Genomic DNA, 72,089 nt, shown 5'->3' with positions numbered 1-72,089 from the left:
CACCATCAGTTAGTATCATGCGTCAGTGGCTGCTGGAAAGTATTGGAGAAGGTAAACACAATCCTGAACACTCGATATTGTGTTGACATTAGACACTCACACGATGAGTATATATAACTATCATTGTTTATAGCTTGCGTGTGTTAAAAGTTAATTTTAATCTCCTGTTATAATAGATTTACAAAGATGAGCCCACGATGAGTATATCTGATTATCATTATTTAAATCTTGCATGTGTTAACAACTATTTTTCAACTTCTAGTCATTTGAATCTACTGTGTAAGATGATTAAGCGTACTAGACTTGCCAAGACACGCCCTGAGTGTATCTATTCATCACTGTATATAGATATGTTAACCACTAATTTTCATCTAGTAACATGCATCTACGTACTATGCCAAGTGATGCAATATACCCTACTCGCAAAGACTCGCGACTATATCTAATTATCTTCGCTTTGAGAGGCGTGTGCATACAATAATTCTCATCAAGTATTTTGCAACCAATGTGTAAGGCGATACAGTGCACTTGACCTTCAGAGACACGCCCACGCTGGGTATAATTTAATTTTCGTTTTTAGGATATCATTTGTTTACAAGTAATTATCCTTTCTTAGTATTTTGCGTCTGCAGGGTGAGGTGTTGTTGTATGGCGGTTTCTCATCTATTGTTGTTCTTGTTTTTCTTCCCTTCTTGTTTTCTTCTACTAATTTTCTTGTTTCCTTGTTTTCTTAGTCTTCTTGGTCTAGTTTTTTCTTGTTTTCTTCTCCGTGTTCCTGTTCTTCCAGTTCTTGCTCTTGTTCATCTTGTTCTTATTGTTCTCCTCTTATTGTTCCTTGCTAAGACGCGCCCACACTTGAGTTTATCTAATCATTGCTGGAGATACCATTTGTTTGCAACTAACTCTCATCTAGTATTTAGTATCTTCTGTGTCAGGGATGTAGTATAGTCGGCTTGCAAGACAGACGCGCCTAGACTAAGCATATCCTATTATCATTTTAGATACTACTATCATGTGTTAAGTAATTTCGTCTCTTAGTATTTTGCATCTGGGATAAACTGTAGCAGTAGGTTAACGCAAGAACGCACTTACTTACGTATTCCTAATCATTTCTAGAGATATTATTTGTTAACATTACTAGCTAATTATCATCTAGTGTTTTGATTATATTATGTAAGAGATGTAGTATAGTCGACTTTTTTTTTTCATTCTGCTTATATAAAGACCTGCAAGGACAGACACACCCACTGAGACATTCCTAATCATCGTTCCTGGAATATCATTTGCTTAAGTTAATTATCATCTCAGTATTATGCGTCTACAGGACAAGGTGATGCAGTAGAGACGACTTCGTAACAAACGCCCTCACTAAGTACTCCTAATTACCACTCTTTATAAATACCGTGTTCCTCCTGCTAATGACCATCCTCTGGTATCTAATAATTTCTAGGGATATCCTTGCTTGCAACTAATTTTATCATCTCTTAGAATTATGCGTCTACAGAGGAAGTATCAGACACCTCTCCACCCTTATTTGACCTCTCTTTAGGCCTCTCGTTCTTGTTTTCCTTTCCCGGAGCTGCGTGTGCGAGCTTTTGTTGCTGTATTTGTATTTTTGTCCTTGACCTGCCTCCCTTGCTGTACAAAAAGTAATATAGCATAGTTGACGCCCTACAGCTAATTCCTCCTGATTATCACTGTTTATAAGTACCTCCTTCCTCCCTAACGATCGTCCTGTAGTATCTTCCATCCGTTGAGTGCAAGACGTATTGTTGCTCCAAGCGGGCAGGGGAGATGCACGAGTCAGTACATGCAGTGTGTTGACATGGTTCAGCGCCCTCGCTGAGCACATCTAATTATCATGGTTTACAGGGACTGTGTTTGTGGGGGGGAGGGGAGGAGGGACTGTGTTTGTGGGGGGGAGGGGAGGGGTGAATGTGTGTGTATGTGGTGGGGGATATGGGGTGAATGTTTGTGTGTGAGAGGGGGTGGATGTGTGTGGTGGGGAATGTGTGTGGAAGGAGGAGCTAAATGTGTGTGTGTGTGTGTGTGTGTGTGTGTGTGTGTGTGTGTGTGTGTGTGTGTGTGTGTGTGTGTGTGTGTGTGTGTGTGGGAGGAAATCAAAAGAGATTGAACAAAGAGAGAAAAGGAAAATGAGGAAAATAATGGAGGATGGGAACAATTGAAAAAAATATCATGAAAGCAGGGAAAGAAGTGTGTGGAAACAAAAGGAATTACAAGAAAGGAAAGAGAGACATGGTGGTGGAATGGAATAGTGCAGCAGGCCATCAGGAGGCTATACAAGAAATGGCAGAAGACAAAGGAAGAGGAAGATAGAGAGGTGTTTAAAGAAAAGAAGAAAAAAGGCAAGAAAAGAGGCAGCAGGCAAGAGGAAAGCAACAGATGAGTGAGTCAGGGGAGAGGGAAGGTAGAAATTTAAAAAAAATATGTTTAAAATTGCGAAAGAAATGAAGAGAGAGAGAGAGAGAGAGAGAGAGAGAGAGAGAGAATGAAGTTTGTAAAAAGATGAAGGAGGAACATCATGGTGGAAAAAAGAAGATATTGGAAAGATGGAGTAAACATTTCAGTGAACTGTTAAATGAGGAAAATGAATATACGATAAATGAAACTGAAAAAGTAGAAGGCCCACAAGAAAATATTATGGAAGAAGAAGTAAAAAAGCACTTGAGAAATGAGAATGGTATGAAGCAGCCAGGACCCTCAGGGCTAACAGTAGATTTAATAAAAGCAGCAGGAAAGGAAGGAGTGGTGGAGTTGACAGGAGTGTTAAACCATGTATTAAAAAAGGGAGAAATACCAGAAGACTGGAAAGGCAGCTACACTATACCCATTTTTAAAGGGAGAGGAGATACTTTGAAATGTGGTAACTATAGGAGGATAAGGTTACTGGTGCATGGCATGAAAGTATGTATATGAAGAAGTCCTGGAGAAGAGGCTGAGAAGGATGATAAGAATTGATGTCAGTTTGGCTTTTGCCCTGGGAGATCAACAACTTCAGGAAAGGCTTATGAAGAAGAGGAGATTGTGTCATGTTTTTGTAGATCTAGAGAAGGCATTTGACAGAGTACCAAGGGAAATTATAAGATGAGCATTCAGAAGGCAAAGAGTACCAGAAAGATTGGTTGAATCGGTGCTGGGACTATATGAAGGTGCAAAATCGAGAATGAAAACAGTGGTGGGAACATCAGATGTGTTCGAAATTGGAGTGTGTGTTCAGCAGGCTCTGCCTTAGCCCTCCTGTTTATAACAGTAATGGAGGAGGCAACAAAGGAAGCAGGAGGAGGCACCATAGGAGCTGCTGTATGCAGATGACTTGGTAGGAAATGCAGAGACAGCAGAAGAAGTGAAAGAAAAGTTTAATAAATGGAAGGAAGGAATGGAGGAGAGAGGTTTGAATATTAATATGGAAAAACAAAGTATATGGTGACTGTAAAAGAAGCAAGAGAAGATTAAATCAGGAAAACACTCAGGTGGATGCTGTGGGAAGGGAGTACGGATAAATTTAGTCTTATGTTGCAGGCAGTGGTGCCACCTTAGATGCTCAGGCCTCAGAAGTGTAAGAGGGTGCAGAATTTTACATGCCCGGCTTGTGTAAGGAGACAGCAGGACAAGAAACTGAGAGGGATGAGCTAGAGGTGAATGGAGGAAAGCTGGATGAGGTAGAACATTTCTTGTTATCTGGGAGATGTTCTGGACTGTGAGGCAGGAGTGGAGAGGACTGTGAGCAGGCGTGGCGGCAGCGTGGTTAAAGTGGAGGAGGTGACTAGTCTGCTTGTGAATAGTAGCATCCCTCTAAGAGCAAACAGGGGTGTACCAAGCGTGTACTACAGTGGTTCCCAACTTTTTTTTCAGGCGACCCCAATCATATACCTCTAGACATGACCGCGACCCCACTAGTTTAGTTGTATATGTGTTATTATAATATAATAACACCATGTTTGATATTTTGAGGTTTTGGCCCAAGAAAATCGCTTGTGACCCCAGAGTTGGGAAAGGGGGTGTATTAGATCAGTGATGTTGTATGGAGCAGAAACATGGGCTCTAACTAGAAACTTGATAGAAGTATTGAGAGCAAATGATCGCAGAAGGCTGAGGTATATGGCGGGCATCAGGTGGCAAGACAGGGTGTCCAGTGCAGAGGTAGCTAACAGATGTGGAGTACAGGACCTGGAAACAGTGCTCAGAAGGGAAAGACTCCGATGGTTTGGACATGTGAAGAGAGCAGGGGAGGATACAGTGCTGGGCATTTTGGAGAGATTGGAGGTAGAAGGAAGGAGACCAGTTGGTAGACCTAGGAAAACGTGGAGAAGTGTATACAGGAAGACTTGGCATTGATGGGATTGGATGAGCATAGGGCAGAAAACAGAGGAGAATGGAGGAGAGTCATAAAGTGTCCAGCCGCTCAGGAAGTGAAAACGGACGCTAAACAAAATGATGATGATGATGACATATGAATGAATGCCCTTGCTGATTGATTACATGTGAATTAAAATGAGTTTTTGCCCTGTGAGTAAATTCTCAATTAATGGAACATTATTTTTGTCTCAGCACAATCATAACAACACAGAGAATGGCGAGGCCCACAGGTTGCTGCCCCACTCTTTACAAACAAAATGGTGCTGGCACCAATCATACATTCAATTCAACAGACTTTTAGCATCAATCTACACTCCTTGCCCTTCCATTAGTCCACTCAAGTGAGGAATTACTGTACAAATAAACTGTCAGGTGTTCAATCTGCCCTTTGCCCTATTATAGATACAGAGCTGTATGTATGGCTTCACATAATTTCTCTGTGGCCTGCACTGCAGCCACCTGGCAATCACCTTCATCCGGGGAAAGTTGACTCTTCAGAGTCCAAGGCAGCTGGCTACTGGTGGGGACTTGTGGCCTGGCTCATGATGACATGATCACTGTTTAGGACAGAGTCAGGCCAACAAACTTCCCTTGTGTCTAGCTGCCTGGAGGCAGTGGTGGGCACCATAACCGGAAAGTTATATTCGCTGACTGGTAATGCACTAACTAAAAGTTAGCTTCGCTTACGCTAAACCGCTAAACTGATGAAGAAATTAGTGGAAGCTAACGCTAACCTCTAACCACTAACTTTTTTATATAGATTTAGCTCCGGTTTAGTATTTTGGCTCTAAAACCCTTAAAAACAGACCTAGTGACCTGAAACTTCAAAATGTTGTAGCTTAAACATAGAGCTTTCTAGAAAGGTATAGCATGCATGGTCCTCTTGGGGTGGCACATGACGCACCAGAAGTGCAAGACATCAGGGTTCATATCTCTTGATTTAAGGACAAAGTACTTCTCCAGGTGGGGCCACGGGTTCCAGATCTTCTGGGAATCCTGGCCGTCAGCAAGTGTCCTCCGCCTCACCCACAGCTGCTGACGGCCCCCTAACAGGGCCAGCATCCTCAGGCGGAACAAAAACGTCCTCACTCCGGTCACCTTCCATGACTTTGATATCAAACGATAAACAAGGCGACAATAATGAACACAACTGCAGCGACAACGTTGCAGCTGAACTGAACAAAAGAGGCCAAAGAGCAACAACAAAAGAGAAGAGAAAGAAGCCTCAGTTTTCCTAAATCCATATATTTTACCCAAAAATTCCTGCAAATTTACGCACATTTTACTTTTTTCCATAACTGGCACTTTTATTTATATTATTTTAAGTTTATTTCTTGTCAGGTGGAAAATATTAAATTCTTGTTATTAAACCCCAAGTTCAATGAGTTGGAAATGGAAGATGCATTACCCTAAAATACCCAAAAGCTTCCCTAATAATTGTCCAGTTACCCAACTTTAAGGCATAGTTTACCAAAGAGTGGAAGCACTAGAATTGTTGCGCTACGTGGCTCAACTGGTGCTGTGTCTGCCCACAACGGACAAAACAAACCTGCATGAACTTTTTAGTGGACTTTAAGTTAGCGGACGAAGAACTACATGTAGCAGAAGCTAATTGGTCCACTAGCTGCTTCCAAAGTTAGTGGAAACGCTAATCAGCTAACAAAAAAGTAACAAAAAGGTTAGCTTTGCTAATTAGCAGTTAGTGGATTAGTGGAACCGTGCCCACCACTGCCTGGAGGAAATGAGAAAGAGAGAAAGATTTACAAGGAAGATAGCATCATAGATTAGGGAACAAAGGTTCAGAATATTCTAGTAACAAATAAAGATAATAAATAGACTTGGGAAGGTCACATCAACATGCAAATAAATTATAACAAAGAGACAACCAAAGTAACAGTGTGTCAAGCCAGGAACCACATGAGCCACAGCAAACCACGAACCAGGAAGAGATGAAGTGAGTGGCTGGGATGGGGCACCTCAGCACCAGACACAGGGGCAGAGAACCAGGCACACATGAAGTGAGTGGCTGGGATGGGGCACCTCAGCACCAGACACAGGGGCAGAGAACAAGGCACATGAAGTGAGTGGCTGGGATGGTGCACCTCAACACCAGACACAGGGGCAGAGAACCAGGCACACATGAAGTGAGTGGCTGGGATGGGGCACCTCAGCACCAGACACAGGGGCAGAGAACCAGGCACAGATGAAGTGAGTGGCTGGGATGGGGCACCTCAGCACCAGACACAGGGGCAGAGAACCAGGCACAGATGAAGTGAGTGGCTGGGATGGGGCACCTCAGCACCAGACACAGGGGCAGAAGACCAGGCACACATGAAGTGAGTGGCTGGGATGGGACACCTCAGCACCAGACACAGGGCAGAGAACCAGGCACACATGAAGTGAGTGGCTGGGATGGAACACCTCAGCACCAGACACAGGGGCAGAGAACCAGGCACACATGAAGTGAGTGGCTGGGATGGTGCACCTCAACACCAGACACAGGGGCAGAGAACCAGGCACAGAAGTGAGTGGCTGGGATGGTGCACCTCAGCACCAGACACAGGGGCAGAGAACCAGGCAGAGATGAAGTGGTGGCTGGGAGGGGCACCTCAGCACCAGACACAGGGGCAGAGAACCAGGCACACATGAAGTGAGTGGCTGGGATGGAACACCTCAGCACCAGACACAGGGGCAGAGAACCAGGCACACATGAAGTGAGTGGCTGGGATGGTGCCTCAACACCAGACACAGGGGCAGAGAACCAGGCACAAATGAAGTGAGTGGCTGGGATGGTGCACCTCAGCACCAGACACAGGGGCAGAGAACCAGGCAGAGATGAAGTGAGTGGCTGGGAGGGGGCACCTCATCACCAGACACAGGGGCAGAGAACCAGGCACACATGAAGTGAGTGGCTGGGATGGGGCACCTCAGCACCAGACACAGGGGCAGAGAACCAGGCACACATGAAGTGAGTGGCTGGGATGGTGCACCTCAACACCAGACACAGGGGCAGAGAACCAGGCAGAGATGAAGTGAGTGGCTGGGAGGGGGCACCTCAGCACCAGACACAGGGGCAGAGAACCAGGCACACATGAAGTGAGTGGCTGGGAGGGGGCACCTCAACACCAGACACAGGGGCAGAGAACCAGGCACACATGAAGTGAGTGGCTGGGAGGGGGCACCTCAACACCAGACACAGGGGCAGAGAACCAGGCACAGATGAAGTGAGTGGCTGGGATGGTGCACCTCAACACCAGACACAGTGGCAGAGAACCAGGCACAGATGAAGTGAGTGGCTGGGATGGGGCACCTCAACACCAGACACAGGGGCAGAGAACCAGGCACAGATGAAGTGAGTGGCTGGGATGGGGCACCTCAACACCAGACACAGGGGCAGAGAACCAGGCACAGATGAAGTGAGTGGCTGGGATGGGGCACCTCAACACCAGACACAGGGGCAGAGAACCAGGCACACATGAAGTGAGTGGCTGGGATGGGGCACCTCAACACCAGACACAGGGGCAGAGAACCAGGCACAGATGAAGTGAGTGGCTGGGATGGGGCACCTCAACACCAGACACAGGGGCAGAGAACCAGGCACAGATGAAGTGAGTGGCTGGGATGGGGCACCCTCAACACCAGACACAGGGGCAGAGAACCAGGCACACATGAAGTGAGTGGCTGGGATGGGGCACCTCAACACCAGACACAGGGGCAGAGAACCAGGCACACATGAAGTGAGTGGCTGGGATGGGGCACCTCAACACCAGACACAGGGGCAGAGAACCAGGCACAGATGAAGTGAGTGGCTGGGAGGGGCACCTCAACACCAGACACAGGGCAGAGATCCAGGCACACATGAAGTGAGTGGCTGGGATGGTGCACCTCAACACCAGACACAGGGCAGAGAACCAGGCACAGATGAAGTGAGAGGCTGGGATGGGGCACCTCAGCACCAGACACAGGGGCAGAGAACCAGGCACAGATGAAGTGAGTGGCTGGGATGGGGCACCTCAGCACCAGACACAGGGGCAGAGAACCAGGCACAGATGAAGTGAGTGGCTGGGATGGGGCACCTCAGCACCAGACACAGGGGCAGAGAACCAGGCAGAGATGAAGTGAGTGGCTGGGATGGGGCACCTCAGCACCAGACACAGGGGCAGAGAACCAGGCACAGATGAAGTGAGTGGCTGGGATGGGGCACCTCAGCACCAGACACAGGGGCAGAGAACCAGCCACAGATGAAGTGAGTGGCTGGGATGGGGCACCTCAGCACCAGACACAGGGGCAGAGAACCAGGCACACATGAAGTGAGTGGCTGGGATGGTGCACCTCAGCACCAGACACAGGGGCAGAGAACCAGGCAGAGATGAAGTGAGTGGCTGGGAGGGGGCACCTCAGCACCAGACACAGGGGCAGAGAACCAGGCACACATGAAGTGAGTGGCTGGGATGGGGCACCTCAGCACCAGACACAGGGGCAGAGAACCAGGCACACATGAAGTGAGTGGCTGGGATGGTGCACCTCAGCACCAGACACAGGGGCAGAGATGAAGTGAGTGGCTGGGAGGGGCACCTCAGCAACAGACACAGGGGCAGAGAACCAGGCACACATGAAGTGAGTGGCTGGGAGGGCACCTCAACACCAGACACAGGGGCAGAGAACCAGGCACACATGAAGTGAGTGGCTGGGAGGGGCACCTCAACACCAGACACAGGGCAGAGAACCAGGCACAGATGAAGTGAGTGGCTGGGATGGGGCACCTCAACACCAGACACAGGGGGCAGAGAACCAGCCACAGATGAAGTGAGAGGCTGGGATGGGGCACCTCAACACCAGACACAGGGCAGAGAACCAGGCACAGATGAAGTGAGTGGCTGGGATGGGGCACCTCAACACCAGACACAGGGGCAGAGAACCAGGCACAGATGAAGTGAGTGGCTGGGATGGGGCCTCAACACCAGACACAGGGCAGAGAACCAGGCACAGATGAAGTGAGTGGCTGGGATGGGGCACCTCAACACCAGACACAGGGGCAGAGAACCAGGCACAGATGAAGTGAGTGGCTGGGATGGGGCACCTCAACACCAGACACAGGGGCAGAGAACCAGGCACACATGAAGTGAGTGGCTGGGATGGGGCACCTCAACACCATACACAGGGGCAGAGAACCAGGCACACATGAAGTGAGTGGCTGGGATGGGGCACCTCAACACCAGACACAGGGGCAGAGAACCAGGCACAGATGAAGTGAGTGGCTGGGATGGGGCACCTCAACACCAGACACAGGGGCAGAGAACCAGGCACACATGAAGTGAGTGGCTGGGATGGGGCACCTCAGCACCAGACACAGGGGCAGAGAACCAGGCACACATGAAGTGAGTGGCTGGGATGGGGCACCTCAGCACCAGACACAGGGGCAGAGAACCAGCCACAGATGAAGTGAGTGGCTGGGAGGGGGCACCTCAGCACCAGACACAGGGGAGGAAAGCTTCAGGGAAACACTTTTCCTGCACAGGATTACTAATGACTTACAACAACGATGATGATGATGATGATAATGAATACTCAAAAAACTTTCTAGTCTGCCATAGCAAGTTTGTACAAAGGCTTGAAAACACAGGAAGGAAAACTGGGATGCTCTGGAGACCAATCCCCCAGTCATTACTGTTATCTAATATCATTATCAGCTATTATTATTATTATTATTATTATTATTATTATTATTATTATTATTATTATTATTATTATCAGCCAGTACTAGTCCACTGCACAAAAAGCCTTTCCTAGCATGCTTCAGTTCTCTCTCCCTGATGCTAGTGTTTTCCATCCTGCTCTGCTGACGGTTCTAATGTCATCGCTACACTTGGTTCCCTGTCTGTCCTGGCTTCTATGACTCCTAGTTCTCCATATCTCCCTCCGTCTGGTCTTGTGTGATGCATCCTGTCCTGGCTAAGGTTCTTATTTCATCCCTCCCCCTTGGTTCCCTGTCTGCCCTGGCTTCTATGACTCCTAGTTCTCCATATCTCCCTCCGTCTGGTCTTGTGTGATCCATCCTGCCCTGGCTAAGGTTCTTATTTCATCCCTCCACCTTGGCTGCTGTCTGTCCTGGCTTCTATGACTCCTAGTTCTCCATATCTCCCTCCGTCTGGTCTTGTGTGATGCATCCTGTCCTGGCTAAGGTTCTTATTTCATCCCTCCACCTTGGCTGCTGTCTGCCCTGGCTTCTATGACTCCTAGTTCTCCATATCTCCCTCCGTCTGGTCTTGTGTGATCCATCCTGCCCTGGCTAAGGTAATAATTTCACGTCCATCTCATTATATATCACTCAGGGTTGTACTTCAGCACATGGTTTCCCACCTCTGTCTGTCCATCAGTGTAGCTCACCTCACTCCAGGCAAGATTCTATTTCACCTCTCCAGCCAATTTTTGTGTGGCCTGACCATTCAATTCCTACACTTGCTGGGTCGCCATTCTATTGAGAGCACAGATGAAGCACTGCCGCCATCAGCCTCACCTAACAGCCTCACCACACCCCAAGTAGCTCTTCACTTGCCTTCACTTGCTGGGCCACTGGTTATACTAATGCAAGGTCTGCCATTACGAAGAGAGCGTTTTAGCTAGTTTGTCCACATCATTCCAACTAATATGCAATACTAACAGGAAAAACTAAGTAAGGAAAATGAGACCCAACAAAGTCTCCATTTGCTCCCTTCCCTGCATGACCTTTGCATACCTTCTCCTCCCATCTCAACACACAACAAAAAGCACACCCCCATATAAAAAACATTCCTTAATGTGTAACAGCTGATACCTTGGTCTGGGCAGGAATATCACAGAAGTGAAGTTGTCTGGGTGGCCGAGGCGCTCGCTGAGCCACTGCAGCACTGTGTCCTCCATGCCCTGCGTCACCAAGCCGTCACCTGCACATCACAGCAACCGTCAGGGTCCGTCCACACGGTCAAACACTGTCTGTCGGACAGACACTGTGTTACCATATCATAAGGCGAACCAGGATGACGTCATAGGCGTTGAAATGAGGGAAGTTGATATGGCAACAAACAGTGGTACCAGATGAAGTTGTGTACCATAGTTTCTACTCCGTTCACCAGGCAAAGACCGGCAGACAATGTTCAAAGTTGATGTTCGCTGGCAACCCACGGGTATCTAGGTCAGTGTTAGTATGGGCTCAAGAGACAGGTGACAGATGTACGGTCAGCCATGTTGACAGGGCAGGTGAGATCTAATCAACTGACAGCCTCAGTTCATCTGGTTAACAAGTAACTTTGTTCATCCTGTGCCTGGCAGTATCGTACACTTCCAAGCCTCTGTCCCACCAGGCAGTGTCCGAAGTTCCGATACTACGAACATGGGCAGTGTCTGGTACACCTCTTGGTGCTCGCTTCTGACGTCATCAGCGAGCCTTTCCGCTTTCCATTGTTAACTGGTAGCAGCGTTTGTCCGACGGACATTGTTCGACCGTGTGGACGCACCCTTACAAGGCGTTCTGCACTGGTACCACTATGAGCCAGACATGGCCACCAACACACTGAGGTCCCTGCCATGATACTTAAGTCCCTATTTTTAACGTCTTGGCCTCCCATTATGACTGTTAACCAAGGCCACAGAGGAGATGAACCGGGTGTTCATGTGGCTGTTTTTCCCGTCCAAGGTGCAGAAGTTGTGTAACACTGTCTCCAGGATCACAGAACACTCCATGAAAATTTCAGCAACTGCTACAAGAGGCTTTTCAAATGGAAACTGAGTCACTGATATGTTTAAAAATAGGGACTTTATTCCCTCAGCCACCCCCCCTTCCTGGTGTGACTGATGCCTGCCTCAGGTTATTTATGTTGTGTTGATGAAGGTGACCCAGTGCATCAATACTACAGCAAGTGTTAGAAATTGGAGCTGATGCTGATGTTGGCCTGGAGGGTGAGGGAGGCTGTGGGGCTTATTGGGCATGTCAGCCGTGATGGCAGGGGCTGAGGCTACTTGTAGTGTAGACTGTTTCTCCTGCTGACATTGGTGAGTTGAAGGCAAGAAGCAACACACACCTCTTGTCAGCTCATCAGGCATTGTTCTGTCCCTGCCCTCCCCTTACTTTACTGTCTCCTAGTGTTCATGGAGGGGACTCAGGGTCTACAGTGGGGCCCTGGCTCTAGTGATATTAAGAGGCTGAAAAATGTCCAACCATTTCAAATGGTCCGTTTGGGCGGTAGATTCCTGGGTCCTCTCCTCCCCTCTGCTCTGCCACACAGCCCCAACACCTGTTTTTCCCTCTCCTATGTTACCTGTAGCTAACACATGAGAGGGAAAAACAGGTGTTGGGAGTGAGGCAGAGCAGAGGGAGGAAAGACCCAAGAAATCCGCCGTCCAAACAGACTATTTGAAATGGTTGGACCAAAGTTTGGGTGAGAATTTTAATAAAAATAAAACAGACAAGAACTCATTGGAAAATGCCTTTTGTGCTCTGTCTCATGTGCTTTAAACAACCCAACCTACATTTATAGATGAACATAACCACCAATATGGAAAGCAACGAAAAGCTCTGACTGTGTGCTCTCTATTGAATACAGATGTTGGGAGTGTGCTTGCTCACTGAAAGCCCAGACCTCTGCCACCGTGACCACTGCCACCGCCACCACCACACCCAGCGAGACACACGGCAGCCCCCTCTGGTGCTGCAGCAGCCCTGCCTCGGGCTGGCCTGTTGTTGTGCAGACGGGGGGCAGTGTTTGTACATAAGGCAGACGATGTAGTTATGTGAGTGGCCAGTGACACCTTTGCAGCACCTTCTACAAATGTTTCCTTTGACTGTGATTGTTGTTTTCAGTAAAGGGTCGCCTATAAGAGCTGCTGGGGGAGCACTGTGATGGGGCTGCTGTGTGGAACGCTGTGTTTGGTGCGCCCAGCTGATCCAGTGTCAGTGTGTTTCACCCCACACCCACGGGGAGCTGTGTGACTCACCAGTGGACGGAATGCACCACTGCAGCGGTCAAGTCCTCTGGTCTAGCAGGGTGCTGCAGGGGCAATGTCACACACCAGCACTCAGTTGGCCTGAGCCGCATAGCTCCCCATGAGTGGGGCAGGCCAAGCGGGACACTGGATCACCTGAGAGCCACAAAGCTTCATTATGAGGTCACCAGGGCTTACCAGTAGGGGTCATCCTGGGTCACAATGTGCAGGATGTCCAGCTTGTTGAAGGGCAGCCCGGCTTCCTTGCAGGGAATGTGCTTGTTGTCCTCCTTGGGGTCATAGTGAAAGTAGGCGTGCACCCTCACCTTGCACTCCCTGAGGTGCACCGAGCTGCTGGCCGGGAGCAGCCTGAAGGTCATGGTGCCCTCCGCCTGCACCTGGAAGGGGACAGGAGGTGGGTTGGTTACTGTGGCTCAGAAAATAAATAATGATATTAATAATTGTAATGATAGCTTTATTTCATCCAGAGCAAGTAGACAGGAACAGCAAGGCAAATGAGAGAATAAATTTTGACCAACAGTTATATCTATATCTATATATATATATATATATATATATATATATATATATATATATATATATATATATATATATATCTATATATCTCTCTCTCTCTCTCTCTCTCTCTCTCTCTCTCTCTCTCTCTCTCTGTCACTACCACAGCCCACAGGCACATAGGTCTCTCTCTCTCTCTCTCTCTCTCTCTCTCTCTCTCTCTCTCTCTCTCTCTTCATCCTTCCCTCCCTTCCCTTCCTTCCTCTCCTCCTCCCTCCTCACCAGCATCTTGTGGACATCCGCCCGTGTCTTGCCCTCCACATTGAAGGTGTTAACCCCTGCACCTCGTCGGCAGCATGGATGAGGCCGGAGCAATCAGCCATGCATGATGCGGGTGATGATGATGGCTCCGGAGTGGTCGTCCTGCTTGATGGTGGCTCCCTGGGGGTAAGTAAGGAAGGAACGTGTTAATGTTGAAGACGCTGCCATTGCCACCACAAATTAATTTTTGTTTTGTTTTCTGTTTATTGGGGGCAAAGGAGGGAGTTCAAGGGCAAGACAGACAGAGAGATAGAAGGAACAGAAGGCAGGGAAAGGAAGGGAGGAAAGAGAAAGAAGGAAAAAGAAAAAGAGGAAGGAAGGAAAGAGTTTACCAGCGGAAGGGATGAAAGAATGAAGTTGCTGGTTAAGTCTTGCATAAAGGGTTTGGACAGTATAGGGATGAGCAGGAGTGGAAATACAGACGAAGGGAGGCTGTTCCAGAGTTTACCAGCGAAAGGGATGAAAGAATGAAGATGCTGGTTGACTCTTGCATTAGGGATCTGGATAGTATAGGACTGAGCAAGAGTTGAGAGAGGAGGAGGTATGCAGGTGAAGGAGACAAGTAAGACACACACCCAGCCACTACATCTACACACAAATTCCACAAAACCAGTCTTTCTACTCCCCACAATAGGCTCTGCTCCCTTTCCCTCCCGTGGCAAGCACTGGGCAAACAGCAACAAGGGTCAGGGAACTCAACACAGACTGAGGCACATAAATAGTGTCTTACATAATGATTCTTCAACTGGGTGGCCATGACTTCCATCTCGACCAAAGAAAAAATAAATAAAAAGAAGGAAATGCCAATCTTTTCAAGTGCACTGCCTCAGATGACTGTTGTGAGGTGCTGGCTGTCTCTTTAAAACACTGAATCAGCCTGTACTCGCCTAAATATTTATTACATCAGAATATTGAGAAGCTAACCTAACCTAACCTAACAAAACCCCAAACAGTTACTATAGGTCTTGCCTCAGAAAATTCATACATGCTTCCTTACTAATGAGACTCTCTACAACAAAGTGAGGTCATCCTTAACGTGTCAGGCTCCCACCATGACTGTTTCCCAAGGCCACAGAAAAGACTAACCGGGTGTTCATTGGTGTTTTCCCCGCTCAAGATGAAAAAGCCATGTAAAGCCATCACCAGGATCACGAAACACTCCATCAAAGTCCCAGCAGCAACTTCTATGACAAGAGACTTTTCAAACAGGGTAAGTGAAGGGCAAATACATTTAAGATACAGACAGAGAGACAAGATTCCTACCATTGGCTCATTGCTCTTCACCCACTGCACAATCTTGACTGTCTCCTCATCCTCATCACCCTCGACGGGTGTTTCGGGCAGTGCAGTGTGAAGTCCTTGGCGGCAATGCTGGCGTGTGCCTGGAGAACTCCCTGCTGGATGAAGGAATGAAGATGCTGCTGCTCAACTCTTGCATAAGGGATCAGGATAGTATAGGGATGAGCAGGAGTAAAAATACAGACAAAGGGAGGCTATTGCTGTTTCAGAGTTTACCAGTGGAAGGGATAAAAGAATGAAGATGCTGGTAAACTCTTGTATAGGGAATTTGGACAGTACAGGGATGAAATAATGAAGATGCTGTTTGACTCTTGCATAAGGGATTTGGATAGAATAGGGATGAAAGAATGAAGATGGTGGTTAACCCTTGCATAAGGGATCTGGATAGCATAGGAATGAGCAAGAGTAGAGTCATCAGTGAGGGGGACTTCAGGATGGCAAATATCAAGCTTGATGTACAAACAAACCTAAAATTAAGACACAGAACTGAGGAGAAAATGTACGGTTCCCCCCCAAGCCACGACCAACCTGGAGGTGTGGCGACTACAGGATGGCAATAGCTTGCTGGCGTCCGGTGAGGGTGTGGTGCGGCTGTGTGTCTCCCTCATGATAGGAATTCCGATCTCCTCCACACTGGACATCAGAGCCTGGCATGTCCTGCACGTGCGGTTGATCTGAGAGGAGGAGGAAGAGGAGGAAGAACCTTTAGTGTTGACTTCGGCAAAACCTAGTGATCTTATTTGTTACTGGGGGAGCTTTGGGGGTCTTGGCAAACCTGGCGTGTTCTCATTTTTTGTTGATTTTTAAGGTTAGGGGCAAGACAGAGCTAGTTTGTTGATTGTGACTTTGAAAACATTGTTCTAGACCCATCATCATCATCATTTCATCGACGCCTGCTCCTAGGAGCTCCCACCAGGGGATGGCCATGGCAGAAGAGCTTCCAGCTTTCTCTATCCAGACACTCCCTCCTTGCCTGCTCAAAGTTTCTCAAAGATCTTTCCCCCCTCTCCCTAATGTACTCTTGCACCCTATCCCTCCATTTCACTGGAGGTCGTCCTCTAGCATTCCCTCCCTCTATCTCACTCACATACACCCTTCTGGTCATCTTACTCTCCTCCTTTCGCTCCATGTGGCCAAACCACTTTAAAGTCTGTTGCTTCACTTCTTCCACCACTCCACACTTCTTCCCTTCACCCCTGTGACACATTCCAAAACTCTCGTACACACTTTCATTACTCATTCCATCCATTCTACTCACACCACAAGCACTCCTCAAATAACTCATTTCCACTGCCTGCACTCTAGACCTCTGACTTTCATTCCAGGCCCACGTTTCACTTGCATATGTGAGGGTTGGTACTATTATTGTATTTCTCAAATCCCTCTTTACCTCCATGCTCACACTTCTGCCATTCATGATTCATCCCAAAGACCCTACCACCCTTCTTCCTTGCAATGCCCTTTCTCTTGTCTCTCCCTCCATACCACCATGCTTACACATAACTGATCCAAGGTACTTAAACTCATTGACCTCCTCCATTTCTTCACCATTCAAAATTATTTTGCATTCTTTTTCACATTCAATTCCCACTCTATATGGGCATACAAAATCTACAACCTCACTTCTACTTCACTCACAAACCATCACTTTACTTTTGTTGACATTTACTTTCAGCTTTCTCCTGTTACACTGACGGAACACCTTCCTCTGCAGGGACAGGGGCAGGCTGCTGTTACAGTGACCCAGGCAGTGTTTGCTGTGTACAAACACACACCCCTTAGAGAAGTGTTTAGTAGTACATATTTATGTTTGCACTATTAAACAATTACACTGGTGTCATTTCTGTCTTTTATTTACACATCATTACTCCAGGAGCATCAAGTGGGAAAGGTGAGCTATACATTAAGACATAGAAGGAAGAAATTGGTGCTGGCAAAAAATAATAATGAGGAATGCAACCTTTGAAAGAGTAGACACACACAGCAACCAGTGTGCTCCCTTGGTGGAGAGGTTGACGGCTAGCTATGAACACACCGGTCTGGGTTATAATGACGACCCACCCAGCTGTTCATCCTGCCTTTTGGGTTGGCCTATAAAAGGGAGCCTGGGCAAGGCAGCTGTGGTGACCCAGATACTGTAGTGGCCATGTCCTGGGGCTGAAGGGTCCTTACCCGCTGCTGGCTCAGGGGCCAGAGGGATGGAGATGAGCACCACAGCCAGGCACACTTGTAACATGTGCCCCAAACTTTACCTAATTACTGCAAACCAGGCCTACAAAATGAATAAGAAATCAGGAGAGAAATGGAATGGAACAATTTTGGTAAACATTGTATTATTATGACTATAAACCTGCCCCTCTCCCTGAGGAGAAGGGTGCAGTCTGTGCATATTCCCAGCCCCAAAATGTGCTTCATAAACTCTGCACCTCACACAAGATCCAGAGAGAAGTTAAGAAATGTGCCAAGCTGAATGGAGAAGAATGCCAGGCACAACATGGGGAGACAGGCCTTGAGTGTCCTGGACCAGGGAACAGACAAAGGTTAAAGGTGTCCTGGTGCCTATGAAAGGCGAGGCTTGGACTTGTGCACTTCATCTCATGCACCTCACAACAGCTGAGGAACCAAAGCACCCAGCCAGCGTGTAAGTCAGGGCAGACAGAGAGGCAGGACGTGAAATTAGAAGCTTTGTGGGGCAGGATGAAGTGTATTAACATCAGACACAGAGACAAATGGACTTTGTTTTCATTAAAGGAAGCAACTCCAGGGGAAAAAAACACTAATCTCTGCTCCAATAAAATAAAGTATAGAGGAGCTGCCAAAAAGAGTTGTGAAAGACCTTCATCCTATAGCAGAGAAATAATGGGCTGTACAACTCAACATTTTGGCACCCAAGCACACATACTTGGCAAGGCTTTCATAGGCATTTTGGGCATTTCCAAGGACAGTTTTATGACCCTGGTGGTAGTTTGTCCCTTCTTCTGTACCATGAACCTAAAAGAGCACTCATGAGAACCCAATTTATCTCCTGTTTGGCCTTTGGAAACAGTTGATGTGATGGACGAAAGCGTTTGATAATACCGACCAATATACGACAATGACGATGACGTGTGTACTGATGCAAAATTGAGTATATATAAGAGTGAGGAGACCTTAGTGAAGCCACAGTGAAGCCTGCCATTCCAGAGTCCCATCCAGAGGTGTCTGTGGTCCCTGGCCTGCAGGCTGGTGGTGGTGACCTGCCCGCGGTGCTTCAGGCCGCCGGCTTCCTTCAGGGAGGACGTGAAGAGTGACTCAACAACCTCTGCAATAAGAACAGTCTCACCATTACCGGCATTTGTTGGGCTCGGATAACTTGAACAGCTTTGTGGAGTGTGGACAGCCTCAGGATGTTTGTACATGTTTGTGTTGACTTTAGTAATGACATGAAGAGGGGCTCAACAGCCTGTCTTAAGGATAAATAACTACAGCATTACTTGTTTGGCAGACTCAGAAGAGCTGGACAAAATCAAGGCGTCCTGACAGTCAAAACATATGTTTACACCTCCCTCCCTTCCCTATCACCCCCTTGTTCATCGCCGACACTTTTTATCATTCTTTTCACCCTTTCGTTTAAAGCCCTTCCCTCCACCTTCCCTGGCACACTGAGTCACCTTATTCCCCGTGACTGCCACAATCATCCCTTCTTCCTTCCCATTTGTTCAGCGGCACAATGACGGCCCTCCTCCAGTGTTCCGGCACCTCACCCTGCTCACAAGCTTGGCTATGTGAGGCGTTTGGTGTAAAAGTTTTGACCAAACCAATCAAAGCAGTAGTACTGTTTTTAGCAGTATCTGGCACCTGAATTCTTGCTGCATTGTGCGGTGAAGTAAGTTTCAGAAAAAGCAGCCTTAAACCAGGTGATTCATAGGCCTAAAGTTGTGTGACTTCTCCGCTGAAGTCCCCAATTTATCTCGACTTCTTTCTGAAAGCTTTTTGTTCTCTAAACAGTTTGTTGATGTCACTCTACCAAACTATTCATATACTCTGTCTACTTTCCCTACTGTTCCTTAACTGTCTATTTTGTATCGTCTGTCCAGCATGCATTCCCTCCCTTCCTCTTCCACACACCTTGTGTCCCACTACGTCCCAGGCTGCCCTTGACACTGAACTCTTCTCAACCCGTCTGCTGTAATTGCCTTCACTGTTATCCTGGTAACATACAGTCCCAGGTCTTTCTCTGCCTCTGTGGTGGATAGTGGAGTGTTTCCCATGTGGTATTGGTGTACTGGATATCCCTTCACTGTTATCCTGGTAACATACAGTACCAGGTCTTTCTCTGCCTCTGTGGTGGATAGTGGAGTGTTTCCCATGTGGTATTGGTGTACTGGATATCCCTTCACTGTTATCCTGGTAACATACAGTCCCAGGTCTTTCTCTGCCTCTGTGGTGGATAGTGGAGTGTTTCCCATGTGGTATTGGTGTGCTGGATATCCCTTCACTGTTATCCTGGTAACATACAGTACCAGGTCTTTCTCTGCCTCTGTGGTGGATAGTAGAGCATTTCCCATGTGGTATTGGTGTGCTGGATATCCCTTCACTGTTATCCTGGTAACATACAGTACCAGGTCTTTCTCTGCCTCTGTGGTGGATAATGGAGTGTTTCCCATGTGGTATTGGTGTACTAGATATCCCTTCACTGTTATCCTGGTAACATACAGTCCCAGGTCTTTCTCTGCCTCTGTGGTGGATAGTGGAGTGTTTCCCATGTGGTACTGGTGTACTGGATATCCCTTCACTGTTATCCTGGTAACATACAGTACCAGGTCTTTATCTGCCTCTGTGGTGGATAGTGGAGCATTTCCATGTGGTACTGGTGTGCTGGATTTCCCCTCCCAAGGTGCAGGACTTTACATTTTTCTTCACTGCATTGTAGCAGCCACTTTTTGCTCCCGTCCTGTAGCTTGGTGAGGTGTTCTGGCAGGAAATCTGCAGCCAAGGGGTTAAGACTCTCACATCCTCACTCACTCCAGCACTGTGTTTCACTCCTACTCTTGCTCTGCCAAATACTTCCCTCACCTTCCTTCTGTACCTCTGCTTGTACCAGTCTCTCACTGGACACTTCCTTCCTCACATTAGATCTCTTCCTATTCCCTTAAATTCCCACTCGTCTCTCATCCTTACATTTCCTAATACCAGACTGTTGTGCCTGTCTTCCAATCACTGCATCACAATTCCCACGTTCACTTTCCCAGATATTTTGTGTGTACTTTATTTTGCCCTGGCAGGAGAGGCAAGATTTCAACCAATATCAGACACAGCTTCTATCTTACTCCCCTATTGGTCGGAGAATTAGTCCCAGAAATCACGGTGACACTGCATACTAAATCACGGTGAATGGTCTGAGAGGTGGGATGAGTCTTGGCTGTGTGAAGTGTTGTAGTGAGGAGGGGAAGACTGAGGTGGTCTGGACAGGAGGAGAGAATGGGTGAGGGTGAGCGACACAGTAGATTATGGGTAGTGTTAATGGAGGCAGACCAAAGACGACACAGGATGATACAGTACAGAAAGACCTACAGATCCTGGGTACACTGAGGTGCTTTGGCTGTATGGATGGAGAGGAGGAGTGAAGGGTGAGGGAGGCAGCAGGTGATGGGTAGTGTTGGTGGAGGCAGACCAAAGAAGACACAGGATGATACAGTACAGAAAGACCTACAGATCCTGGGTACACTGAGGTGCTTTGGCTGTATGGATGGAGAGGAGGAGTGAAGGGTGTCAGGGTGAGGGTGAGGGAGGCAGCAGGTGATGGGTAGTGTTGGTGGAGGCAGACCAAAGAAGACACAGGATGATACAGTACAGAAAGACCTACAGATCCTTGGTTACTGAGGTGCTTTGGCTGTATGGATGGAGAGGAGTGAAGGGTGTCAGGGTGAGGATGAGAGAGGCCGTACAGTTTATTCTCATCTTACGCAGAGGGGGCTTCATGGTGCAGTGGTTAACACACTCGGCTCACAACTGAGAGCCCGGGTTCGATTCCCGGGCAGAGTGGAAACATTTGGGCAGCTTTTCCGATACCCTACGCCCCTGTCCACCCAGCAGTGAATGGGTACCAGGTATTAATCTGGGGTTGTGTCCCGTCTCCTGGGATCTGTTCCCTTCTATAATTCCTTCCCCCTCCTGTCTCTCTTCGGCATATGACCACAGATGTTGCGCCGACTAAACAAAACTTTTCATCTTACGCAGTTTATTGTAACAGGAAATTCGTCTAACCCGGGCATGATTCCACGGTAAGGAACTCTAACTCAACCACAGAAAAATTACTGTAACGCTTGATGTCTCTTGCTCTCAGCCACTAACTAATCAGCACCCCGCTCCTCCTCGCCTCAGGCCGCCCCTCCCTGCTACTCCCAGGCCCATTGTTGGGACCCAGAATATGGACAAACAGAAGACGACCATAGCAGCACAGTTAATTAATAGTGACCCCAATCAGAGGCAAATACCGAGTGGAGATATGGAGACAAGAATTGTAAATATGACAGGAGAGGGAAGGAAAGCAATTAGTCAGATATACAAAGTTGTAAACATCTGATAAGCACTAACACTACTGAGAGGTTATGGAAAATACCCAGACCCACATACAGAAAACAGATACCCAGTAGGCGTGGTCAGGAAATTCAAGAGGACTCTAACATGTCACGTGCGGTGTGACGGAATGCTATAAGCGAATAACTGAAAAGAGAAGTCACTGTGGGAGTGTCTTAAGAGTGAAATCAGTCAAATCACAAATAGTAGAAGTAAACAATATAACATAATGAGCGAGCCAATGGTTGTTGACAGGAAGTATTGGCTACTGGTTATGTAGAAAATGAAGGCGTGTCAAAGATGTAGTTCCGCCTCAACCAAGGAAAAATGTGACCTAGACAACAGTGATATGGGCAGACCGAGCCTTGCACTCGCTTCAAGCAGACTTGCTACTCACTCAGCCGAGGATGGCTGTTGTGATCTTAATCGTGAGTAGAAATTCGAGAATCTAAGGGAAACCGACTGTATTGTCCTGGAGATTATAATGTAGGAGATGTGATGTAGGGTTGTGAGTGGGACAGGATTGTGATTATTTGTTTGCGATGTAAAGCAAAGGTAGAAAGCACTGGGTGTGGTATAATTTGGTGCTTCCGTGAAATTGTAGTAGATTATACTATAGGAATGTGTTATCAGGATGTGAGGAGAGTATTTAAATATTGTGATGTAAGCAGAGAGATACAAACCACTGCTTGTGGAACGACGAGTGTTATTATTATTGGCAACAACTGAGCACAGATTGTAGTATTATGTTTAAAGACATGTCGTTTGTCATATGTTGCATCCATTGCTGAATATGCCAGCGTTATGATCGTCTGAGCATAGAATATTGCGTAAGGCAATTACTTTCATTTAATTTTAAATAAATGTATATTTTCTTTTTCCCTTGTTTATCCCCGAACACCAGTCTCCAATAACAACTTAAGCCGGATCACGCTACCAGGGATACGAGACGGTGAGATCATTTATGGAGTAATTAATGAGTGATAAAAGAGTTGTTTTAATACAAGCTAATGCAAATGAAATAAAAAAGTAAAAAGTAAAATACAAGAAAGAAGGGTCTAAAACTGGCGGCAGTAACCGGGGAGTAACCTTTAATATAATAAGATGAAGGCTATAACGAACAAGGGAGTAACCTTTAATATAATAAGATGAAGGCTATAACGAACAAGGGAGTAACCTTTAATATAATAAGATGAAGGCTATAACGAACAAGGGAGTAACCTTTAATATAATAAGATGAAGGCTATAACGAACAAGGGAGTAACCTTTAATATAATAAGATGAAGGCTATAACGAACAAGGGAGTAACCTTTAATATAATAAGATGAAGGCTATAACGAACAAGGGAGTAATAGTGCAGGACCCACTTGGAAAAAAGTGGCATATTTAGGGAGTTCGTTTGCGCAACAATTCGTATACCTGAAACCTATTTTTTTACCTAGAGGGGACCCATGGGCATAGGAAACAGCCGGTTGTCACCCTGTGGAGGTGTGCATAACTATACTACGGCTGATTTTGTTGTCTTGGCCAGGCGGTCGATTCGCGATATTTCTCGATTCATATTTTCTACTCTAGAGAGACAATTATTTGATGTAGATAACTATATTTGGTACCAAATTGACCAGAATTACATGCTGCATGCTACTATATATCAAAAATGACATTTACGGGCACTTTTTACGAACCAGGAAGAAAAAACTCAAAATTTTCACCCAAAAATCATTTTAGTTTCAGATTTCCGAAGACACATTTTCCCTCAGATCTCACCCAGTATCTTCTCTATGTGGTAGAAACATGCACTAAAATCATCCCCAGTTATTGCGCTTTAAAATAATACCAAACAAGTGTATCTCAACTCAATACAATGTGCACTAGCATGCAAATATGTAACATTACCCCCTAATTTTTAGACGATGACATGATATTTCTCGTATTGTAATATTTCTCCTAGCGGGAGTAATATCGGGTCCAGGTAGCTATATTTTGGTACCAAACGGACCAGAATCACCTTAATAATGAGAAAACTCATTACTGTTGCAAAACAAGTCTAATTTTTTTTTTTTACCCCAAAAATACTTGAATTTCAGATTTGGCGAGACAGAGAGTGCCAATATTGTTCCGCTCTGATCGCAAACATAGAGTACCTTCATATTGAAATGATGAACATGAATACTATGTAGCTGATGTGTTTCAAAAATAATTATTAATATTAATAAGGGAACACAAAGATGAAACATAACAATGTAAACTTATCATTGCTATCTGATTCCAACATTGACGGAAATGTGCTAAATATAAAGATTCGCGTGTTAGTTTTTTTTATATCTGAAATATACAAAGCCGGAGTTAGACCCAAATCAAAATCATTAGGTGACAGTGGTTCCAAGAGAATTAGAAGGGATGAAAACGACGTCCGAAAGCTGGAAGAGCAGATACAACGCTTTAACCCCTTCAACCGTGAAGGTGAAGAATTGGTCTGCATATCTACTAATGACGTGGCTGGCGCCGATATCACAGAAGACCTGTTGGGGGCTACACAACGCGGAGAAGAGCAGCTTGCTGGCCTCTTGGAGAAGCGATTACTCCCAGGTGCCACACTGAGTATTCACGATCCTATCACCAAGAACAAGTCAAAAACTTTTGAGAGTTTGAATACAGTCGAGGTGTCCAGTGCTGGAGGAAGAAGCAAAACAATCAAGGCAGACAGGGACTTGTTTCGTAAACTCCTAAGTGCTGCTAGCAGTGGACGCGAAATAGACCTGAAAGGTTTATTGCAGCATGAATTGTCTCCAGTTCCATTGGCAATTGTCACGACAGATTACACCTTGCGATCTACAGAGAAGGCCTCACTTTTCCACTTGCTTGTTGACAGCCATGCTCAAGGCAGACTTCCTGAAACAGATCAAGCAACCTGTGTGATAGTAGATGGAATGGCTGCAGTACAAGCATTGGGGAAGCCCTCAAATGCATCGACCTTTGGGGATTTTGCTGACTGCTTTTGCGATCGAGTTTTCTCCAATATTCGAGGTAGTCAGACAAGACTGGACATTGTTTTTGATGAGTACCGCAACAAATCCATCAAGGCTGACACCAGGGCAAGCAGGTCTGCAAAACGAAGGAACATTAGGCGAATCATTGATGGACGTGCTGTACGTTTACCTGCTGTTTGGCAAACATTCATCTCGCTGCAGGAAAACAAAACAAATCTGATTGACTTCCTACGAGAGCAAATCCTCCTCAAAGCGCGGACCCTACCTGCAAACTGCGAAGTGGTGGTGTCTGGCAGTGACAGATTCCCTGCTGTCTCTTCACTTGGGCGAGCGGTTAACCACTTAGACTCGACGCACGAAGAGGCCGACACAAAAATAATACTCCACTGTGCAGATGCGAAAGCGCAACAGTTCCACAGAGTCATAGTGTGTTCCAGAGACACCGATGTTCTCCTGCTGCTCCTTCATCACGAGACAGCTGAAGAGGTGTGGTTGCGTGCTGGTACTGCAAAGGAGAAGATCTATGTTCCAGTGCATACTGTGCGACAGACTTTGGACCCTGAAGTGAGAAACAACTTGCTGGCTTACCATTCTTTGACGGGCTCAGACACCACAAGTCAATTTTCTGGTCATGGGAAGCGCTCTACTTGGAAAACTTACGTGAAGTACCCAGAACTACTGAAAGACCTTGGTAGAAGCGACACTGTACAAATGCGTGATATAGAAATGTTTGTCATCAAAATTTACAACTCGGCATCCAAGGCAACTTCTGTCAATGACCTCCGGGTGGAAATGTTCCATCGAACAAACGACCCTGAAAAGCTTCCACCAACTAAAGACTCGCTGTCTCTCCATATTATGCGTAGTAACTACCAAGCATTGATTTGGTACAAGGCAGATGAACCAAAACCAGATATCCCACAACCTGAAGACTGTGGTTGGAAAGTTGACAGCACTGGATTATCTCTGCGCCCACAGCTCATGACACTTCCACCGGTTCCAACAGCCTGCATAGAACTTGTGACTTGCTGTTGCAAAACCACATGCTCCAGCCAACGATGTTCCTGTCGCAAACACAATATATCTTGCAGTGCAGCATGTTCCTGTCAAGAGAGTTGCTTGAACACTACTCAACCAGCGGAAGACAGTGGATCAGATGATGAGGACTAAATGTTCTTTAACATACGTGAATACAATTCATCCTGTATTTTGTTTTGCAAACTGAAATCTCGTACAAATGCAATACCTGTGGGAAAAAGCTAAAAAGTTTTGCGTTCGCCAAATTTTGAGTTCTCGATCATGCATGTATTCTCTTTTGCAAATTGCCGCAATTTCATACAAATGATACTTGTGGTAAAAGCTTCAGTGTTGAGTTATCCAAAAGTAGAGTTCTCGAGTTCTTATTCTGTGCATTGTGTAAAGGAAACATGTGTGACAGCTAATACATTTGAAGTTTTGTTGTATATATTGTCATGTCTAACGAAATATACTCTTGCGCATAAGATTCCATGCATTTTTTTTCTTGATACCTGTCCCGGTACATTATTTTGATGACAATATAGAAAACTTAATCTGACTCAAATGCAAATTTTCAGTTCAGTTTCGTTCACTTGCATTAATATAGTAGTTGATTTCTGCGATGCTTGGAGCATGTTACTAGTAGGTGGATATTTTTATGTATATTATGTGGATGTAAAGGACAAATATTCCTAAAGATTCGAAGCAATAAATTTCTTACCAAATCAGAAGCTCGAATGGGTTCGGTAAATATTTAACTTTTTTGCCTCAGAGCCAAAAACGTTTTCCTGATTGTCAACCGATGTATACTACAATTCGCACAATGTTATGCTGGTCAGTTTGGTACCAAATATAGCTACTTAGACCCGATATTACTCCTGCCAGGAGAAATATTACAATACGAGAAATATCACGTCATCGTCTAAAAAATTAGGGGGTAATGTTACATATTTGCATGCTAGTGCACATTGTATTGAGTTGAGATACACTTGTTTGGTATTATTTTAAAGCGCAATAACTGGGGATGATTTTAGTGCATGTTTCTACCACATAGAGAAGATACTGGATAAGATCTGAGGAAAATGTGTTCGGAAATCTGAAACTAAAATGATTTTGGGTGAAAATTTTGAGTTTTTTCCTCCTGGTTCGTACAAAGTGCCCGTAAATGTCATTTTTGATATATAGTAGCATGCAGCATGTAATTCTGGTCAATTTGGTACCAAATATAGTTATCTACATCAAATAGTTGTCTCTCTAGAGTAGAAAATATGAATCGAGAAATATCGCGATTCAACTGCCTGGCTGACACAATAAAATCAGTCATAGTATGGTTGTGCACACCTCCACAGGGTGACAACCGGCTGTTTCCAATGCCCATAGGTTCCCCCTAAGTGAAAAAATAGGTTTCAGGTATACGAATTATTGCGCAAACGAAAATCCAAAAATGGGCCCCTGGGTCCTGCACTATAACCTTTAATATAATAAGATGAAGGCTATAACGAACAAGGGAGTAACCTTTAATATAATAAGATGAAGGCTATAACGAACAAGGGAGTAACCTTTAATATAATAAGATGAAGGCTATAACGAACAAGGGAGTAACCTTTAATATAATAAGATGAAGGCTATAACGAACAAGGGAGTATCCTTTAATATAATAAGATGAAGGCTATAACGAACAAGGGAGTATCCTTTAATATAATAAGATGAAGGCTATAACGAACAAGGGAGTATCCTTTAATATAATAAGATGAAGGCTATAACGAACAAGGGAGTAACCGCCTCACATGAATATAAGAAAAAGAAGGCTATAACGAACAAGGGAGTGACCTTAAAAATAATGACAAGAAGGCTATAATTAACATAACTCAAGAGTAACTTTGTTAGGCAGATCATACTACTCATGATAATACATATGCAAAAGTGGCAGCACTCCTAGAAACAGGAGCGTGTGTGAGTTTTTAGCGGATGAATTTATTAAAGAATTAGGGCTCGCAGTAAATAACTGTGAAGCGAAACCCGTGAATATTGTCTCTGTGCAAAGATACCATACTGAAAATGACGGTAAAAGACAAGTTAATATGGAAGGAAAAAGTAGTTTCCAAGACTTATTGATAACACGCGATGTAGATTTGCCGACTCATATTATGTTGAGTACTGATTTGTCGTGTAGCACGAGATTATTTAAAAAAAAACATTGAAACTAAATGAGGAACAAAAGAACGAAGCTTAAAACTGATAATAGAAGGGGAAACCATACAATTATGCCAGGAAAAATATGTCTTATATCTAGAGGTGAAGGATCTTAGCTAAATGTAGATGGAAATGAAGAAGGTCTCACTGAAAATAAGGCCGTACGTTGCCAAGCAGCGGAACCTTTGCAACTGCATGCATCTGTTGCAGGTTACATAACGCTAGTGACGCAACTACAGGCAAGTGAAGCTTTATTTGAGCCTTGTGTTAGTACTCCTCAGGCTAGAGTCTTGTGCTCAGGGATAGTTAAGTTAACCCCTTCATCTGACAATCAAAGATCTTATGTCACTGTGCCGTATTTGAATATTGAAAGTGTGTGTAAAGATAGATGATAATACAATGTTAGGATTTGTGAAGCCTGTCACTCATGAGCTATACGCTGATCTGCCACAAGTATCTAGTGTACAGACCGCTGACACAGCTAAAACAGACTTGAAGCCCGCAGAGCTTGAAGTAAGGAAGAAAAGCCTCTATCAAATTGTTGACGCTAAATTCCCAAGTGAAGAGAGAGAATCAGGTTTTAAAGTCCTTAATAGATAAATATATAACAGTGTTTTCCACAGAACAAGAACCATTAACAGTAACGCCCTATTTTTTAAGCACCATCAAGCAAAACACTGATGAAGTAGTGTACAGGCGTCCATATAACATTCCTATCAGTTATCATGACAGAGTAAATAATCAACTTATATCGCTCCAGCAACAGGGTGTGATCCGCCCTTCGCGATCACCCTGTAATGCCCCACTTATCCCAGTGCCAAAAAAAGATGGAGTACTACGACTTTGTCTGGACTTCCGGGCCTCAATAAAACACTACGGGACGACCGGTACCCACTCCCTAATATAACTACCATACTCAATCAATTGGGAGATAGTAATCTTTTTTCATGCCTAGACTTGAAACAGGGTTACTATCAAATCTCCCTAGATGAAATCAGCAGAGAGAAGACGGCATTTTCTTCTCCAGCAGGACATTGGGAATTTACTTCCCTCCCCTTTGGCCTTAAAACAGCCCCGTCCTGCTGCAAGAAAATAATAACACTGTCCTTACAGGACTACTAAGCAACAAGGTTCAGATGTACCTTGATGACATAATTATCCTGGGCGATATATTTTCTAATCACGCAGATAACCAAATTCTAGATCGCTTAAAGGATCGCCAAACTGACTGAAGATGGAGAAGTGTAACTTTTTGACAAAGTAGATTACCTCTCAGAATAAAACCTCAATCTAGCAGAGCCCATAAAAAAAACTGTTCATGGTTACAGTCATTTCTTGATTGTCTAATTATTATCGATAAAACTCCACTCATATGGACAGATGAAAAAAAATTGCGTTCTCAACCCTTAAGGATAGAATGCTTGGTACAGTCACTCTACGCATCCTACTACAATACTGGTGGAGTATTGCAATAACAGGATAATGATGATAAACTAAGACCTGTATCTTTTTTTGTGAGAAATTGAATACGGCAGAACAGCGGCACAGTATAGTTGAACGAGAGGCTTTATCTGTAATTTATGGGTTACACGTAAACCGCCCATTAATACTGGGTTACCCTGTTGAGATCCACACGGGTCACAGACCTTTAGTCTGGTTGTTACAGGTAGCTAGTCCCAACGGCAGGATAGCTAGATGGCAGACTCTCATGAGTGAGTATGGTTTTACAATCAATCATTTGCCTGGCAAGGAAAATATAGTAGCAGATTTTTTATCAAGGATGAAGGCTCACAGGACACTGAGATTGAATTAGAAGGACACGCGCGATAATGTTTGTGGATGGGGAACAACAAAAACCGTGGAACACGTGGATAATGAGGGGCAAGGTATTGCACTAGTGCAGAAAAAGAAACAGGCGCCGAAAAATGAGAAAATAAAATATATGATATGTATGGACCTGAATAGTGAGTGTATTGGCCACACACTTGACTGGAGTATTCAGGAGATTAGTGAGCTCCATGATGAGCAGCCAGCATATAAGTTTGCTAAAAGAAGGAAGCCCCATGAATGAAAATTGAGCAAAGACTCAGAGAAAAAAGGCATATTGTGTTGAAGACGCCCCTGTTAGAGGTACAGGTGGAAAATGTGTTATATTGTGTTGAAGACGCCCCTGTTAGAGGTACAGGTGGAAAATGTGTTATATTGTGTTGAAGACGCCCCTTGTTAGAAGTACAGGTGGAAAATGTGTTATATTGTGTTGAAGACGCCCCTGTTAGAGGTACAAGTGGAAAATGTGTTATATTGTGTTGAAGACACCCTGTTAGAGGTACAGGTGGAAAATGTCTTATATTGTGTTGAAGACGCCCCTGTTAGAAGTACAGGTGGAAAATGTGTTATATTGTGTTGAAGATGGGCATAATGTGAGATGCCGCCCCTGTCAGAGTTGCAGGTGGAAAATAATGTGTTTTAGTGAATCCGTACGAAGAAGCCACTAAGGTGGTGATTCTACCCCTGAAGTATTTCCATGGCGATAACTCTGGTTCATTCGTCGCCACTGCAGGGCACGGAGGAACCAAAGTTACGTTATGTCGGTGTAGAAAGTTCGCTTTCTGACCTGGAATGAGACGGGATGTAGAAACTCATGTAAGGAAGTGCGTCATGGTAGTCGTTTTAAAAGTGAGTTGGGAACTTGCACCCTGCTCCTTGGCGGCATTATCCAGACGTCACCGCTCCTTTTGAGAGAATACACATGGACCTTGTGGGTCCTATGGGTGTATCGGACAATGGGGTTCGATACGTAATGCCCAATGTTGATGTTTTTAAAAGGTATTTGATTACAGTACCCTTACGGAGTAGGGAAGCCCGCGAAATGGCAAGGGCGTTGTACGTGGATGTTGTTTGTGTACACGGTGTTCCTTAGACAGTTGTTACAGATCAAGGTTCAGAGTTCGTTAATTCCGTGATGCCGGAGATAAATTAGAAGCTACCTATGCGACACTCGAAAATAACGGCTTACCATACAAGTGGAAATGGAATAATAAAGCGCGCAAATTATACCGTTGTTAACATTTTGAGGAGAATGTTCTAGGAAATGTGTCCGTTTGGGATATAATGCTACTTATAGACATCTTGGCCTATAATGCTGCGTATTATCGCACCATAAAGGTGTCCCCATTTTATCGAGAGACAGAGAGAGGATTTTTAGAGATCCTCCTGCCCTACACTATGTTAGAAAAAATTCAGCAGCCCTGGTATGATATTTTTATGATATTTACTCCTATAAAGAGGAAATGACTGCAATTGCAAGGAAAGTTTATGATATTTACTCCTATAAAGAGGAAATGGTTGTAATTACAAGGAAAGTTTATGATATTTACTCCTATAAAGAGGAAATGGCTGCAATTGCAAGGAAAGTTTATGATATTTACTCCTATAAAGAGGAAATGGTTGTAATTACAAGGAAAGTTTATGATATTTACTCCTATAAAGAGGAAATGGTTGTAATTACAAGGAAAGTTTATGATATTTACTCCTATAAAGAGGAAATGGATGTAATGCAAGGAAAGTTTATGATATTTACTCCTATAAAGAGGAAATGGTTGTAATTACAAGGAAAGTTTATGATATTTACTCCTATAAAGAGGAAATGGATGTAATGCAAGGAAAGTTTATGATATTTACTCCTATGAAGAGGAAATAGATGTAATGCAAGGAAAGTTTATGATATTGACTCCTATGAAGAGGAAATGGCTGCAATTGCAAATAAAGTTTATGATAGATGCCAGGATTACATTGAAAAAGGTAAAGAAGAAATAGAAAAGAAATACAAAGCTTCAAAATCAAAACTATCAACGTTGGAGACAGTGTTCCTCAAACGAGACCACAGAAAAAAGTAAATAAAAAGTTGTAACCTATTTTTGATGGACCCTACAGGGTAATAGAGAAGATCAGTGATATAATGGTAGAAATTAGGAACCTCAGGACTAGTAAGGTTTCAACGGTCCCCACAGATAGAGTAAAAGTCCTTCATGAAGATTGCATCGACGTGCAGCAATGTCCAACGATTAGGCGAGCATACCCTTTAAATCCAGAGACAGACACTGATCTATTCTTTGCATTGCTCAACCTTGAAATCGCTGAGAAAAATTCTACCGAAAATAATAACTCGTAGCGGAGAGGTGACTGCTACTCATGACACATTAAATAATGTTCGTTCTACACCAGCAATAAACAGCTGATGCACAGGCCCTACCTTCTCAGGTTACTCCCAAACTTTCAGAGCCACCTCGGCATAGATAAAGCCTTCGCTCTTGCACGGTACAAGAGTTGCCTAATGTAGTGTCAAAACTAATACAATATAAAACAGGAATAATGTATAAGGATGAAAATGCAATAATTGAGCGGAAATATGACGAAATAAACCACAGATTGATTTGACTCTTTCGGTGTACGACTCAATGACACAACAGGAGTCCCCAACACGTGCTGGCCAAAGTTTCACACCAACATACTATCTATATTATAGTCCTCCCAGACAGAGACTATAGTACCGTTGAGCCTCACAGAATATGTTTTAGCTGCATTATATAAAGCAGGGAATTTAACTGCTTCGTTACTTGAAATGTTATTCAAATGTCACCTGAGTATCCAGCTGTAAAAGCAAAAAAATACACACTCTTTAATTTTGAAAATGAATTCAGTTCATTGTTGCATCATCTCAGAATAGTTTTAGGCTATGTGATGACTGCTATTCAAAACAAGCTGCATACTTCTATGAATTATAGAAAAAAGAAAAAAAAACAGGAAATAACTTTTTTTTTTAGGATCCTTGTTTAATAACCTATTTGGTACCGCGACCCAGGCTCAATTTGATGCTATTCATGGAAAAATAGAGTACTAGAGTCATTAACTGAGAAAATTTTATATAGTTAAATGTTTATTATGGAAAACTCAACATCGTTAAGTAATATGCATGCCATGCAATCTGCCTTTAATAGGCTATATTCAGCTGTAGATGTATTGAACCAAGTTGTGCGCCATTTTAATATAGACTATGGCATTAGGAAGAGAAAAAAGCTCCTACAAGCATTGTTGTATTTTGACTTAGCATTGAGACACATAAGACCAGGTATACAAGATTTAAAGTTGAGTCTGCAGGCTCCCCTGCAAACATACATAGTTCCAACCATTATGTGAGACAAACAGTTGTTCAGCACATTAAAGGAAGCCTAGGCTCGGCCTCCAGGTCTTTTGTGCCTTGCAGTTCTTGATTTTTTAGCTTTATATAGAGATGTAATAACTGTCCTCCAGGACAACGGCTTTGCACGATTCTCGTAATTTCTATTTCACCAAACCTTTGCGAGGAGATCCGATTGACACCTTTGATGTCTTTCGAATCGACTCCCTTCCATTTTCTGTGCAGAATAGCACTTACTTTCTTATGTATAGTGTTGATTCAAGATGTATTGCCTTCAGTGAGAATAGGAAAATATATTTTATGCTTTCTAGTATAAAACACTGTAACAAGAATAACCATATGTTAGTTTGTCCTCCCACAGGCCCCGTCCATGAGGCTAGTGACGCAGCCTCTTGTAAATCGGCTGCTTTCTTGAAACATGAGTCAGTGATCAACCTCTGCCACAAAATAGTCTTGAAAACATTTCCCCCTATGTTTATAAAAGGTCCTGGCTACTGGACCTGTTCACTAGCCTCCCCCATCACTCTGACACTCACATGCCCTACCCATCCTGTAAACAGACATACTGTCAGCTTGACAGGTAGTGGTATATTGACGCTTCGGCAAGGTTCTCTTCGCAGTGCTGAGTCCATCCCCCTACAGGAGCTAACAGCTGGCTTGCAGCCCCTAAATTATGTGGTCGAGCCGGATCAGCCCTTTCAACCCGTAATCCATTGGTGGATTGTCTTCGCCATGTCGTGATACTGGTTCTACTGCTGGTGACGTCTGCCGTGGGGTATTCCTATGTCCTGCGCTACGCACGACGCCGCCTAATTCCAGACTCAAACCAACTGCAGACATTGCAAGGCGTATCTTCTCCACCAACACCTGTGAGATCTTCCGGAAGGGGATGTATGTCGTGAACCAGAAAACGAACAAACATGAGCCATAACAGTACAGAGTAAACATCTCATAGGACAAACACTAACAAAGAGGGAAACAACGAGGATAAAGGAAAACAGATACCCAGAGAGGAATGAGAGATATACAACTGTGTAAACATCTGACAGGACAAACACTAACAAAAAGGGTGACATATATATAAGTGTAAACATCTCAAGTACAAAAGAGGGGAAACAACGAGGGTAAAGGAAAACAGATACCCAGACTCAGATACAGAAAACAGATACCCAGTAGGCGTGGTCAGAAAGTGTGAACAACCATTGAAAAAGACTCTGACCTGTGACGTCAGTCGTGGCGACATGTTATGAGCCAATAATTTAACAGAAAAATCACTGAGGGAGTGTCTTAAGACTGACTCACGAATAGCAGGAAAAGTAAAACAATACAACATAATGAGCGACCAGATGGATGTGACAGGAAGTATTGGCCATTGGTTATGTAGAAAATTAAGGGCGTGTCAAGGATGTAAGTCCGCCTAAAGCAAAGAAAAATGTGGCCTAGAAATCAGTGGTATGGGTAGACCGAGCTTGGTTCTCGCCTCAAGCAGACCTGCTACTCACTCAGCCGAGAATGGCTGTTGTGATCTTAATCGTGAGTAGAAATTGAGAATCTAAGGAAACCGACTGTATTGTCCTGGAGATTATAATGTAGGAGATGTGAAGTAGGATTGTGAGTGGGACAGGATTGTGATTATTTGTTTGCGATGTAAAGCAAAGGTAAAACCACTGGGTGTGGTATTTGGTGCTTCCGTGACTTGTAGTAGATTATACTATAGGAATGTGTCATTAGGATTTTGTGAAGAGAGTACATAATGATTGTGATGTAAGCAGAGAGATACAAACCACTGCTTGTGGAACGACGAATGTTATTATTATTGGCAACAACTGAGCACATATTGTAGTATTATGTTTAAGACATGTCGTTTGTCATATGTTGCATCCATTGCTGAGTATGCCAGTGTTATGATCGTCTGAGCATAGAATATTGCGTAAGGCAATTACTTTAATTTAATTTTAAATAAATGTATATTTTCTTTTTCCCTTGTTTATCCCCGAACACCAGTCTCCAATAACAACTTAAGTCGGATCACGCTACCAGGGATACGAGACGGTGAGATCATTTATGGAGTAATAAATGAGTGATAAAAGAGTTGATTTAATACAAGAAAAGAAGGGTCCAAAAGATGCATGAAGGGAGGAATGGGGGTGAGGAAGAGGAAGGGAGTTCTTCACTATGGAATGCAATGGTCTGAGATGACAATACACCAGGATACAATATAAGGAGACTACAAAATGCTTCATTGCATACACATGGCAGCCCCTGAAGATGTGTTATTAAGGCAGATAAAAATAAATAAATAAATAAATAAAAAAAGCAAAAAGAACAATACAGAAATTTTGGATAAGAAAGAACACTAAAGGAATAAAGAGAGGAAAACAAGAAACCCAAACAGTGAAGGAGTGCACCAGGGAGTGCTGTTATGAAGCCAAAACTCCCGACCTTGAACTGAAAATATAATTATGGAGAGAGAACTGAACTGAACTGAACAGATAGTGACAGAAAAAGAGAAAGAGGCAGCAGCAGGTAGTCATACAGATAGTGACACCATCCACCAACCTCCAAGTGGGTCCCCGCACCAACATCAAGGCTGGCAGTGACCAGGACCAGCTGTGGGTTGAACTGGTAGGCCACGGGCAGCACCACCTGAGTGAGAGCCTCTGCGTCACCCATGCCACTCTGAAACAACACAAGAAAAACACTGTGGCTTTAGTAAACACGACTTCTTCCTCCTGAACTGTGGCTGGGAGGAAGGACACTGGACGATGAAATACCAGAGCTGAGGACCATAACTGATTCTTGCATTGGGAGCTTGGATAGCAGGGTGAACCTTCCTGTGCTGGACAGGGCTGTGTGGATCTAGACATATTGATCAGTGGGAATCATTACAGGAAAAGAAAAAAAAGTGTCAGGTAATTGTGACTGAATAAGAATGCAATACTTCAGCACCAGTGTAGGGAGTTAATGACTCAGAGGACTTAGCACTCGAGGGTCAATTTTCTGATTTGTAGCTGGGAGGAAAGACACGGGGTGGTGGAATAGCTGAATCAAGGGTCTCTCTCTCTCTCTCTCTCTCGCTCTCTCTCTCTCTCTCTCTCTCTGCCAGCCTAGTTTCCTTTTTATCATTCCTTCTTTCCTTAAATTTCCTTGGACTCTTCCCTTCTTTCTCCATTTAATTATTCCTCTTTCTCCTCCTCCTTCCTACCATCTTTCCAGGCCTCCTTTTCCTTCCTTCCTTCCTTTCTTTCCAAGTGAGGGCTGGAGCACTATTTCAAGTTGGTTAGCATGTGTTTGAATAGGTATTTAGAACAATCAAAACACCTCTCCTTCTGAAACTAATCTCTCTTTTGGCCACTTAGGCAATTATGGATAAGTAAAATATTGTGCCAAAATTGTTCCTGGTCCATGTAATGTGTCTGTATTTTTGGGGGAGAAAGGATGGACTCTATCTATTTACCTCCCTTTAATACAACCTTGGTGATGCTGTTGTTATGTCCATTTATTCTGTTTGTCTCACAGTAAGCAAACTGCATTGCATTTCTTTCCTCTCCCTTTTCCTGAATGGTTCCTGTCTCTTGAGGGAAACAACCTCTCTCGAAATAGCTGTTCATTTATTTGGGAAAAAACAAACTCTGGGCACCTGGCTCATAGTTGTCATCATCTGATTAACCTTAAAAGATGCAGCATTGAAAGACTCCATCTGACATCTTCACTACCAGGTCAATGAACACAGTACAGATAAACTTATCAATTCATGAAAGGTAATACAGCAAATGTCAGGAGATAACTGGGTGTACCTACCTATCACACTATCTATCTATCTATCTATCTAGGCATAGTATTTGGACATGAAGAGCTCTCAGGTCAAAGGCAGGTCCGGTGAGGGTCAGAGAGTAGGACATGAAGCAAGCGACCAGTGAGCAGCATTCTCAAACTGCAACAATGTCTGTGTAAAAGTAATTCCAAAAAAGGGTCAAGGGAAACTTGGTCCCATGAAGGTGCAGCACACTTGTTAACCCCTTGGCTGCAGATTTCCAGCCAGAAGACAGACCTCACCAAGCTACAGGAGTGGAACGAAAATGTCTGCTACAATTCAATGAGGAAAAATGTAAAGTCCTGCACCCTGGGAGGGGATATCCAGCACACCAATACCACATGGGAAACACTCCACTATCCACCACAGAGGCAGAGAAAGTCCTGGGAGTGTATTTTACCAGGCTACCAGTGAAGGGATATCCAGCACACTAATACCACATGGGAAACACTCCACTATCCACCACAGAGGCAGAGAAAGTCCTGGGAGTGTATGTTACCATGTAATCATGAAATTATAGGAACATAAAAAAATGCATATACTTTGTGGTGAAGTAATACCTTTCATTAAAAAATAAACATTGAAACTCTTTGTACACATGAAATAATAGGAATGTTTTACTAAAATTAATGCATATATGTATACTGTGGTGAAATAATAATTTCCATTAAAAAATAAACACTAGACACTCACTGTAAACATTAAATTATAGTAACATCTTAATAAAAAGCTAATGCATATACTTTGTGCTAAAATAATCTCTTTCCTTCAAAAATAAATACAAACAACTTTGTATACATGAAATAATAGCGACATTTTAATACAGACCTGAGATAAGTACATAAGAACATAAGAACATAAGAACGCAGGAGTCTGCAAGAGGCCGGTAGCCTGTACGAGGCTCCTTTGACCCTAAGCTCCCGTGTATCTAACCCCACCTAACATCGCTGTCCATGAATTTATCTAGTCTATTTTTGAATGTGACAATTGTATTGGCACTCACCACATGACTGCTAAGCCTATTCCACTCATCCACCACCCTGTTAGTAAACCAATTTTTGCCTATGTCCCTGTTAAATCTGAATTTATCCAGTTTAAACCCGTTACTTCGTGTCCTACCCGGTTCTCTTACCAACAAAACCTTATGAATGTCTCCCTTATTAAAGCCCTTCATCCATTTATAAACCTCGATCATGTCTCCACGCACCCTTCGCCTTTCTAGAGAATGCAAGTTTAACTGTTTGAGTCTTTCCTCGTATGGCAAGTTTCTCAACCCTGAATATAAGAATATAAAAGAAAATAAATTACACACACACACACACACCCCTTGGACAAAGTGCCGCATAGGAGGTTGCTGTGGTCTGAGGGGTGGTTTGCTGAGATGGATGGAAAATATCTTGATTAATAGAGAGATGAGAACAGTGGTAAAAGATTGGGAGTCATCGTGGAGGAAGGTCGAAAGTGGAGTGCCCAGGGATCAGTACTGGCACCAATCATGTTTGCAATCTATATAAATAATATGACAGTGTGTGAATAGCTACATGAGCCTTTTTGCAGTTGTTGCCAAGTTGTTAAAAAAGCTGAGGAGGAAGATTGTGGAGGATGCAGGAGGATCTGAACAAGATATTGGAGTGGAGTTACAGATGGGAAATAGAGTTTAATCTATAAAATGTAAAGTAATGGAGTTTGGAAAGAGTGTGAGGAGAGTAAAAGTAAATTATGTGTTGAATGGTGTGAGGTTGAGTAGATCAGAAAAGGTAAAAGATCTGGGTGTTACAGTGACTGGAAATTTTACCCGGAAGAGACATATTAGCAAAATTACAGGGGAAACATATAACTTGTTGAGAAGAATAAGGCTGGCTTGCATATATGGTTGAAGAGATGATCAGAAAGATGATTCTATCACTGATTAGACCTAGACTGGAGTATGCAGCTGTAGTGTGGTCGCCCTACAAGAAAAAGGATATAAGGAATTTGGAGAGTTCATAGAGTGGCAACAAAGATTGTGCCAAGTATCAGGACTTGTCATGTGATGAAAGATTGGCAAAGTTGCATCTACCAACGTTGGAAAAAGGAGAGAAAGGGGACCTGATAACTTGATGGTATGGGTTACATGAGATACTAGATGACATGGAAGGAGAGTGAAATGAGTGATTGTAGAAGATATGTCAAAAAGTAGTTTCTATATAGAAAAACTGATGTATGAAACAGTTTGGATGAGGAGATAGTACATGAAAGAAGTATAAGGATTCAAGGCTAAATTGGACACACACACACATCTGTCGATGCTACCTAAATATATTATCTCGGTAGCATTGACAGATGGTCCATTGCACTGGTCCACTGGTCCATTGCAACTGCCTGGTTGCAGCAGTTGAGTCTCACAGTGGAGCCTGGCCAGACACCCTGCCAATCAGCTTAGGGACTGCTGTTACTGAAATTAAAGTTATAAAAACAGAGTTATCAGGTTCTGGTTCAGATTTGGAAGAGTCACCGGTACCACCGAAAATACTAGCATATTCCTCATATCTTTATCTTCCTCTGAATTGTCAACAGTATGCAGCAGTGGCACCTTCTATACTTTCCGCTTCCTGAGAGGTGTTAGTGTCACTACTAGCAATCATAGTACTACTAGTGCTAGCTATCGATGTGCTGGGCCTTACATCACAATGGAGATCAGTAAATCATATATGGCTCTAGCGGAGTGGTGGTGATAATAACATTTACGACGGGGTTTTGACAGTGAACAGGAGTGTTTATGTCACAAGGGGTGTATTTTTCCATACCGGCCTCACGATTTCTTCTAAGTCGATCGGCGATGAGACTGCGAGCTCCAGGGTGAAGAAAGGGAAGACCCCGTGCGGAAAAATACACACCTTGTGACATAAACACGCCTGTCTGCTTGTCAAAACCCCGTCGTACGTGCTAGAAATGTTGTAATTACCACCACACCGTGCCCTAAAAGCGCATCCGCTAGGAGCCGCTATTCTTAAGATTTACCAGTAGTTATACAATTTTATATATACTTTCCATTGCAAACCCCCGTTATCTAAGATAAAAAATACTATACCAGCCTTGTTGGCAGGTGGCCTGGTGAGTTCTGATTGTGTTTTGTTGGGTGGGTTTTTTTTTTGTTTCAAATAACTGATTTTAGTGGTATTGCAGGGGCTGGAAGGGCGAAGGGGGTTGTGCAGTTAGAAAATGAGATTTATGACAGGAAAGAATGTCACATCAGTTAAAAGCACATCAAAACTCACCAAAAAAAATACTTATGCTCATATATTACAGTAAATGTAAGGTAAAAATTTACCTATAATCTATTTACTTTAGGTCCACATCCACATCATGTATAGTGACAAAACTTAAGTTGTAGTACATGAAATCAGCTTTGCAGTGCTGTATGTTAATTACGTAACCTTTATATAGACCGGGAGCCAGGGGGGTGGTCAACCTAGCTGGAAAGGTAACAAATTCTAACCCACATAGCAATGGTCCTTGTGTCTGCCCATGCATGAAAAATTAAACTATGCCAGGCCTGCAGTGGTGGACAAGGTCACCTTTCCTCGTGCTTGGAAGAGCCTCCAGATCTTGTTGTTGGATGTTAAGATTTGGCTCCATATCCTTGATGTACAACGCTTCTAAGATGGGCAGGCGTCTGTGGTCGTTGCATGTTGTAATTATTTCAGTATTTTCTTCTAGAGTTTTTCTTGTAAGTTTTGTCTTATGTACTTGCTCAGTGTGGGTCTTGGGCGCTCCTGATGCAAGGTGATAGCTGAGTCGTCTGCTTAATCTCAGTGTCGTCATGCCGATATAGGTTGATTGAAAAGCTGCACAGTTCCCTTGGTTGCTAGTGAACCATCGAGTTAACCCGAATTCTGCACGCAATTGCGTGCACTTGAGGGCTGGGAAGGCCATATATATATATATATATATATATATATATATATATATATATATATATATATATATATATATATATATATATATATATATATATATATATATATATATATATATATATATATATATATATATATATATATATATATATATATATATATATATATATATATATATATATATATATATATATATATGATCCAGAAGACCACCTATAAACCCGGACTCTCTATTCTGGGATCAAAGATGAGCTGTGGAGGGCAGCATGAGTTGTAATGTATATATATATATATATATATATATATATATATATACCACCTATCCAGCTTGGACTCTAGATTCTGGGGATCCAAAAGATGAGCTGTGGGAGGCAGCATGAGCCAATGCAAGATGGCCACTATAAACCTTGCCTGTGCTTAGAACGGCTGGGGCCTGTTATATATATATATATATATATATATATATATATATATATATATATATATATATATAGTATATATATATATATATAACTATGTCCTCCTGAACACGAGGCCGTTACTTTGACGACTCAGCCATTTCCTCTAATATATATATATATATATATATATATATATATATATATATATATATATATATATATATATATAGACATGTATATATATATATATATATATATATATATATATATATATATATATAGAAGAATTCACCTATCAAATCTGACTCTAGATTTAGGATCAAAGACAGAGCTGTGAGGCATGAGCTAACATGGTTAATGACAAACACTCGTTTGCGCCAGAACGTATGTTGGGCCTGTTATATATATATATATATATATATATATATATATATCCTGAACAAGGCATTCTTTGACGACTCAGCCACCACTTACTCCCCAATATATATATATATATATATATATATATATATATATATATATATATATATATATATATATATATATATATATATATGTACATATATGTATATATATATATATATATATATATATATATATAGATATATGTACATATATATATATATATATATATATATATATATATATATATAGTATTTTTGTTTTTTTTTTTACATTGCAGCCTATTGCGCTGGTAGGCTTTCTTCCGGTGTGGGGATCCTGATGGTGATTTCTTTCAGTGTCCTGATGGTCAGCCCTGCCCATTCTGGCCTGAGCAGTATTTATAGTGGCTTCATCATTGGCTCATGCTGCTCCCCACAGCTCATCTTTGATCCTACACGACGACTCCATACCATATCCCAATATGTATACGACTCAGTACTCACCTCTATATATATATATATATATATATATATATATATATATATATATATATATATACTATATATATATATATATATATATATATGTACTTATATATATATATATATATATATATATATATAAGTACATATATATATATATATATATATATTTATATATATCTTTATATATATATATATATATATATATATATATATATATCTATTTATTTATATATATATATATATATATATATATGCCCTTCATCCATCTCCTGTCTGCTCTGTCCAGCCCTTTAGCTTTCCCATCTATCTCCTGCCCTTCCCTTCCCCTCCTCCCTTTCGCCCCCCCTCCTCCCTCCTCCTTCACTCTATCTCTCCCTCTCCTTACCTCCCTCTTCATCCATCTCTCCTGTCTGCTCCTGTCCATTTCCCTTCAGCCTTTCTCATCTATCCGTCTCTGCTCCCTTCTCTTCCCTCCTCCCTTCACCCCCCCCCCCTCCCCTCCCCTCCCCCCTCCCTCTCTTCTCCCTAGTGTCCCTTCACCGTCTTTTCTCCCTCCTTACCACTTCCCTTCACCCATCTCCTGTCTGCTCCTGTCCAGCCCTTCAGCCCTTTTCTCTCATCTATCTCTCCCTGGGCCCTTCCTCTTCCTCCCCCTCCTCTCCACCCCCCCCCTCCCCTCCTCCCCCTCCCCTCCCCTCCCCTTCACTCTTTCCCTCCTCTCCTTACCTCCCCTTTCTCATCCATCTCCTGTCTGGTTCCTGTCCAGAGCCCTTCATCCTGCTCATCCATCTCTCCCATGCCCCTTCCTTCCCCTCTCTCCCTCCCTTCACCCCCCCCCCTCCCCCCTTCCTCCCCTCCCTCCCTCCCTTCCACCCTCTCCTCTCTCCTTACCTCTCCTTCATCCATCTCCTGTCTTGCTCCCTTGTCCAGCTCCTTCATCGCTTTCTCATCCATCTCTCCCTGCCCTTCCTCTTCCCTCCCTCCTTCATCTCCCCCCGTCCCTTCCCCTCCTCCCTCCTGTCACCTGTCTCCCCGCCAGGTACACAGCCATCACCTGAAGGTGCATTACCTGGTGCAGGCTGGGAGCGATACACAACCCCCTCACCTGCACTCCATCACTTCCCATCTCCCTTCCCATAACTCTCTCTCTCACCCGCTCGTCTTCCCCATCACTTCCCATCACGCCCTTCTTCCCCATCCCATCCCATCACCCCTTTCTTCCTTCTCTCACTTCCCTCTGCCCGCTCTCTCCCATCACTTCCCCTCTGACCTCTCTCTCCTGCCCCATCATTTCCTATCACCTTGCCTTTCTTCCCATCACCCCTCTCACCAATTCTCTTTCCTAACCTACTCTCCTTCCCATCACTTTCTCTCACCTCCTGCTCATGTCTGTCACCATCACTTCCCATTAGTCTCCTCCTTCCCATCACTTCCCCATCACCTGCCTCATCTTCCCCCCATCACTTCCCCATTACTCTCTCCTTCCCATCACTTCCCCATCACCTGCACTCGTCTTCCCCATCACTTCCCATTAGCTCTCCCTTCCCATCACTTCCCATCACCCGCCTGTCTTCCCATCACTTCCCACTCAGTCTCTCCTTCCCATCACTTCCCATCAACCGCCTGTCTTCCCATCACTTCCCATTACTCTCCCCTTCCCATCACTCCTCATCACCCGCTCGTCTCTCCCCATCACTTCCCATCAGTCTCTTCCCATCACTCCCATCACCTGCCTGTCATCCCCATCACTTCCCCATCAAGCGCCCTCTTCCCATCACATCCCATCACCCTTTTTCTTCTCCTCACCCCCTCACCTGGTTTCCCTTCCCCATCACACTCCTTCCCACCTCTCTCCTCTTCCTCACCCTCTTCTCCCCTGTCCCCTCACTCCCCTCATCTCCACTTCACTTTCCCTCCACGTCCTCCTATCCATATCCCTCACCATCTCTTTCCCATCACTTGCAGAAAATTTGTTTCTTTATGATGAGTTTATGCCGTTATTCCTTAAGTTTTTGTCTCATTGTTTGCCTTTTCCTAATCTCGCCGAATTTTCTTCCTATTTTTGGCTGGAGTAGGGCTGAAGACATCTACTGAACGGGCGCAGTTCACTCCGGTGAGAGTATATATGGGAGGTGAGAAGGGAGCTGAAGCCCTCCAAAGACCCTTCCCATGTCCTCACTAACCGTTTTCCCTATTGTCTCACCAACACCGGAGAGTAATTCAGCATGCTCCTCTAAAGACAACAGATCTCTCCTCTATCCACACCACACCACATTTACACAAAACACACCTTTTCCCCAAAATTCAAATTTCAAAATGGCACACCCACATCATACCTCGAGGTCCCCCGCTTTAGAGGGGATCACACCCTCCCAGGAGGACTCCTCTGCTGACTGACCCGAAAGGTGTCTTGATAACTCTATCAAATCTCTTTCCCTCTCAATTTCTGCAACATTCGCGAGGATCTTCGTTCTAATTTCTTTCATTCTGTGGTACACCATCTCTCCTCCTCTCTAACCTCACCTTTCTCTTCCTCACCGAAACACAGGCTCTAGAGGCTACTGACAGGCAATTCTTACTCTGTTCCTCCTACTTTTTTTATCCTAAATTTCAATCCAAAGTTGGATGTTGCGTCTACGTAACGCAACATCATTTCTTGCTCATGCCCACGACCTTGATTCTTCAGAATTTTCCACTATCTGGCTAAGAACTTCATTGCTTCATTCTCTATTACTAAATACATCTATGCTGTTTATCTCTACTAACTCTACCTAACTATGTAATTCTTTGACTATTTGACTCTAAAGTGAACACATCTTGTCCCACTCTCCCTTCGCTAAAATCTCCATCTAGGAGATTTCAATGTTTATTCCTTCCTAGCTTTGGCTTTCATCCTCTTTTAGCCATCCTGGTGAACAAGCCTACAACTTGCTATCCTCCAACGACCTAGAGCAGTTGGTCCTTCCCTACTCGTATTCCCGATCGTCTTGGAGACAGGCCCAACATTCAGACCTCTTCCTTACCTCAGGCTTCCTTCTGCTTACTCTGTCAAACTGTTCTTTCTCCGTTGGGCTTCTCTGATCACAATCTTATTTCACCATCTCATCCTATCACTCCTGTACCCTCGGATACCGAGCGATGCTTCTGGCATTTGCTTCAACTCGGTGGGACAGCCTGGATGTACTCATTCCCGTGGAATGATTATTGCTTCAGGATAAGACCCTCTTCTGCGCTTTGATAAGCTGAATAAGTTAAGTTCCTTAAATCTGTCCTCGTATGGTTTGTTTCGCAGTCTAGGGATCATTTTAGTAGCCTGACGCTGCACCCTTCCTCGAGTTTGTTCACCTTCAGTAATAGGAGACCAAAACTGAATGCAGTACCAAGATGTAAGAACGAACAAAACAGAGTCAATATTACTTTTTCTGATTTGTGTTCGAATGTACGACCAACAAATCAATCACGATAAGGTGTTTATCATTTGCGTCAACAAGTTGACCGCTTAAGATCGCTGGTACCCACATTCAAGATCTTTTCTTTGCTGGTCGAAAGTCGCACCATTAATTTGATAATGAATGATCACGTTGATTCCGATAGTATAACCTGCACTTTTCAATATTGAAATTCATTTGCCAAGTGTTCAGCCCAACTGCTTAAGTTCGAGGATCAGCTTGAAGTGTTCTGTCCGTTGTCGTAGTGACGCTGGCTATTTTGTGTCGTTTCCATAAATTTCGATATTTCACACGATAGCCCTTCGTCACGTCGTATACGTATGACCTAAAAACAGAACAGGTCCCAACACCGACCCCGTGAACACCGCTTTTTGACATCTCGCCAGTCAGATGATATACCATCTTTATAACAACTCTGTTGGCTCGTGGTGTCAGCCTTTGATACCACGAATATTACCAGTTAAACCGTATTCTGAACACTTTAGCTAAGCAGGCGGTTGTAAGCGACCTTGACAAATGCTTCTTGAAAGTCCAAATATTATAATGCTCAATGATTGATCATCAAATTACTAAAATGTAGTTAGTTGAAATCGAGGTTGTTAGTCAAACAGAACGCCTGTTTCCGGAAAACTATGTTGCGAATTCTTAATTAGTCTGTTATCTTTAAAAAAAAACTTACCATTTTTCCACGAATGATCGTTCCAAAATTTTGCAATATCGATTGGCGTTAGACTGATCGGTCGATAATTGTACCTGGCTGTGATGGTCGCCTTTTCTTTAAAGAGAGTTATTGTTGGTTTTATCTAGTGGCACTTTTCCCAAGCGAAGACTTTGAGAATATGTTCAGGGCTTGCTGATCTGATGTCTTGGCCTCCTTTAAGAATACGCGGGGATATTTCTATCTGGGTCATGCGTTTTGTGGTTTACTTTTAATATTATCGATAATTTGTACTATATCACTTTCTACAATGTCGCTAATACCACTCAAGGATATGTCATCAATATATCTAGGCCTTTCCCGGTTGCCTATCGGATAAGATTTTTTTTGGAAAACCGAGGCAAAAAATAATTCAATATGTTGAAGCGATTTCCTTTTATCATCATTTGTGGATTCGCCATTTACAGTTGCTATTGGGCTTAATATTGGAGGAGGAGGAGGGTGGAGGAGAGGAAGAAGAGGAGGAGGAAGAGGAGGAGGAAGAGGAGGAGGAGAAGGAGGAGAAGTAAAAGGAGGAGGAGAAGGAGGAGACTCCTTACCCAGCCTGCTTCAGGAGACAACATCTGAATTCTCTCTCTCTCTCTCTCTCTCCACTTGTGAGGGACAGGGTCCAGGCGTAGTTAGGTGGAGGGACGCCAGATCAAGTCCCTCGTTAGGCCCGGTATCCCTCAGCTTCCCTGGGTGCGTGGCGAGATAAACACTAGAGTGGCTTTTACATTTAATTGCCTCCTCAACACCCACACACACGGGAGAAGTATAGTATTCCTGGGGTAGCGTCGCCCAGCATCAACAGAGTCCTGGTTGGAGAGAGCCAGGTCCACTGGCAGGGTGGTAACGCGGCGGCGAGACGGTGTCGGGATGTCGGAGTTGGAAGGCCCAGGGCCAAGCAGGGATGGAGATAAGGCAGCGAGATGAAGCCACAACGTCCGATGAGGAGGAGAGCAATAACGGGGCAGCAGACTGGCAGGGCTCGTGTCAGGCCACAACCCTGCTCGGCGGTGAGCAGAATGGGAGGCCGGTAAAGGTGTTAACTCGGCTGAGTCCCAGGGTAGTCTTGGTGGAACTGCAGCAAGACAGCTCCCAAAGCCTGGTTTGAAGCATCCGTCCGTAGCACAAAAGGGCGAGTCTGGTCCGGCAACCTCAGTACTGGATCGGAGGTAGAGCAGGCTTCAGACGTTCGAAACATACTTGTAGTTCCTCGGTCCATACAAGTGGTTCGGGGACGCCCTTGCGCAGAAGATCCGACAGGCTGCTGGTGTATGAGGCTGCATCCGGGATGAACATTCTATAGAAGGATATCATGCCTAAAAGGATCGAAGCAGCTTCATTAGAAGGAGGTGGTATTGAAGAGATGGCCGATACCTTGTTTTCCTGAGGGCGCAGGGTGTTGCCGTCCACGATGAATCCGAGGTACTCAATTGATTCGAATCCAAACCGGCACTTCGAGGGACGGGCGGTAAGACCATGCTGTCTGAGACGGATGAGGACGGAGTTGAGAGCATCGAGATGTTTTCCCCAAGTTGAGCCAAAAATGAATATATTATCAAAGTAGAAAGTTACCTTCCAGACCAGCAAGGCGACGAGTCGCATCAATCTGATGTAAGTGGCACAAGCTGTAACAAGTCCAAATGGGAGGCGGCAGAACTCCATCAACCCCAGGTGTGTCGGAAAGGCTGTAAGACACATAGCTCGGTCAGTAAGTGTTACCTGGTAATAAGCTTTGGTTAGGTCTAATTCTGAGAAATACCTGCTCCCGTAGACTTTATGAAGGACTTCCGTTATGGTAGTTATTGGCTCCGCATCGAAAACTGTAATGGAGTTTAGTACCCGGTAGTCGACGGCAAGGCGGTAGTTGCCAGCAGTCTTTTTGACCATGACGACTGGGGAGCAATGCGGTGACGTGGAAGGCTTGATGATCCCTTGGCTGAGGAGTTGTTCGACTTCCTGTTGAAAGAAGGGCTTGAGATGGAGGGGGATCGGATAGAGTTTAGGCTTGACGTACCAGTGGCACACACTTATGTCATGTTGGAGGGAGGAAGTACAACCAGGAATTTCTGAGAAAACGTCCTTGAAGTCGGAGATGAGCTGGAAGAGTTCACTGCGTTGGGATGTGGTGAGTGTTTCTCTTACCTCCGGGACGGTGTTCGAGTCGGCCTGATCCAAGCGACCATCCGGGGTAATTGGGAGATCGTCGGAGGTTTCTAGAAGCTCCGGCTCGGATAGAAAAAAGATTAACTCCGGGGTGTCCTTTGCATTACTCGGGAGAGAAGCCTCATCTAAAACAGTGGCTTGGTTCACATGAGCACGTCTGGAATAACGTTTCAACAGGTTAGCGTGGTAAAACTTAGGCTGCCCCTTTTCCTCTATGACGTAATTGACCCTGTTCTTACGTTCGAGGACAGTGTAAGGACCATTCCAAGCCAACAGCAGCTAACTGGAGGTGTCAGGAAGGAGGACGAGCACCTCGTCGCCCGGCTTGAACTGTAGGTCTTGGGAGTTCAAGTCAAGGTAAGTCTTGTACTTGGCGGGGCTGATGTTTGCGTTTTCGGCGGCGATCTTCGCGGAGTCAGCCAGCTTATCCTTTAGCTCGATAACGTACTGGAAGCAAGATCGATCATCAGTAGTGAGCTTGTTTTCCCCCCATAAATCGCGCAAGATCGAAAGCGGGCCACTTACTGCCCAACAATACACGAGCTCAAAAGCCGAGAATCCGGTACGATCACTCGGCATCTCCTTAAGGCGAACAAAACAGCAGGTAGATAGCGGTGCCATTCGCGAGGCTTGTCAGAACACATATTTCGCAGAGATGCCTTGAGAGTCGAGTGGAATTTCTCAATCCTCCCGTTGCCACTAGGGTGATACGGCGTAGTGAAGAGTGGCTTAACTCCTATTAACCTATGGAGTTCCGACATCATCTGCGAGGTAAATTGCATGCCTCGGTCCGACAGGATCTCACGGGGAATACCCACTCTTAAAAATATTTCTAACTGTCTCAGGTATGGAAATGGAGGTCACTTCTTTTTGGGGGACAGCTTCAGGAAACCCTGTTGCAAAGTCAATAAGGGTTAGGATGTACCGATGTCCTTCCGAGGTTGGAGGAGATAAGGGGCCAGCGATGTCAGCAGCAACCCTTGAAAATGGTTTCGTAATTATTGGGAGTTGCTTCAGGGGAACTGGTTTTACTCTTCCCTTGACGGACATGCGCTGACACTTGTCGCAGGATTTGCAGAAATTACGGATGTCGGACCACATACCTGGCCAGTAGAATTGTTCTCCGATCTTCATCCCTGTCTTGCGGTGAGAGAGATGGCCTGCTAAAGGACTCTCATGGGCGAGGGTCAATACGGCACGGCGGCACTCGGCGGGGACCATTAAATATCTCTTGCCACGCAGGTTCTGGAAATCTGAAGAAAGGCAAAGCCGGTAAAGTAGCCCATCGGATACATCATAGCTGAAGGTGGAACCATTGCGAGTAACATCTTGTTCACCATTGGCGGCCTTGTTCCGCAGAGGAACTAGAGTAGGGCACGCTTTCGGCAAATCTGAAATTTTTTTGGGCGATACAGACAAGAGTTCGAGGTTTGAAAGTACTAAGGGATGAATTTTCCGCGCGGCGGCAGCACGGGTCTGAACGGCGGCCACATCAACGGGGACAGAAGGAGGGACGGAGCTCTCGTAGGTCTTGGTGTTGTCCGGGTCGTCTGGTGACCGCACTCCCTCGACGTTACCCACCAAGACGCTGCAATACTTGAGTGGGGCGTGAACAGTGTCGACCCAACCGTCGAAGTAGGGACAGTGAAGGAAACACCTTACCACTGGGAAGTCATCGGCTCGCCCTAAGTAGTCGAAGCAGCGGACGGTGCGACACTGAGAGACGTCCACGTCGGGCAAGACTTCCTCTGACACTAAAATACTAGAACATCCTGTATCCCGAATGATGGTTGACACCCTGGGGCCTTTGATAGTGCCTGTTGTGTACTGATGACTAGGAGGTTTAGAGAAGCAGGGCGCGATCTTTAAATTTTCCGGGGAAGTGTCAGATTTAGGCTTTTGTTTAAACAAAGCTGGATTTTGAGGACAGTTTGGTCTAATGTGGCCTGGATCTCCACAATTATGGCAATTAAGAAGATGATGATTTCCTTGATGTCAGTGGAGATCCCTTTGAGGAGGATGGTTCAGCAGAGAGCGGTCGTTTGTTGTGCTCAGTCATTGAAGGGTTCCTTGAGTAGTAGCGGTGTGCCGAAGCCCAGATGTCGGCGCGCAGAACTGCTTCGTCTAAGGTTCGAATGTTGTTCTCCTTCAGGAACATCTTTAACTCAGCTGGGACAGAGGCATTAAACTGGTCAAGGATCTTAAAGGACCTCATATCCGAGACAGGGTGCGTTACCTCGCTGAAGTCGAGCCAGTGGTCGAAGTGACGGCCTAAAAGAGTGAAGAATTGTTGGAAAGTTTCCCCTGCACCAGGCTTGGCTGAACGGAAATCGCTGCGGTAGTGGTCGCGTGTCCGGTGGAAGTGCTGCAAAATGGCTGCTTTCAGCTGCCTGTAGTCTTATGTAACATCTGTAGACAAAGATGTGTAAAATTAAGCCAATTTACCGGCGAGAAAGCTTCCTAGGATGACATACTCATTGACGTCGATCTTAAGGAGAGAGGTGGCTCGTTCCAAACGAGTGAAGTATGAAGCATCTCTTCTCCTTCACGATACACTGGTAGCTTGGGACGAGTGGCAGAGTCGGCACCAAGGTGGACCGTACTCTTACTACCGGCTGCTCGCAGTTTAAGCCGTTCAACGCCAAGAGCATGCTCCCTTTCCTTTTCTCGCCCTTCTCGCTCTTTTCCCCTCTCTTCTCGCTCTCTTTCTTCCATATCCTTCTTCTCTTGTCATTCCCGCTCACGTTCGTCCCGTTGGCGTGCCTGCTCCTCTGAGACGAAGGTCCTTAGGTCGTCTCCTTCGTAGCTCAACTCTTGTCCTAGTTTGATCAGTTCCTGAATGAACGACATCTTCAACGGAGTACTAACCAACAGAACAAGACAACAAAACACTATAAATGAAAACAGTTAAGCTGTTCAACCTTCTAATTAAATAAACACAAACAATGGAGACTACCAGCTCAAAAAGGAGTGAATTAAATCACCACCAAAGTGCACGAAACACGACCCAAACTAATGTGAAACATTAGGATGAAGGTGTTCAAGGTCAGAAGATTTAAAGTCTGCACCTGAAAATCACGAGGCCCTGAACCAGAGTCATCTATGACGCACCTGGTTAGGCAAAGAAAGAGCCTCACACAACAAAAAGACAATCACCAAAACACTCACTTTGAGCCCGGAACAGCAAGTGGAGGTAGGGAACAATCCTGACCGTCAATGGTGACTGGGGTGGTTCATCTCGCCTCGAAGCACACGGAAGGGAGGAGGAATCCTGGCGAGGTCGCCACTTCAGAGGGACAGGGCCCAGGCGTAGTTAGGTGGAGGGACGCCAGATCAAGTCCCTCGTTAGGCCCGGTATCCCTCAGACTATCATGGGAATCAGCCGTTTTAACACCTTTACGGGCCTCACATTATGCTCACCGCCGTGGGGGGTTGTGGATGACATGAGCCCTGCCAGTCTGCTGACCCCGTTATTGCTCTCCTCCTCATCGGACGTCAGGCTTCATATCGCTGCCTTATCTCCATCCTACTTGTGGCCCCAGGGCCCTTCCAACTCCGACGTCCTGACACTGTCTCGCCGCCGCGTCACCACCCTGCCAGTGGCCCCTGGCTCTCCAACCGGGACTCTGTTGACGCTGGGCGACGCTACCCCGGGAATACTATACTTCTCCCGTGTGTGTGGGTGTTGAGGAGGCAATTAAATGTAAAAGCCACTCTAGTGTTTATCTCGCCACGCACCCAGGGAAGCTGAGGGATACCGGGCCTAACGAGGATTCTGATCTGGCGTCCCTCCACCTAACTATGCCTGGGCCCTGTCCTCACAGGGTTTGGACAGTATAGGGATGAGCATGAGTAGAAAGTCGTGCAGTGGGGCCGCGGAAGGAGGGGAGGCATGCAGTTAGCAAGTTCAGAAGAACAGTCAGCATGAAAATATCGATAGAAGATAGAAAGAGAGGCAACAAGCCAGCGGAATTTGAGAGGTAGAAGACTATCAGTGTGAGGAGGAGAGCTGATGAGACGAAGAGCCTTGACTCTACTCTGTCAAGGAGAGCTGTGTGAGGACCTCCCCACACATGAGATGCATACTCCATACGAGAGCGGACAAGGCCCCTGTAAATGGACAGCAACTGTGCGGGGGAGAAGAACTGGCGGAGACGGTACAGAACGCCCAGCCTCGAGGAAGCTGATTTAGTAAGAGATGAGATATGAAGTTTCCAGTTGAGATTTTGAGTTAAGGCTAGACCGAGGATGTTTAGTGTTGAGGAAGGTGATAGCTGAGTGTTGTCAAAGAATAGGGGATAGTTGTTTGGAAGATTGTGTCGAGTGGATAGGTGGAGAAACTGTGTTTTTGAGGCGTTTAAGGACACCAGGTTCCTCTTGCCCCAATCGGAAATAATAGTAAAGTCTGAGGCTGTTGTTCTGTTGCCTCCAGCCTTGAATCGTCAAGTTCCTGTAGGGTGGGTCTTCTATTAAAAGAAGTTGAGTAATGCAGAGTGGAATCATCGGCGTAGGAATGGATAGGACAGTTCGTTTTGGAAAGAAGATCATCAGTGAACAACAGAAAGAGAGTGGGAGATAGACAGAACCCTGTGGGACACCACTGTTAAAAGGTTTAGGGGAAGAACAGTGACCGTCTACCACAGCAGAAATAGAACGGTCTGAAAGGAAACTGGAGATAAAGGTAAAGAGAGAAGGATAGATACCGTAGGAGGGTAGTTTGGAAAGCAAAGATTTGTGCCAGATCCTATCAAAAGCTTTTGATATGTCCAGCGCAATAGCAAAGGTTTCACCGAAACGGCTAAGAGAGGATGACCAAGAGTCAGCTAGAAGGCAAGGAGATCACCAGTAGAACGCCCTCGCGGAACCCATACTGGCGATCAGATAGAAGGTCAGATTGAAAGGTGCTTTTGAATCTTCCGGTTTAGGCTTGATTCAAAAGCTTTAGATAGACAAGAAAGTAAAGCTATAGGACGGTAGTTTGAGGGATTGAAACGGTCACCCTTCTTAGGCAGAGGCTGTATGAAGGCATACTTCCAGCAGGAATGAAAGGTAGATGTTGACAGGCAGAGGTGAAAGAGTTTGACTAGGCAGGGTGTCAGCACGGAGGCACAGTTTTTAAGGACAATAGGAGGCACTCCATCAGGTCCATAAGCCTTCTGAGGATTGAGGCCAGAGAGGGCATAGAAAACATCATTTGGAAGAATCTTTATAACAGGCATAAAAGAGTCAGAGGGGGGATGAGTAGGAGGAATATGCCCAGAATCGTCCACAGTGGAGTTTTTAGGAAAAGTTTGAGAGAAGAGTTCAGCCTTAGAGATAGATGAGACAGCAGTGTTGCCGTTAGGACTGAGGAGTGGAGGGAAAGAGGAAGAAGTGAAGTTGGAGGAGATGTTTTTGGCTAGATGCCAGAAGTCACGGGAAGAGTCAGAGAAAGCAAGGTTTTGACATTTTCTATTAATGAAAATTTTTTTGGTTAGTCGGAGAATAGATTTGGCACGATTCCGGACAGAAATGTAAAGTTCATAATTAGCATTAGTTTGAAGACTCTGGTACCTTTTGTGAGCTGCCTCTATCATTGACAGCACGAGAACAAGCGTGATTAACCAAGGCTTTTTAGCGTGAGGAGTAGAGAAAGAACGTGGAATGTATGCCTCCATTCCAGAGACAATCACCTCTGTGATGCGCTGAGCACACACAGAGGGGTCTCTATCCTGGAAGCAATAATCATTCCACGGAATTGGAAAGTACATCTCAGGTCGTCCCACCGAGCTGAAGCAAAATGCCAGAAGCATCGCCTCTTCGGTGGGTCCAGAGGGTGTACAGGAGTGATAGGACAGGATGCAGAAATAAGATTGTGATCAGAGGAGCCCAAAGGAGAGAACAGTTTGACAGAGTAAGCAGAAGGGTTTGAGGTAAGGAAGAGGTCTAGAATGTTGGGCCTGTCTCCAAGACGATCGGGAATACGAGTAGGGTGCTGGACCAACTGCTCTAGGTTGTTGAGGATAGCAAAGTTGTAGGCTTGTTCACCAAGATGGTCAGTGAAAGAGGATGAAAGCCAAAGCTGGTGGTGAACATTCAAATTTCCTAGGATGGAGATTTCAGCGAAGGGAGAGTGGGTCAAGATGTGCTCCACTTTAGAGTTCAAATAGTCAAAGAATTTTACATAGTTAGTAGAGTTAGGTGAGAGATAAACAGCATAGATGTATTTAGTAATAGAATGACAATGAAGTCTTAGCCAGATAGTGGAAAATTCTGAAGGATCAAGGTCGTGGGCATGAGAGCAAGTGATGTCGTTGCTCACGTAGACGCAACATTCAGCTTTGGATTGAAATTTAGGACAGAGATAGTAGGAGGGAACAGAGTAGAGATGTCTGTCAGTAGCCTCAGAAACCTGTGTTTCGGTGAGGAAGAGAAGGTGAGGTTTAGAGGAGGAGAGATGGTGTTCCACAGAATGAAAATTAAAACGAAGACCGCGAATGTTGCAGAAATTGATAAGAAAGAGATCTGAGGAGTTATCAAGACACCTCTCGGGTCGGCAGCCAGAAGGGGAGTTCTCCTGGGAGTTTGTAGCCCCCAAAGCGGGGACCTGAGGTATGATGTAGGTGTGCCATTTTGAAATTTGAATTTTGGGAAAAGGTGTGTTTTGTGTGAATGTAGTGTGGTGGATAGAGAGGATCTGTCTTAGAGAGCATGCTGAACTACTCTCCGGTGTTGGTGAGACAATAGAGAAACGGTTAGTGAGGACATGGGAAGGGTCTTTGAGGGCTTCAGCCCTTCTCACCTCCCATATATACCTCACTGGAGTGGCATGCGCCTGTTCGGTAGGTGTCTGTACCTACTCCAGCCAAAAATAGAAGAAATTGACGAGATTAGAGGAAAAGGCAAACAATGAGACAAAACTTAAGGAGTAACGAAAAATTCATCATAAAAACAAATTTTCTGAGGTGATGGAAAGAGATGGTGAGGGGATATGATAGGAGAACGTGAGGGACAGTGATGGAGATGAGGGGGAGTGAGGGGACGGGAAGAGGGTGAGGGGAAGTGGAGGGTGAAGGAGAGGTGATGGGGAGGAGCAGGTGAGGGGTGAGGAGGAGAAAAGGGTGATGGATGGGACGGGAAGAGGAGCGGTTGATCGGAAGTGATTGGGAAGACGAGGGGGTGATGGGAAGTGATGGGAAGGAGAGACTGATGGGAAGTGATGGGGAAGACGAGCGGGTGATGGGAAGTGATGGGAAGGAGAGACTGATGGGAAGTGTTGGGGAAGACGAGCGGTTGATGGGAAGTGATGGGATGGATAGACTGATGGAAGTGATGAAGACGAGCGGGTGATGGGAAGTGATGGAAGGAGAGACTGTTGGGGAGTGTTGGGGACGAGGAGCGGGTGATGGGAAGTGATGGGAAGGAGAGACTGATGGGAAGTGATGGGGAAGACGAGCGGGTGATGGAAGTGATGGAAGGAGAGACTGATGGAAGTGATGGGGAAGACGAGCGGTGAGAAAAGTGATGGGAAGGAGAGAGTAATGGGAAAGAGAGCAGGTGAGAGGGAGGATGGAAGAAGAAAGGTGATAGGAAATGATGGGCAGGAGAGAAGGTCAGGGAAAGTGATGGGAAGAGAGGGTGAGCGGGTGAGGAGAAGAAGAAAGGGTGATGGGATGGAGAAGAGGAGCGGCTGATGGGAAGTGATGGAGAAGACGAGCGGGTGAGAGAAAGGATGGGAAGGAGATGGAAGTGATGGAGTGCAGGTGAGGAGTTGTGGGGATCGCCCCGGCCCTGCCACCTGTAATGCACTTCAGGTAATGGCTGTGTACCTGGCGGGGAGACGGGTGACGGGAGGGGAGGGGAGGGGAAGGGAAGGGGGGAAATGAAGGGAGGGGAGGGAAAGAAGGGCGGGGAGAGATGGATGAGAAAGGCTGAAGGGCTGGACAGGAGCAGACAGGAGATGGATGAAGGGGAGGTAAGGAGAGGAGAGAAGGGTGACGGGATGATTAGGGAGGAGACGAAAGAGGAGAGAAAATAGGGACAGGAGGGTGACGAGACGAAGGAAAGAGAAGGGAGAAGAGACGGATGAAGAGAAATAAAAAAAAGAGAGAAAAGGAAGGGAGGAAAGAAAAGGAATAGATAAGGGGAGAAGATATACAAGGAAGAGAAAGGGGAGAAGATATACAAGGAAGAGAAAGGGGAGAGGACGATGGTACAGGAAGGGAGGAGAGGGACAGGAAGGATGAGGAGAGAAGAGGGAGAGGAAGAGAAGGGAAAAGGGGGGGAGGAAGAAGGGGAGGTGAGAGGAATGGAGATGAGTGAAGGGGAAGAGGAAACGTGAAAAGTGTGACTGGGGATAAAGAAGAGAGGGAGAGAGAGGAGGAGGGAAAGAGGGCTGGTGAATGTGTAATGGCTAAGGAAGGGGAGGGAAAGGAAAATGGGTATGTACTAAGAGAAGGGAAGGAAAGAGTGGACGCAGAGGAGGAAGAAAGGGTGGACGAGAGAGAGAGAGAGAGAGAGAGAGAGAGAGAGAGAGAGAGAGAGAGAGAGAGAGAGAGAGAGAGAGAGAGAGAGAGAGAGAGAGAGAGAGAGAGAGAGAGAGAGAGAGAGAGAGAGAGAGAGAGAGAGAGAGAGAGAGAGATTTACATAGATTTACATAGAAAATATGACCACACAGACCCCATGGTCCAGACTTGGTGGTCTGTCCTTAAACCTAAGTGATTTTACATTAATCAGAAGACTCCAAAACGTTGCATTTCTACTCTAGTTGATATTAAGTTGAAGGAAGTGACGGTCGAGCTTATTTTTGAAGGAGTCAATCGTGTTACACTGGACCACTGATGATGGGAGCTTATTCCATTCTCGCACTACAACGTTGGTGAAGAAAAATTTGGTGCAGTCTGAATTTACTTGTCTACATCTGAGTTTTACGCCATTGTTACTCGTGCGCAAAGTGTCATCGATCATAAACAATGTTGATCTGTCTACATTCGTGAAACCATTAAGTATTTTAAAACATTCGATCAGTTTTCCTCGGAGGCGACGTTTCTCAAGAGAGAACATGTTAAGGGTAGAAAGCCTTTCTTCGTAGGATTTGTTTCGCAAGGAAGGGATAATTTTCGTTGCCCGACGCTGAACACCTTCTAATTTAGCAATATCCTTTGCATGGTGGGGAGACCAAAACTGTACCGCATATTCCAAGTGGGGTCTGACTAAACTGTTGTAGAGCGAGTATTACATCTTTATTCTTAAATAAAAAGTTTCTTTAATGAAGCCCAACATTCTGTTCGCTTTATTTGCTGCATCGATGCATTGCTGTGAGAATTTGAGGTTTGACGCGATTTTGACCCCCAAGTCCTTGACGCATCGAACGCTTTTGAGTTTAAAGCCGCGCATTTCGTAATCGAACTTCTTATTCCTCGTTCCAACTTGAAGGACCTGGCACTTGTCTACGTTAAAGGGCATCTCCCATCTATCCGACCAAGCTGAAATTTTGTGCAAATCCTCTTGGAGGCTTTGCCTGTCTTCGTCAGTGAGAACCGAGTTACCAATCTTTGTGTCGTCTGCAAATTTACTAATGCGGTTATTGAGTCCAACATCCACGTCGTTGATGTAAATAATGAAGAGCACTGGGCCAAGAACCGAGCCCTGAGGGACGCCACTAGTGACCGGCGCCCACTCTGAGTTAAATCCGTCAATCACTACTCGTTGTTGTCTGTTGCTCAACCAATTCATGATCCATTGGTTTACTTGACCGTCAATACCTATTTGCTTTAATTTGTAAAGTAATTTATGATGCGGGACTTTATCAAACGCTTTCTGGAAATCAAGATAGACTACGTCCAGTGATTTGGTTACGTCATAAACAGTGAAGAGGTCGTTATAAAAGGTTAATAGATTTGATAGGCAGGATCGTTGTTTCGAAGCCATGTTGTGAGTCCCCAATTAATGAGTGGCTTTCAAGGTAACTCACAATTTTGACTCTAATTATGCCCTCAAGTAGCTTACCTACAACCGAAGTTAGACTAATGGGCCTGTAATTACCTGGTACTTTTTTGTCTCCTTTCTTAAAAATCGGTGTCACGTTAGCCTTTTTCCAATCTGAAGGGACGATGCCTTGTCGCAAGGACATATTGAATACGGTTGTGAGGGAGGAGAGTATCTCGCACTTTGTTTCTTTCAGCAGAGTTGGATATACTTTATCAGGTCCAGGACTTTTATTTGTTTTAAGTGATTTGAGGGCTTTAAGGACTTCATCGGGTTTTATTTCAAAGTTAGACAATGCATGCTCGGGATTTACATTAGTACTGGTGTTGGTGGTGGGAGGACTGTTATTATTAAACACCGAGGAAAAGTAATTATTTAATAGGTTTGCAACGTGTTGGCTGTCAGTCACGGGAGAGAGAGAGAGAGAGAGAGAGAGAGAGAGAGAGAGAGAGAGAGAGAGAGAGAGAGAGAGAGAGAGAGAGAGAGAGAGAGAGAGAGAGAGAGAGAGAGAGAGAGAGAGAGAGAGAGAGAGAGAGAGAGAGAGAGAGAGAGAGAGAGAGAGAGAGAGAGAGAGAGAGAGAGAGAGAGAGAGAGAGAGAGAGAGAGAGAGAGAGAGAGAGAGAGAGAGAGAGAGAGAGAGAGAGAGAGAGAGAGAGAGAGAGAGAGAGAGAGAGAGAGAGAGAGAGAGAGAGAGAGAGAGAGAGAGAGAGAGAGAGAGAGAGAAAAAGTATAAAGACAAATGGAAATTAAAGGAAAAAAATAGAAAAAGGTAAGATCCAAGAAAAAGAAAACAGTAGTAAATAACCCGAAACAGTAAACACCAGGAAGGAAGAAGCGAGGAAGGAAAACTGTAAACACCAGGAAGGAAGAAGCGAGGAAGGAAAACAGTAAACACCAGGAAGGAAGAAGTGAGGAAGGAAAACAGTAAACACCAGGAAGGAAGAAGTGAGGAAGGAAAACAGTAAACACCAGGAAGGAAGAAGTGTGGAAGGAAAACAGTAAACACCAGGAAGGAAGAAGCGAGGAAGGAAAACATGAACAAGAAGAAGTGAGGAAGAATAATGAAAGAGGGTGGACTGTGGGATGAGGCGAGGAGGAGGAGGAGGAGGAGGAGGAGGAGGAGAGGGAGAGGAAGCAAGAATTGAGTGAAACAGAGAATCAAAGAAATTAAATGATAATATGTGTGTTGTGAGAGAGAGGAAAGAGAAGTCCAGGAGGAGGAGTTAAAAGAGGAAGAGGAAGAGGAAGGAGGAGGGGAGGAAGACACAGGAAGAAGGAAAACGGATAAAGAGCAGCACGTGTGAGGGCACAATAAGAAACAAATAGAGGAGGGAAGAAGGAGGAGGAAGGAAGGCGAAAGAGGGGAGAGAAAAGAGGAAAAACTTAAGAGGGAATGAAGGTCACAGCGGAGCGGAGTCGGGTCTTCTGGGATGTAATTTACGTTCATGGTGCAGAAGCCTTGCCAAACTATCACTAGGCTCATCAGACTACCTGTGGAAAGTCTAACACAACCTCTAAGGAACTCTTACCTGGGGTGGGTGTGCAAGCCTCGTCAAACTATCACTAGTCTCATAAAACTACCCATGGAAAGTCTAACAAAACCTCTACGGAAGTTTTACCTGATGTGGGGGTGTGCTAGCCTTGCCAAACTATCACCAGGCTCATAAAACTACCCCTGGATATACTAACACAACCTGTACCAAAATCCTCATCAAATGAGTGCGTGTAAGATCCGTATCAGACGCTTTCGACTCTCACAACAGTTATTTCCCAAGGCCACAAAGGAGATTAGTCGGGTCTTTGAGGATTGTTTCTTACGTTCATGGTGCAGAAGACTTGTCAAACTATCCCCAGGCTCATAAGACTACCCGTGGAAATACTAACACGACCTCTACGAAAGCCTTGTCAACAGGGCTGGATTTACATGTTGCGGGGCCCCGGGCCCTGAAAGTATGCGGGGCCTTGTCAGGTTCACTCCCCACAAGCATTTAGTAAATTTGTCATATACTAATCGTCATGTTTATACAAACTCACCAACTACTCATTAGATGTAACGTAGGAAAATCAGGAAACCAAGTTTTATAATGCATGTAATAATACAGTCCTTATTAAAGATAAGGATAAGGATAGACCAAGGATGTTTAGTGTTGAAGGAGGTGATAGCTGAGTGTTGTCAAAGAATAGGAGATAGTTTGGAAGATTGCGTCGAGTGGATAGGTGGAGAAGCTGTGTTTTTGAGGCTTTGAAGGACACCAAGTCCTTCTTGCCCCAATCGGAGATAATGGTAAGGTCTGAGGCTAAACTTTCTAGTTCCTGTTGGGTGGGTCTTCTATTAAAAGAAGTTGAGCAATGCAGAGTGGAGTCATCGGCGTAAGAATGGATAGGACAGTTCGTTTTGGAAAGATCATCATTGAACAACAGAAAGAGTAGGAGATAGGACTCAACCCTGCGGAACACCACTATTACTAGGTTTAGGGGAAGAACAGTGACCGTCTACCACAGCAGAAATAGAACGGTCAGAAAGGAAACTGGAGATAAAGGTACAGAGAGAAGGATAGAAACCGTAGGAGGGTAATTTGGAGAGCAAAGATTTGTGCCAGACCCTATCAAAGGCTTCTGATAATTTTTTTTTATTATGTCCAGCGCAATAGCAAAGGTTTCACGGAAACGGCTAAGAGAGGATGACCAAGAGTCAGTTAGGAGAGCAAGAAGATCGCCAGTAGAACGCCCCTTGCGGAACCCATACTGGCGATCAGATAGAAGGTTAGAAGTGGAAAGGTGCTTTTGAATCTTCTGGTTAAGGATCGATTCAAAAGCTTTAGATAGACAAGAAAGTAAAGCAATAGGACGGTAGTTTAAGGGATTGGAACGGTCAACCTTCTAAGGCACAGGCTGTACAAAGGCATACTTCCAGCAGGAATGAAAGGTAGATGTTGACAGGCAGAGGCGAAAGAGTTTAACCAGGCAGGGTTTCAGCACGGAAGCACAGTTTTTAAGGACAATAGGACAATAGGAAATAATTTGTGTTCAGCACTCAAAAGGGCCAGAGACGCCAAACGACTTTCTCCCATGGTACTGCGCAGTGTCCTTGATTCTGTTTAACTTACAAAACGATCTCTTTCCAGTGCAGCCCGTCACGAAAATTGACGAATAGATACACAGAGCCATCTCCAGGTTGGAGGGACGCTGCAATCATATCACAGTTGTGTATGATTGACTACAAAGTGATTGAGTCGATTTTCCTGGCTTCTTCTTCTAGAGCTGTCTTGAGGAATGTCTGAAATGCATATATATATATATATATATATATATATATATATATATATATATATATATATATATATATATATATATATATATATATATATATATATATATATATATATATATATATATATATATATATATATATATATATATATATATATATATATATATATATATATATATATATATATATATATATATATATATATATATATATATATATATATATATATATATATATATATATATATATATATATATATATATATATATATATATATATATATATATATATATATATATATATATATATATATATATATATATATATATATATATATATATATATATATATATATATGTATATATATATATATATATATATATATATATATATATATATATATATATATATATATATACTCTAAACCTCAACTTATCTAGCTCACCGAAACACAGGTTTCTGAGTCTACTGACAGCAATCTCTACTCTGTTCCCTCCTACTATCTCTATCCTAAATTTCAATCCAAAGCTGGATGTTGCGCCTACGTGCGCAACGACATCACTTGCTCTCGTGCCCACGACCTTGACTCTTCTGAATTTTCCACCATCTGGCTAAGACTTCATTGTCATTCTATTACTAAATACATCTGTGCTGTTTATCTCTCACCTAACTCTACTAACTATGTAAAATTCTTTGACTATTTGAATTCTAAAGTGGAGCACATCTTGACCCACTCTCCCCTCGCTGAAATCTCCATCCTAGGAGATTTCAATGTTCACCACCAGCTTTGGCTTTCATCCTCTTTCACTGACCATCCTGGTGAACAAGCCTACAACTTTGCTATCCTCAACGACCTAGAGCAGTTGGTCCAGCACCCTACACGTATTCCTGACCGTCTTGGAGATCGGCCCAACATTCTAGACCTCTTCCTTACCTCAAACTCTTCTGCTTATTCTGTCAAACTGTTCTCTCCGTTGGGCTCCTCCGATCACAATCTTATTTCTGCATCCTGTCCTATCGCTCCTGTACACCCTCTGGACCCACCGAAGAGGCGATGCTTCTGGCATTTTGCTTCAGCTCGGTGGGACGACCTGAGGATGTACTTTTCCGATTTCCCGTGGAATGATTATTGCTTCCAGGATAGAGACCCTCTGTGTGTGCTCAGCGCATCACAGAGGTGAGTGTCTCTTGAATGGTGGCATACATTCCTCGTTCTTTCTCTTCTCCTCACGCTAAATAGCCTTGGTTTAATCACGCTTGTTCTCGTGCTGTCAATGATAGAGAGGTAGCTCACAAAAGGTACCAGAGCCTTCAAACTAATGCTAATTATGAACTTTACATTTCTGCCCGAAATCGTGCCAAATCTATTCTCCGACTAACCAAAAATTCTTTCATTAATAGAAAATGTCAAAACCTTGCTTTCTCTAACTCTTCCCGTGACTTCTGGCATCTAGCCAAAAACATCTCCTCCAACTTCACTTCTTCATCTTTCCCTCCACTCCTCAGTCCTGACGTCAACACTGCCGTCTCATCTATCTCTAAGGCTGAACTCTTCTCTCAAACTTTTCTAAAACTCCACTCTGGACGATTCTGGGCATATTCCTCCTATTCATCCCCTCTGACTCCTTTATGCCTGTTATAAAGATTCTTCAAAATGATGTTTTCTATGCCCTCTGGCCTCAATCCTCAGAAGGCTTATGGACCTGATGGAGTGCCTCCTATTGTCCTTAAAAACTGTGCCTCCGTGCTGTCACCCTGCCTGGTCAAACTCTTTCGCCTCTGCCTGTCAACATCTATCTTTCCTTCTTGCTGGAAGTATGCCTTCACACAGCCTGTACCTAAGAAGGGTGACCGCTCCAATCCCTCAAACTACCGTCCTATAGCTTTACTTTCTTGTCTATCTAAAGCTTTTGAATCAATCCTTACCCGGAAGATTCAAAAGCACCTTTCCACTTCTGACCTTCTATCTGATCGCCAGTATGGGTTCCGCAAGGGCGTTCTACTGGTGATCTCAGCCTTCTTAACTGACTCTTGGTCATCCTCTCTTAGCCGTTTCGGTGAAACTTTTGCTATTGCGCTGGACATATCAAAAGCTTTTGATAGGGTCTGGCACAAATCCTTGCTTTCTAAACTACTCTCCTACGGTTTCTTTCCTTCTCTCTGTACCTTTATCTCCAGTTTCCTTTCTGACCGTTCTATTTCTGCCGTGGTAGACGGTCACTGTTCTTCCCCTAAATCTATTAACAGTGGTGTCCCACAGGGTTCTGTCCTATCTCCCAATCTTTTTCTGTTGTTCATTGATGATCTTTCCAAAACGATCTGTCCTATCCATTCCTACGCCGATGATTCCACTCTGCAGTACTCAACTTCTTTTAATATAATACCCACCCTTAAGTAACTAAACGACTCAAGGCAGGAGGCAGCAGAACGATTAGACTCAGACATTACTATTATTTCCGATTGGGGCAAGAAGAACCTGGTGTCCTTCAACGCCTCAAGAACACAGTTTCTCCACCTATCCACTCGACACAATCTTCCAAACAACTATCCCCTATTCTTTGACAACACCCAGCTATCACCTTCCTCAACACTAAACATCCTCGGTCTATCCTTAACTCAAAATCTCAACTGGAAACTTCATATCTCATCTCTTACTAAATCAGCTTCCTCGAGGCTGGGCGTTCTGTACCATCTCCGCCAATTCTACTCCCTTGCACAGTTGCTGTCCATATACAGGGGCCTTGTCCGCCCTCGTATGGAGTATGCATCTCATGTGTGGGGGGGCTCCACTCACACAGCTCTTCTGGACAGAGTGGAGGCTAAGGCTCTTCGTCTCATCAGCTCTCCTCCTCATACTGATAGTCTTCTTCCTCTTAAATTCCGCCGCAATGTTGCCTCTCTTTCTATCTTCTATCGATATTTCCACGCTGACTGCTCTTCTGAACTTGCTAACTGCATGTCTCCCCCCCTCCCGCGGCCCCGCTGCACTCGACTTTCTACTCATGCTCATCCCTATACTGTCCAAACCCCTTATGCAAGAGTTAACCAGCATCTTCACTCTTTCATCCCTCACGCTGGTAAACTCTGGAACAATCTTCCTTCATCTGTATTTCCTCCTGCCTACGACTTGAACTCTTTCAAGAGGAGGGTATCAGGACATCTCTCCTCCCGTATTTGACCTTGCTTTTGGACACATCTTTTTTTTTTTTAGGAGCAGCGAGTAGCGGGCTTTTTTTTATTATTGTTTTCTTTTTTTGTGTGCCCTTGAGCTGCCTCCTTTGTTGTAAAAAAAAAAAAAAAGTGGGGGGGATTCTGGAGCTGTCCTGTGTAGGCCACCCGGCCTCTTGCAGTTTCCCTATGTTCTTATGTTCTTGTTAATTTGCAGAGTTTGTTCCTTGCATGGCTCATTCGCTGAGTCTTGTTGCGATGTGTGCTGCTGAATGTTGCAGTGACTATGTTTGGTGCTACGATTCAACGTCTGTATGTTTATCTGGTCAAGTCAACACATCGTTGGCGCAAACATGGAGATGCGCTGCAAGGCTCACCAGTTATCAAGTGCTTGCCAGACACACGATGGTCGGCCCGTGCAGATGTTGTAGAAGCCATAGCCAATGGCTACGAGCAAAACATAGTTGTACTAGAAAATCTAGCAATGGACATAAGAACATAAGAACATAAGAACGTTGGAATCTGGAAGAGGCCGGTAGGCCTTTACAAGTCAGTTCCTTTGACCCTAAGCTCCTGTGTATCTAACCCCACCTAGTATCGCTGTCCATGAATTTATCACTTTGTCACTCACCACATGACTGCTAAGCCTATTCCACTCATCCACCACCCTGTTTGTAAACCAATTTTTGCCTATGTCCCTGTTAAATCTGTATTTATCCAGTTTAAACCCATTACTTCGTGTCCTACCCGGTTCTCTTACCAACAAAACCTTATGAATATTTCCTTTATTAAAGCCCTTCATCCATTTATAAACTTCGATCATGTCTCCACGCACCCTTCGCCTTTCTAGTGAATGCAAGTTTAACTGTTTGAGTCTTTCCTCGTATGGCAAGTTTCTCAACCGCTGAATCATCTTAGTCATCCTCCTCTGCACCGATTCTAGCATTTTGACATCCATTCTATAGTAAGGTGACCAGAACTGAACCGCATTGTCAAGATGAGGTCTAACTAATGCTAAATATAGTTTGAGGGAAACTTCGGCGCTTCTGTTGCTTACGCTCCTTGAAATAAATCCACAATGACGTTTTATGTGCGCCTGGGTGCCATTATATTTTGCAGACATGTTGCTCGCGTTATCATGCCGCGACACTCACAGATGGGAATATTGGGTTTCTGCAAAAAAATCACTATTATTTCTGCAATTTCCTTTCTTGTATAATTCAGTAAGGGTACAAACGTCAAAAAACGCTCTGCTGGCCCCTCTGGCAACATGTACCGAATGGTTAGGCGTTGCTGGTCCATGTGAGACACGTCTGGAGGGGAAGCCGCAGATATGGAGCAATATTTGGCATTTTTTAACTTCTGCTGCTATGGTAGACACAACATTTTCCCCCAACACATCGATCAGCTCGTTACATAGTGTTGAGGAGAAGTAGTTTACATTACCACTTCCCTGGTTGGCATGTTTCTGTAAATGTGCCGCGAGAAAAAGAGTCGTACTTGCTAATAAGCTCAAATGTTTTACGTGACTCAAGTCAGGGATTATATTGATATGACACGAAAGGATGGCAGCGGTATCCTTGAATTAAACAGAAAAGTGCTTATATTAATGTACTGGATCTGGCGCGGGGCCCCTAAATGAGCGGGGCCCTAGCTGAGCCGCGGCCCTATGGGCCCTGCCCTAAATCCGGCCCTGCTTGTCAAGTGTGGGTGGGTGTGATGGGTGTACGGCGCGTGTTCTTAGACGCTTTCGGCTCACAACAACTATTTCCGAAGGCCACGAGAGAGTCGGGTTCTTTTCTTCTTCATCATTGCAATTAATCTTAGCCTAAACAATCTCCAAAGACTGGGGAAACAAATGACGGGGGACACATGTTATTCCCTTCCCTTCCCTTCCCTTCCCTTCCACTTTCTTTCTCGTCCTTTCCCTTTCCCTTTCCTTTCCCTTTCCTTCCCTTCCTTCCTTCCTTCCTTCCCCTTTCCCTTTCCCTTCCCTTCCCTCCTCTTCCTTTCCTTACTTTCTTTTCCCTTTCCTTTCCTTTCCTTTCCTTTCCTTTCCTTTCCTTTCCTTTCCTTCCCTTTCCTTCCCTTCCGTTCCGATTTTTTTATCGTCCTTTCCCTTCTCTCTCTTCCCTTCCCTTCCCTTCCCTTCCCTTCCCTGCTTACAAATTATTAAATTAATTTCTGCTTATTATAAAACCATTTTTTTGTAAGCATAATAAAGTGTTTAAAGTGTTTCCACTTTTTTCTCTTTTCTTCGCTTTCCTTCCTTTGCTCTTCCACTTTTTCCGCCCTTTCCTCTCTCTTCTCTTCAATTATCATCCCTTCTCTTCCTTCCCTTCCTTCCTTCCTTTCTTTTCCCTTCTTTTACTTATAATTTCTTTTCCTTTTCTTCCCTTCCCTTCCTTCTCTTCCTTCCTTCCTTCCTTTCTTTTCCCATCTTTTACTTATAATTTCTCTTCCTTTTCTTCCCTTCCCTTCCGTTCCTTTCCCTTCCACTTTTTCCTTCTTCCCTTCCTTCCTCTCTTTCCTTCTTCCCTTCCCTCGCCTGATCCCGCCTCCATCCTTACTAATCCTTCCGCCCCATCCACCTCCCTTGCTACCTCATCCACTCCCACTCCCTCTTCTCCCTCCAACACCCTTGACTCCTCCCCTATCCTCATCACCACTCCATCTTCCCCTTCCACCTCCAACACGATCTCCTCTGCCACGCCTGAACCCGCCGCCACCCTTGCCATTCCTTCTACTCCATCCACCTCCCTTCCTACCTAATCCACCTCCATCCACAATACCACTCCCCTTTCTCCCGCTCTCCCTTCCTCTCCCTCCAACACCCTTGACTCCTCCCCTATCCTCATCACCACTCCATCCTCCACTTCCACCTCCAACACGAACTCAACCTCCTCCTCCTCCTCCACTTCTGATACCACATCTCCCTCCATCCACATCTCACCCTCCACCCTTCCCCAACCACCCACTACTGTCACCACCACCACTTCCAAACCCACCTTCGCCCGCGCTCCCTTTTGTACCTCGCGCCCTGCCAAAAGAAACCACAAGACCATTCTCCCAGCTGTCACTCGTACGAACCAGACGCTATTTCCTGGCATGGGCAAACTGACTACTAGAGTCAACTTAGTTGGCGACAGTGTGGTGAGAGGCCAACTTACGGAGTTTTGCGGTCGGAATACGTTGAGACGGCAGCGTTTCTGTATCCCCGGAGCCAAACTGGACACACACACACACACACACACACACACACACACACACACACACACACACACACACACACACACACACACACACTCCCGCTCCTCCTCCCCTTACCTTCGCGATCTCTGGCCTCTGGGCGATGAGGTTAGCGAAAGCCACGTCCACTTCGGATAAAACATCTCCGTTGAGCACCGCTACTGAGGGTCAAATTGGGGTCATGTTTGGGAGGTGGAGAGGGAGGGGGAGGATTAGCGAGTGAGGGGGGAGGGAAGGAGAGGGAGAGGGAAGGAAGGCGATGTGATGGAATGGGAGATGTGAAGAAAGGGAAAAAAAGGAAAGGAAGGGAATAATAATACAAAACGAGTAATGTGAAATAGAGAGGGAAAGACAGGAGGGAGGGAAAGGAAGGGAAAATAGAAAGGAATAACAAAAGGGAAGAATGGATGGAGAGAGGAGGGAAGGGAAGAAAGAAGAATGAAGGGAAGAAAGGGGAAAACGGAAGTAAGGAAAGGAGAGAAGGAAGGAAGAAAGGAAGGAAAGAGAGAAGGTGGATGGATATGACAGTAGGAAGAAAAACCGAAGGGGAGGGAAGGAAAAGAAAATATAAATATGAAGGAATAATGGGAAAAAAAGAGAAGAGTGAGGATTAGAGAGGAAAAGGAGGAGAAAGGGAGGAAAGGAGGAAGGTAGAGAAAAATAAAAGGAACGTTGGGGGGCGAGAGGTTCTGTAGTTCATGTCACGTGATCATTTTTGTTTTTGATCATTTTCATTATTTTTTTCATGATCATCTTTTACTTTTTCTTTCTTATTCTTCATCTTTTCTTCCTCCTCCTCCTCCTCCTCCTCCTCCTCCTCCTTTTCCTTCTTTTTCTCTTTCTTCTTGCTCTCTTTCATCAACATCATCTTTTTCTTCTACTTATCCTCTCTTCTTCATCGTTTCCTCCTCCTCCTCCTTCTCCTTCTCTTTCCTCCTGTTCTTCTTCATCAACATCATCTTTTTCTTCTACTTATCCTCTCTTCTTCATCGTTTCCTTCTCCTTCTCCTTCTCTTTCCTCCTGTTCTTCTTCATCAACATCATCTTTTTCTTTTTACATATTCACTCTTCTTCACAACACACTGAGATGACTCCCCCGCCAGTGCATCGGGTTTCGAACAAGCGGCCGCGCAGCCCCGGCAAGGGCGAGGCGGTGGGGCTGGTGCTGGAGCCGCCGTCGGTGCCCGTCAGGAAGAGGCGGCGGCTCGGCAGCCACCCGTGTCTTCACGTGGATGACCACAACTGTGTGCTGGGCTCGGTGAACGGCCACGCGTGCCTCGTCCAGCTGGACTCCGGGGCCCAGATCACCTTCCTCTTCCACACCATGGCCAAGAGGCTGGGGCTGATCACCGGCACGGAGCCCACCGCCAGGCAGGAGATCCTTCTCTGGATCGGCTCGCGGGTGCTGGACGTCATACAGCTGAAGGCCGTCCCCATCAGTCTGGGGGGCGGCGTGGAGATGGTCGTCCCTGCCACTGTGTTCCCGGCGTGGCTGGAGGACATGTACGACGCAGACGGGGTCGTGCTGGACGCCCACCACCTGCGGCGCGGCCGCATGGTGCAGGTGTTTCGGCCTGACGGCAGCGACCTCTTCGTCTGCCGCCCGCAGCAGCTGCGGCGGAGGCCGAGGAAAACGGAGCGCTCCGTGGAGCCTGACGTCCTCTGGGTGCGGCGGGAGGGCGGCGCGGCGTGGGCCAGGCCCATGACGGTGCTGGACACCGGCGCCCAAGGCTTCCATGTGTCAGAAAGGCGCCGCAAGCTGCTCCTCGCCAGCAGGAAAGGCCGCAGGCTGCCCAAGCGCGTCGTGCTGGACTTGGGCGACGGCTGCCGCGTGAACGCCGCGCCGCTGGAGGAGGTGCCCTCCAACGACTATGACTTCGTCATGGGCGTCTCCCTCCTGTGCAAGTACGGCGCCGTGCTGGACCACGCCCGCCACACGCTCGCCTTCAAGACCGGCTCCCAGTGGCGGGAGGTCAGCACGCAAGGCCCCCAGCAGGCGGTGGTCAGCACACAAAGGTTCCACTAAGCGGCTCGTCGGGAACACGGTGGTGGAGGCGAGAAAAGCGTGTGAGGATAACAGTTACATGGCACACTAAACACCAAGCCAGCACTGGGTTCACAGGGAAGGGTGTGGGCAGCATACCTGCAAACAAAGGCCAGATAATTATGTTCATGGATGGTGAGGTTGCGTGTGGTTAGGTTAACAGGAGCTGCCTTGAATAAGGCCATCGGCCTTACAGACTCCTTATGTTCTTATGTTCTCATTCTCGCTATCTCTCTGTCTCTATCCATCTACCTCTATTACGTTTCAGGTGTACATTAGGAGAGTTTTCGGAGACTAGGAGGCTGTGTCTGAGGAAACACTAATGTCTTTGGGGGTGGACGCAATAAGTCTATATTTCTTTGAACGTGTCGTCTGGCTATACTAAACGCACAGCGGACTAGACTCTCCTTGGCAAGGTCCTCTTGCTCTTTATCAACTCGGCGTGAATTAGCCACAAAACATTTCCTCGTGCGTGAAGCCACGGCACCCAAGCTGTTTTTGCAATGTTTTTCTCCTAATTTCCTAGATGATGCAACATTGCCGCGAAAGTTAAGAGGCAAAAGACTGCTCGCAAGAGGACGGGATTTGATGAGATAAACAGCCTTAGACTTGACTCTGTCAAATAGAGATGTGTGTGTCGAGCCCCTAACATATGAAATGCATACTACATGCGAGGGCGGACAAGGACCCTGTATATTGACAACATTTGTGAGGGGGAAAAGAACTGGCGGAGAGGGTGCAGGGACCTGACATCGAGGAAGCTGATTTAGCAAGAGATGAGATAATATTATAAAGTTTCCAATTAAGATTTTGAGTTAAGGACAGACCGAAGATGTTAAGTGTAGAAGTTTGTGGCAGCTGAGTGTTGTCAAAAAATAGGGGATAGGTGTTTGGAAGCTTGTATCGAGTTGATAGGTGAAGAAACTGAGTTTTGAGGCATTGAAGGACACAAGGTTCGTCCTTCCTTATTCAGAAAGGATAGCAGGGTCTGAAATTAAACGTTCTGCAGCCTCCAGCCGAGACTCCCGTACTTCCCGTTGGGAGGGTCTTTTGTCAAAAGGTGTTGAGTAGTGCAGAGTGGGCTCATTGGCGTACGAATGAATAGGACAGTTTGTGTTGAAAAGAGGATCGTTAATGAACAACAGAAAGAGGGAGACAGGACAGAACCCTGCGGGACACAACTGTTGATAGGTTTACGGAAAGAAGTGACCGTCTGCCACAGCAACGATAGATCGGGTGGAAGGAATCCGTAGGAGGGTAGTTTAGAAAACAAAGATTTGTGCCATACTCTGTCAAAAACTTTCGAGATGTCTAAGACAACAGCAAAAGTTTCATCGAAACGGCTTAGTGAGAATGACCAAGCGCCAGTCAGGAAGGCCCTTGCGGAACCCATACTGGCGATCAGGGAGAAGGTCAGAATTGGATAGATATCTAAGAGATGTCTAAGGCAACAGCAAAAGTTTCACCGAAACGGCTTAGTGAGAATGACCAAGAGTCAGTCAGAGAGCCCCTTGCGGAACCCATACTGGCTATCAGGGAGAAGGTCAGAATTGGATATATACTGTGCTTCCGTGCTGACACCCTGCCTGGTCAAACTCTTTCGCCTCTGCCTGTCAATATCTACCTTTCCTGGGAGTATGCCTTGGTACAGCCTGTGCCTAAGA

At 45.0% G+C, this 72,089-nt stretch overlaps 1 protein-coding gene across 2 annotated transcripts; it reads right to left on the bottom strand.

The window, feature by feature from the left end:
* Positions 1-12,942: 12,942 nt before the first annotated feature.
* Positions 12,943-36,126, bottom strand: LOC126991136 (uncharacterized). 2 transcript variants are annotated; one of them, XM_050849883.1, is made up of 6 exons: positions 35,986-36,126; positions 18,621-18,772; positions 17,141-17,228; positions 16,000-16,145; positions 14,134-14,292; positions 12,943-13,733 (listed from the first exon to the last, which is right to left on the bottom strand). In XM_050849883.1, exons 2-6 carry the CDS (start codon positions 18,647-18,649, stop codon positions 13,712-13,714), a joined length of 444 nt encoding a protein of 147 aa, XP_050705840.1. In that variant the 5' UTR covers positions 18,650-18,772; positions 35,986-36,126; the 3' UTR covers positions 12,943-13,711. The 2 variants fall into 2 exon arrangements, 1 of the variants encoding a protein (XP_050705840.1); XR_007745182.1 differs by lacking the exons at positions 12,943-13,733; positions 14,134-14,292; positions 16,000-16,145; positions 18,621-18,772; positions 35,986-36,126 and adding an exon at positions 17,432-18,614 and having other exon boundaries at positions 16,341-17,228.
* Positions 36,127-72,089: the final 35,963 nt, after the last annotated feature.

The sequence above is a fragment of the Eriocheir sinensis genome, unplaced genomic scaffold (assembly GCF_024679095.1).
Source record: "Eriocheir sinensis breed Jianghai 21 unplaced genomic scaffold, ASM2467909v1 Scaffold245, whole genome shotgun sequence".
Classification (NCBI taxonomy): domain Eukaryota; kingdom Metazoa; phylum Arthropoda; class Malacostraca; order Decapoda; family Varunidae; genus Eriocheir; species Eriocheir sinensis.
Note: the sequence above shows the minus strand (reverse complement) of the source record. Positions and strands in the feature narration are given on the sequence as shown.

Bases quoted from the DNA above. Each gene is read 5' to 3' on its own strand.
- LOC126991136 (XM_050849883.1), bottom strand. From the start codon at position 18,649: ATGGCAGGCTTCACTGTGGCTTCACTAAG. The intron at 16,146-17,140 runs GTAAATGTCAAC...TCCTCCTCTCAG, and splicing joins GTAACAGGAGAAAGCTGAAA to ATCAACCGCACGTGCAGGAC. The intron at 13,734-14,133 runs GTGAGGAGGGAG...GTCCCCTTCCAG, and splicing joins CGGATGTCCACAAGATGCTG to GTGCAGGCGGAGGGCACCAT.